At 32.4% G+C, this 71026-nt stretch overlaps 5 protein-coding genes and 1 long non-coding RNA gene across 6 annotated transcripts; 1 reads left to right on the plus strand and 5 right to left on the minus strand.

The window, feature by feature from the left end:
* The first annotated feature begins 15736 nt into the window (after positions 1-15736).
* On the plus strand, positions 15737-16415 carry LOC109815558 (uncharacterized). The gene is made up of 2 exons (XR_002241192.2): positions 15737-16008; positions 16113-16415. It is a non-coding gene; the product is annotated as an uncharacterized LOC109815558 (long non-coding RNA).
* Positions 16416-26716: 10301 nt separating this feature from the next.
* HPY2 (RING/U-box superfamily protein) lies at positions 26717-33167 on the minus strand. The gene is made up of 7 exons (XM_020380322.3): positions 32987-33167; positions 32840-32911; positions 32655-32765; positions 32194-32304; positions 30769-30908; positions 27144-27229; positions 26717-27061 (listed from the first exon to the last, which is right to left on the minus strand). The coding sequence occupies exons 1-7, from the start codon at positions 33074-33076 to the stop codon at positions 26934-26936; spliced, it is 738 nt and encodes a 245-aa protein (XP_020235911.1). The 5' UTR covers positions 33077-33167; the 3' UTR covers positions 26717-26933.
* Positions 33168-42126: 8959 nt separating this feature from the next.
* LOC109815564 (Tetratricopeptide repeat (TPR)-like superfamily protein) lies at positions 42127-45107 on the minus strand. Its single transcript, XM_020380314.3, has one exon. It carries the CDS (start codon positions 44258-44260, stop codon positions 42833-42835), a length of 1428 nt encoding a protein of 475 aa, XP_020235903.1. The 5' UTR covers positions 44261-45107; the 3' UTR covers positions 42127-42832.
* A 132-nt stretch (positions 45108-45239) lies between these two features.
* On the minus strand, positions 45240-48062 carry PRA1.H (prenylated RAB acceptor 1.H). Its single transcript, XM_020380323.3, has 4 exons — positions 47440-48062; positions 46555-46691; positions 45605-45676; positions 45240-45523 (listed from the first exon to the last, which is right to left on the minus strand). The coding sequence occupies exons 1-4, from the start codon at positions 47823-47825 to the stop codon at positions 45453-45455; spliced, it is 666 nt and encodes a 221-aa protein (XP_020235912.1). The 5' UTR covers positions 47826-48062; the 3' UTR covers positions 45240-45452.
* A 978-nt stretch (positions 48063-49040) lies between these two features.
* On the minus strand, positions 49041-51845 carry LOC109815565 (transcriptional regulator ATRX-like protein). The gene is made up of 3 exons (XM_020380315.3): positions 51528-51845; positions 49538-51142; positions 49041-49416 (listed from the first exon to the last, which is right to left on the minus strand). Exons 1-3 carry the CDS (start codon positions 51579-51581, stop codon positions 49351-49353), a joined length of 1725 nt encoding a protein of 574 aa, XP_020235904.1. The 5' UTR covers positions 51582-51845; the 3' UTR covers positions 49041-49350.
* A 3053-nt stretch (positions 51846-54898) lies between these two features.
* Positions 54899-60652, minus strand: LOC109815566 (Yippee family putative zinc-binding protein). Its single transcript, XM_020380317.3, has 5 exons — positions 60389-60652; positions 58817-58860; positions 55589-55697; positions 55338-55393; positions 54899-55225 (listed from the first exon to the last, which is right to left on the minus strand). The coding sequence occupies exons 1-5, from the start codon at positions 60482-60484 to the stop codon at positions 55141-55143; spliced, it is 390 nt and encodes a 129-aa protein (XP_020235906.1). The 5' UTR covers positions 60485-60652; the 3' UTR covers positions 54899-55140.
* Positions 60653-71026: the final 10374 nt, after the last annotated feature.

Raw genomic sequence — 71026 nt, forward strand, 5'->3', positions numbered from 1 at the left:
ATACTCAACTGCTGAATGTTAAGAGGCAGGGCCTGGAGAGGCAATACTCAACTGCTGAATGTTAAGAGGCAGGGCCTGGAGAGGCAATACTCAACTGCCGAATGTTAAGAGGCAGGGCCTGGAGAGGCGGTACTCAACTACCAAGGTTGTCAGAAACGCCGAGGTATGCATCAACCTGGAGAGGCTACTCAACAATTTTCCACCAGAAGACATTACAAGTCAGAAGGTTGGCACATTACCCGGACAATTGGGTCAACTCCTTTACTTGTCAATCGGTACACCAAAAGGCCGTTTGACTAAGTAAAGGGGGGGCAGCTGTAGACCCCTAAAATTGTCCGGGTCGGAAATAAAGCTTGAAGACTCTCGAAGACTGAAGGAAGATCAGCCAGAAGGACTCCTGGAAGGCCCTAGGAGGGTTCTCTGTAGGTCTAGAGGTCTTAGAATAGCTTAAAATAAGGAAGTGGAGGGAATGAAGCCCAATACGGCCGTACTGAACTTAATACGGCCGTATTGAAGCTTCAATACGGCCGCAATGAACTCAATACGGCCGTATTGAAGTTTCTGAAACTTCAATACGGCCGTACTGAAATCAATACGGCCGTATTGAAGCTTCAATACAGCCGCAGTGAACTCAATACGGCCGTATTGAAATTTCTGAATTTCAATACGGCCGTATTGAACTCAATACGGCCGTATTGAAGTTCAAAAATTTCAATACGGCCGTATTGATTCCATAGCCCGTATTGCGCCTGTTCCCTATAAATATGACGTCAATTGGACGTCATAGGGGACTTTTCCACATAGTTTTAACCCTCTCCTTGAGTATTCTGGGGTTTTTGAGCAGTGTTCTGCCCTAGAAATCACTCGGAGAGTTGATCCGACGAAGTTCTTGAGCCCCGAGCCATTTTGCTTGAGGATCGAACCTAGTCGAAGGGAAATCCTCCGGATTTCCATAGTTAAAATTTTATAGGAGGGAGCGAGCGGGCTTGTAGAGCGAGGGAACGCCAAAAAGCTTCCCAGTTTTACTCGAAATATATAAAAGCACGCTTCAAAGGTTTCTTCTTAAATCCTTCCTTTTACTGCTTTCTGTGTGCATATTAAAAATTGTCATCATGTAGATATCTAAAGTATAATCGCTTATAATAAATAGGGGTAATTTAGTAATTTTATATTGTTATTTTAGAAATAATCTGTCATAGGGAACCCGAAAGGGGCGCTATGGGGTGCTAACACCTTCCTCACGCGTAACCGACTCCCTTACCCGACTCTGGTTGTAATGGCCGAAGTCGATTTTTGAATCGATTGCCTTATCCCTTTTTCCAATGTTTTGAGTAAAACATTGGTGGCGACTCCAAAGAACCCTCCTTTTACGAAAACCGCTAATCCATGGAGGGTCCCGCTTGGGATTAACATGGATTGGTGAGCCTTTTAATAAAATTGCTCGTTTGACGAGGTCTCAGTTTGAGAATAAGTCATTCTAGCAATCCACATTTTTAAACAAGTAAACGAGTCCAACCATCCTTCGCGAATGCCGAAAGCCCGTTTCGGGCCGGTGGCGACAATACAAAGTCAATAAATAAAAAATTTTAAGATAAAAAAATGACTCAAACTTGTAAAAGGGATCACCACCCTAAATAAGAAAAAGGAAGTCATATGATATGATACTATTGTAGATGTGGGCATGAAAGACTCAATTACATTAAATAAATTTGAGCTAATGAATATTGATTAAAATGTTATTATGGACATAGATATGAGAGGTTGAACTACGTTAAGTAAAATTGTGTTTTTTTATTTATTTATTTTATGATATTTTTAAGTTCTCTCGTTGTTGTGCGTAAGGAAAATAATTTTTTTTATTATGAACAATGATATCAAAGTCAATAATTTGACTAAATGACTAGCTTAGATAAGTATTGACAATGAAAGTGTTGTGTACCATAAGTTATCATACATGTGTCTCTACATCGATAAAATTGTTAACTTTGGATCTAAGTCTTCATAGTTTAATTTTTGGTTATTATTTAAAAGGTCTTTTACCAATAGACTTTGTTTGTATTCATAACCCATGTTTATCCTTTTTTTTTTCTAAATAAAGGATCATGGTTTAACCCATTCTTGTAGTAGAAGTTGATTTATGAGTATATCTAGTGGTGATCCATAAAGCATAGTTATGCTCTAAATACTTGCATCGTTGCTCCATCGCAATTGATCCAAGTATGAGATTCCTTGTGTTGAAAGTCTTCTTAAAGGTGTAGATGTTAAATGGTGTGTTTCATTAATGTGAGTTAACGTATGTGTAATTATTTATAACTTATTTCCAGAGATAGTTAAGCTTTAAGGGTCACCTTTTTCTTTTTTTGAAAGGACTTTAACATAGTGTCTAGTTGGAGGGGAATTCAACTAAACAAAATTTCTAACTTTTCCCCTCGCCTCTCTCCCTCGGTCCCCCCTTCCTCCTTTCCATTAAAATTCTCCCCCTTCCCTTTCCTCCTTCGAATACTTGTGGAATGAAGACAAGAAATATTTTAAAGCAAAAATATGATTAAAGATAATTGTGACGAACATCCATGATAACAAGAAAATGGAATTTGAAAATTTTAAATAAGGAAGGAATTGTTGGGATAGTAATTCAAAATTTCAATTTCAAATCTCTGAAAATATTGTTTAGATATGAAAGATATCATCCCTTTATTAGGATGTTGTCTAAAATTTAAATATTAATTTATTTTAATGATTTGTTTTCTCGCTTATGATTAATATACAAGGTCATTAATTAGAGATTTTTGAGATGACAAGAATTACCTAAGTTTGTAGAGGAGGTCATCACCCTGAATGAAAGGGGGTGTCATATGATAAAATATTATTGTAGATGTAAACATAAGAGACTTAATCATGTTAAATAAATGTGAAATAATAAATATTCACTGGGATGCTGTTGTAGACATAAATATGAGATATAAATAATGTTTAAATAAATTTATGTAATTTTTTTCTTTTTTATAATATTGTTGTGGATTTTCTCATAGTTGTGCATAAAAAATAAATAAAAACTTTTTTTTTATTCCTATGACTTATAAACAAACACCATGAGTATAATATAATAAAGATTACATACTTATTGTTCTTACCTGAGATCGGTGGGTGAGACGATCTCTGGATAAGATCGGTGAGCCTCCTCTACTCGGTACGTTTGCTGCTCCGAGATGGGGTTGGTACCTGCAAAAGAGACTCTAATGCTTAAGTTAGTCTTTGTGGGTGTATGGGTTTCATATATATAGTGTACGTACCTTGATATAATTAGGGTTTTTCCCTTGTTGATAATTGAGTTGGTTAGGATATGATAATATCTCCTTCTTATCAGCTTATCTTATTTGTTGGAGAGATGGGCCGACCTTCCGAGTTAGTGTGGTCCGAGCCCATCGTCGCCAGGGTGGGCCCTAGTGTCGATGTGGGCAGTACACTAGTCCCCGAAGCTCCGAATGCTTTTAGCCGAGGAGTTAGTGCCGATGTCATGTGAAAGGTTGTGGCTTTTTCATTTTGATCTCTTGGGTTGAGTGCCGCGTGTCGTCGAAACGTCGCCTCGTTTCATGAACGAAGGCGGCTTGTCATAAAGAATGACGGCTTGTAATGATGGGGCGTGCCCTATCATTATGAGCCCTATTTAATGCCTTTACCTCCGTGTCGTTTTTTACTTTAAACCTTTGTTTCCCTCCTTATTTCCCCACAACTTCTTCTTTGTCTTCTTTGTTGCCTTTGTCTCTCTCGTGCTTGCGTTCTCTATTTTCCCCATTGTTCCCTGTGGTAACGGTGGTCACTTCGCTCGTCGTTGACGTTCGCGAGTTTTGGTCCTAGGAGTATCAGGTACTTGTTTTCATTCTCCCTTCTTCCCATTTCTCCTTTTCGTGTTTCTTTTGTAAAAATTGTCGGCGAGGGGCAGCAAGGTCATGTTCCCCCTACACCTTCCAAGGGCAAGGCTAAGGCCCGTTTGAAGGCGGCGGTGGCCGGGGAAATGGTCGCTGTTGATGAGAAAAAAAAAGGGGTGGGAACAATCCCAAAGATTCTCACCCACCATTTCCGTCCCGGGGTACGAGTGGGTTAGGGGGGATGTTAGGGAGTTCGAGAGTCGATTTAGGGCGTTTCTGGATGTTAATGCTATGTGGAAAACGTTGAAGATTTGTAGGTCGAACATTTCTAAGCTCATCCAGGTTGAGCCTTGTCAGCCCGGTGAGTGTGTTTATATGGCGGGTACCCCGAGTATCCCATTTTTTTTATATATGTATGAGTATTTTTTTAGGGATCTCGGTGTTTGCTTGCCATTCACTGAGTTTAAGTGTGCCTTCCTTAGGTTCGTCAATGTGGCCCCCTGCCAGTTGCACCCCAATAGTTGGGGTTTCTTAAGGGCGTTTCAAGTTTTGTGCTCAGCCTTGGGAATGGGTGTGTCTTTGCCTTTTTTTGCATTTCTATCAACTTAAGTTAGGCGAGCCTCCCCTAGGTTGGGTGTCTCTTAGTGGGAGTAAGGCTGGGGGTTGTTCCAACTTTACTCCCAATCATATAAAAATTTCAAGAAAGAATTTTTCCGGATCCGACCTGTGGTTGCCGACCCAAGGGACGAAGTAGTTTTCCATAGTGAGGGGGAGTCGAGGTTTCCTTTCTTTTGGCAGCGAAGCCCAGTCAAGTTTAATGGGTCGAGCTGTCTTCAATTGTCGGATTTTGACAAGGACGACATCGCCAATTTGGTCGAGCTTCCACGCCCATTGGATAGCAAACTCATCCTGTCCCTTGCCAATTTGACGAATAAGGAGAGGGGTTTGGAGAGTGAGTATTTCATTGTTTTCCCTTTCAATTTTCGGTGTTCTTGCGATGTTCTGATGTGCTATGTTGTTTTGTGTTTGCAGGTCTGATGGGGAAAAGCAAATGGCATGAGCTTAAAGCCAGATTTAATACCGAGGAGCTCGATGTGCCCAAGCCCGGCGAGGAGGAGGTTGCTCCCCTGGAGACTCGTTGTAAAAGGAAGAGGGCCTAGAAAGAGGTCAGCGAAGCGTCGGGCACCCCTATTCTTGAGGAGGTGACATCCAAGGTCGCCGATGCCGCCACTATAGATTTGACCGAGAGTCCTCAGGCTGAGACGTTGCCAAGGGAGCCTATGGTGGAGGCTACCCCGGAAAGACAGGTTTTTATTTTGTTTTTCTTTAGTATTTCCCCCTTTGATTTTGTGTGTCATCCTTATATTTGTAACTTACGAAAACGTTTTAAGTTTTGTCACTTCTTTGCAGGTGACTCGGGTGTTGACCTCGACTGAAGCTCATGTGGAAGGCCCAAGTTTGGAGGTGCCGACCTCGGCTCCGCCTACCTCAACTTCCACTCCTCCTGGTCCCTCCAACGCTCCGAGGTCGCGGTGCATAGTTCAATGCTTTGACGTGACTCGTCCCCTGGCGAGGTTGGACCAAGTTAGTACGATGCTTAACGTGGTTTCCTTGTGGAATCCAAACTTGACCACCGGGAGTTTCTACAGTGAGGATCCTGCCTTTGTGGCCGATAAGGCCATGATAGAGAAAGTGGGTCCGGTCGGGGGGTTGGACTCGGCTGAGGTATTCATGCAGAGGTCCATTACAATAGTGGATCACTGGAAGCGTCGGTGGGAGAGGCATCAGGCCGAGTTGGAGAGGGCGCAGAAGGGTGTCGGCGAGCTTGAATCTTTGAAGAGGTATTTTTCAAGGATTCAAAAGTCCTTGGAGGTTGTTGTGGCGGCCAACGAGGCATACCCTGCCAAGGTTGGCGAGTTGATGAAGGTTGCCCAGTTTGTTAAGGGCATGGCGGAGGCTGCTCGGGGCCGGGCTCTATCTTTGGAGGAGGAAAACCTGGCCTTGAAGGCTGAGTTGGGGGAGGCTGCCGAGAAGGGTCTATGTGACAAGGTGCTTCTTATTGGCCAGGAGGAGGAGATTGGCTCCTTGAAGATGGATATCGATGTGTTGATCTCCTCTAAGAAGGATTTAGAAGCAAAGCTCCTCGAGACCGAGCGTGCCGTTGTGGTTGAGCACCAACAAGGTTTTGCCAAGGCAGTTCGTCAAGCTAGGATGCTCGCGGCGGGGTGGACCTTTTTGCTATGCACATAGAGAAGGATGTGCGGGATGGGGAGCTGGTGAATGAGGATGACCTGTCCGAGAGCACGAGCGAGAACACTGCCTCTTAGGCTTTTACTTTTCCTTCTACTATCGGGCTATGGTGGAGCAACAAGTGGACTATCGGGCCCTACAAGTGGTATCAGAGCCGATAGTCTGATCAGGTAACCGGCTCGACGAGTATGATGACTGGTAGGTGGATCCAAGTTTGGGATCCCTTGTGTTGAAAGTCTTCCTGATATTGTGGTGTTCAGGCGGCGTGTCCCATAGAGTTAACGGCGGTACAAGATGGTGACGGATTATCGCTTGAGGGGAGGAGGTCACGAGACATGTGGTCCTTGGTCTGAGGGGAGGCTTGTTGGGATTCATCCCAAGTCCCACATATGTAAAATGAAGGAACATTGGCTAGTTTATAAGGGTGTCCACCATTCCATATAGTATGAGGCCTTTTAGGTGATGTCCAAAAGCAAATCCGTGAGGATTTGGGCCTAAAGCGGATAATATTTCACCAATATAGAGACATGTGTATGTGTGGTAACCCCTAGGTGCTCAACAATCACGATGAGTTGGTGGACCAAATCGGAATCCACCATCACGACCCGGTTTCGGCCCCCAACACTTCTAGCACTGCTCAATTAGAGGCTAAAAAGACACTTTTTTTTTGTTAAATATAAAGAATAGAAAAAATAAAAATGGACTAATTCTAAAGAGAAAAAAAAATCATACCTTTTGAGTCAAAATATACTTTCAAAACTTAAAAAAAATTATAATATCAATAAATATTTTATATTTAAAAATAACACGCACATATATAAGATAATAGTTTATGTTAATTTTAAATTAAAAATGGAATAAGTAAAAATTAGTAACTAATCTTTCAAATTATCTAAAAGCATGTAATAATGACCATTATCAGTATCAATTTTTTGATCATCATATCATATATACCTGATTGCTTTAGTTTAGGAATATATTTGCACCACATATACGCATTTTTGAATGATATCTTTAGCAATAATATTTTATGTTTCATTAAATTTTATTTTCTCTAAAAACGTTTCTTTTAATAAAATATATTTTTTTGAGTTTGTTTTAAACTTATTTTTTTTAAATAAGCAGTTTTTTACTTTTTTTTTAATAAACAAACTCAAAACAAAAATATTTTATTAAAAGGTCACTAAAAAGGCGCCTCGTGAGGTCATCACGGTTTTGTCCAGTTTGACACTCGTGGAGACGTCATTGTTTTTATTTATAAACTATCTTTAACATCAATTCTTAATATGGAACTTTTAGGCACCGGAACACATAATAATGTTAAATTTTTAAAATTTTACTTAAAAACATATTATATACTTCTAGAATTTTTTTCCTATAATTTGTAATTTATATTTTTAAGATATCATGTAAAGTTAAAATTACTCCCTATAATTATATATGCAAAATGTTGTTCGTAGTTAGAATATTTTGAATATCAAATTGGGATCATGATTTTTTTATATATATTTTTAACCCTAACATGTTGGCCTATTTAAATAATATAAATAATTTTTTTATTAGAATAATTTTAATTCTATTATCATGTATTAAAATTATATATATATATATATATATATATATATATATATATATATATATATATATATATATATATATATGAGGAGAGATTAGTTTATTTCAAGAGTAAGTTTACTTCATTCAATAACTCATGTTTTACATCAAATTACAATTATCCAACTATTAAATTTAAATTTCTTAATGTATAAATCAAGTCTGCAATTTAAAAAAAAAAATTAAAATTATTTGATACTTTATTTCTTTAATTCAAATTGATAGATAATCATAAAATCATTTTATATGTTGATTTGAATTAATGAAACAAAGTATTAAATAATTTTAAAATTTTTCAAAAATTTACAAACTTGATATATATATTAAGAACTTTAAATTCAAACAATACCGATATAATTTCTACTAAGTATTACACCACTCAATAACTTTATATTAAATGTAAATTTTATAAATCCAACTATTAGATTGAAAGTTCTTACTCTTAAATCATATATATATATATATATATATATATATATATATATTTATATTAATCTAAGATGATTTGATACTTCATTCTTATAAAATAAAATTGATGTAATATAAACATTTCAAAATATAATAAAATATGAATACTTTGATTACCTTCAAGTTGTTGTTCAATTTTAACAAAATTTGATATAAACATATAAAGTGATATGAACTTTCAATCAAGCGGTTGAATTTACAAAATTCATATTTAATATAAAGTTATTGAACGGTGTAATACATAGTAAAAGTTATACCGGTATTGTTTGAACCCTCCTTTCTCTCTTAAAACTTTGAAGTTTGAAGATCAAACGTAGTACCAATTGATTTAATGGATATTGATTGTGAGACCCGAAACCCTTTTCCCCTTGTTTCTTTTTTTCCTCTTCACTCTCATTTCTTCCTGAAGCTTCTTCATTGTTGTTTTCTTTTTCAAGGTTACAGTGGTGGAGTTTAGGCTGTGAAGAAAGATTTTCTTCCTCCATTCTTTTCTTCTTCTCCATTCTCTTCTTCTCCGTTCTTCTCTTCTTCTGCCTCGTGGAGCTTGGGATTGAGGTAAGGGAAGCTAGAAAGTTTAAGATTTTGATTTGCATGTTAGGTTGTTTGAATGAATTGAGACTTGATTATGAAATTTGTAAATGGGGGGATGAATTCGAAGTGAATTGCATGTTGAACATTGGGGTTCTGGTTTCTTGATGGAAGGTTGAACATTGATGATTTTCTTTGAATTTGGCTGCATGCATGTTGAATTTCTTGTATTTCTTGGGTTGTGTGAAAAAATTGGGTAGAGATTTTAAGTGTAGATCATGTTTAGAGGGAAGATTAGTGAAGAGAAGGAGAGGATTGAAGGTGAAATCCATGGAATTACAAAAAATTCTGAGACCTACAACCATGACCGTGGTTCGTGGCCATGACCGTGGTTCGTGGCCATGGCCGTGGAGTTAAAATTTTAGTGGCTAAGTCTTGCAGCCATGGTCGTGGTTCGTGGCCATGGCCGTGATTTGTGGCCATGGTCGTGGTTTATGACCATGGCCGTGGAGTAAAAATTGTAGTGGTTGAGTCTTGCAGCCATGGTCGTGGTTCGTGGCCATGGCCATGGAGTAAAAGTTGTAGTGGCAGAGACTTGCAGCCATGGTCGTGGTTCATGGCCATGGCCGTGGAGGAAAAATGTGTAGTGGTAGAGACCTACAACCATGGTCGTGGTTCATGGCCATAGCCATGGGAAGGAAACTGAGCTGGCAGAAATCCAACGCTAAAGTGTTGGTTTGAGCGCTGCAGAGGTGAGAGTAGATGACCGAATTTGGTCTTGAGTTATTTATAAAAGTTGTATCCTTGGATGTTAGCTTTTCGATGGCACTGGAATCACCCAAAAAGGAGGTCTAGAGCTCCAGTTATGACCTTTTTAGTGAGCAAAGGTCAAGTTGTCAACATTTAGGAAAACGGTTGCGATTTTTACAATTTTTAACGTGATAGATGAGGGAATTAGAAACTGATTTCTTCATGAAACTTGTATAAAATGTTCTTGTCTTTCATATGAGATAAGGATGAGAGTTATTGGAGTAGTAGAACTCCCTATGGGTTGTTTTATGTGAAGGTTGTCAATGTAGAAATATGTGATTTTGATAAATTACATGTGATACATGTTGTATGATGGGTGAAATTGGTGAACATGAATAGAATGATTGTTTCTATTGCATGTTGTGTGTTACAGGATGATGATAATAAGCATTGGAATGCTATCCTTGTGTACTTGAAATGGTGAGAGCATTGGTATGCTTTATATGTTTGATATGTTATGTTGAATTAATTGTGAAGCATTGATATGCTATTATTGTATGAATTGTTAAGCATTGATATGTGATTCTTGATTGAGATGTTAAGCGTTGGTATGCTATACATGATTAATGTTATTGATCTCTATATGCATTGACTAGATGTGATGTATATAGTAGATGTATGGTAAGGTGTGGGTGTTGAAAATGCGGTGTGGCATTATAGCATGATGGCTAACTTAGGATTTGAGGAGAGAAAATTATTTTGAAAACTGAAAATCCCACATAGGATATCTTGGAGTGGTGCTCAGGTAGGCCACTATTTGGAAAACCCTCCTTGAGTAGGTGTGTCTCTTGGAGCAAGTTTTGAGGTGTGTTGAGTCTCCTCCAAATCCTTAGTTAGTGGTTGAGTAAGGTAGGAGGTCGAGGGCTACAACCCTTAACCAAGTACCTGGAAAGGTTACGTGGTTCCTTGAGGATAATCAGTGGGCGAATTTCATATGTGACTTGGTAATGCATACCAAGGTCGAGGTAAACCTATATCCAGCTGTACTACTCCTAACGATGGAACGAGACTCTTCTAGTGTAGGTGATGAGACTTGAGAAACCAAAGGAGGGATTATATAGTATCCCATTTTGTTGTGATCGAGTCGATGCTTCGGGCGTCAAAAGCATTGGATTGGTTCGGTAGGGTGGAAATCGCTTAGATTGTTCATGTTGTTAGGAGATTTTCATAGGTGAATGCGTGACGACACATTGGTCAATGTGTTTGCATATAATGTCTGTTGAGATGTGTTCATGTGCATTTGATGTCTTTTGGGACATGATTGGGTGAGGTACATGCTTGGTTGAGATGTGATTAGTTTTCATACATGATACGTGTTTATATATATATATATATATATATATATATATATATATATATATATATATATATATATTATATATACATAATTCTAGCTTACCCTTTCTATTTCCATGGTGGTTTGGACTGCGATGATCATACGTTGTATGGGAGCAGATCAAAACTAAGCTTTAGGAGCTGATGCAGGCAGGTGTTGTGACTTTTTGATGGCGGTACTACTAATGTACCTTGTATAGGTGTGCTTGATCAGCATTAGGATGTAGGATTATTTTGGGATGACTATATATATATATATCATATTTATATTTGTTTGGTTTCTTTTTATATACTCATGATAACTTATATGTATGGTATATTTCTCTTATTAATCCTGTATATTTTAGTAACTTAACTTTAGTTGCTAGTGTTAGTGATTCTACAAAGTGTATTGACTATGATGGGTCATTATATTGATAATTTTTAAATATATTTATTAAATATATAGATATAAAGTACCTTGACTCCACTAGTTAATTATTAATTACAATCAAAATACAAAATTTAAATATAATTAATGAAAAACTATTAAATCATAAAATTACAAAGTTTTTTTTAATGTCTTATATGGTCTTTCTATATAATAGGAGTATGTATTTATTATAATTTACATTTCAAATTTTAAATAATTTATATTAATATATTATTTAATTTTTTATCTTTTGTATTATTGATAAAAAAAAATAACATTAATATTTGAGCAAAAATTAATTTAAAAATAAATTAATTAAGTGTAAAAATTAATTTTTAATATTTTTAATAAAAGATATATAATTAACCTCCATATATTAAACATGAACATCTATCTTACATGAGAGTGATTTTAAGAAATTTTCTTTGATGAGAGAGATTTTAGAAATTTTTTAACTTTTTTTATCTAATTCAATTTTTATTTATTATAATTATTTAAAATTAAATTTTAATATTTTTAAAAAATATCAATAAATAAAATAACTTTATACTACAAGATAAATTATTTATCATAACTAATTATTTAATTATAACTATAATTTAAACTAACTTTTTATTTTTATCTTTACATGTTGTTTTGTAAGGATTGAATAGTTGAAATTATTATATATTATTTTTATCATCATGAGCTGCAATTTTGTTTTAGAGGTATACGATATATTATCATCTTTTAATAATTTATATATAAATAAACTGAGCTAAATTATACTTTTACTTATTTATCTTATTTTTTATATTTATTTGGATCTTTTATTTTATAAATTGTTTATTTTAATATTTTATCTTTTATATTCGGATCTATTATCCTTTTATAACAAAATGATTATTTTTAATTTTGTGACACAATTTTCAGTTAATTTTGACTAATTTAATATGTGAAACTTATAACATTGTATTCACCTAAATAAAAACTATAAAATTCAATTGACGAATCTAAAAGAGCTACAATCATAGCAAAAATCACATGAAAAATATATCGAGTCTACAAACAACTAAAAAATAATATGAAAATAGATTTTTTCAATTATTCTTTGGAATTATGTTTATGCAATTTTTACCATGTTTATGAGACTTTTTGTTTGAATTTTAGTTGTGCTTAATAATTTTCATATAAATAAATTCAATGAAACAAATTTTATTTTTGAATTAATAAAAAAATTCAAAATTATGTCTCAAAATTAAAAATAGTTATGATTTTATAACGTCAAATTGATTTAAATTTAAGAAATAAAGAACTAAAATAAATATTTAAAAGATAAAAGAGTAAAATGAATCTTAAAAAATAAGTTAATGACTAAAAGTATAATTTAAGGCAATAAATTATAATGCAATCTTATTTAATTTTTTAAAAAAAATTACTATTTTTCACACACATTTTTTTGTATAACTCAAAATTTGATCAAATCTAATTTTTTAATTAATATAATAATTAATATTAAATAAATGTAATTTCAACTTATCAGTGACTGTATCTTACAATTAATATTAATATTGATGGTGACAAATTATTTTAGTCTATATAAACAAATACTTTTAATGTTTTCACTAACATATAGTGTACAAAGAGACATCAAGAATAAAGCTGAATATTGTTATTGATATCACAATTGTTAGATATGACTAAGCTTTCTTCCATCGAAATAATTTTCACCCTGCTTGTCGTTGTTGCATTAGGTTTGCTAATCTCGAAGTTTATAATTTCTTCACATCCATCAGTTTATGCTTAAAATCTTTTCATTGTTCAATAATTTGTTCTAACTTTGATTTTGTATTTTCAGTTTTTTCAGGGGCAAGCGAAACAAATCAAGTGAAAAGATGTGAAAAGGTGATACAACCAGGAAGCTGCAATCTCAGTCAATGTCAACAGACTTGCTACAACATGTATAAAAATTATGAAGGCTTGGGAAAGTGTATTGGCAATAATAAAGGAACTTTTGAATGTGTTTGCATCTATGATTGCTTTGAGAAGGAGTTTGGACTAAAGGTTTGATGTAATATTGGATATGTAATTTTGTTTTAGAGGGTAGAGAAGGAAGTCTATCAGAAGTTATTAATAAATTTATGCTTGAATTGACCAGTCTCATTCAGAGATAACCTTAATGAAATATCTATAAAAAGTCAATAAATACATTAATACAATAAAAATATTCATTCAATAAATACATTCATATATATAATCAATAAACTCTTCATTAAATAATATTAAAAGGATATAATTCAGTTGATCAAACAAGGTGCGTGAGTATTATACACTCACTTGATACTTTTTCTAAATTTCCATTGATATAAAAAAAATTACAATGAATAAATCAAAACTATCAAATAAAAGATCAAACAACTCGTGTTCTACCCGATAACCCATACTTAAGACACACATTTAAATCTATTTTCTCTATTACAAAATAACTTCGGTTTTAACATTTGAAAAATGTCTTTAAATGAATGAGGATTTTTAGTTTTCAATGTAATCTTAATTTTATTTTTCTTGATTTTTCCGTTATAAAATTTTCGACCACTACAATTAAAAATAATTTTTTTATTAACCGAGTGGGACTATCTTAATAAAATTACATAAAAAATGATAATTTATTATTATTTTTTAATTTGTGTTATCTTTTATAGTCTAAATCGGCAAAAGATATACATTCTTATGCATTAAAATGGCCTTAGGATTAGAGATAAAAAAATGTTGGGGAAGACTTGATCTAATATCTATCGTAAGAATTTTAATAGGTATGGCTTGACTTTTTTAAAAATCTAAGTTGATTTATTAGCTTATTTTACATTAGTAATATTAAATAAATTAATAATATTAATTTTAAATAAGTTAATAATGTTAGATCCTTAATCCAACGTTGATCTTATATGTGAATAATTATATATTAAAGACACATAAGATTATGTTAAATTAAAGTGATCTAATGATGTATAAATTATTTTAGCAGTTATGTATCAGAAAGGTTATGAGACCTTTAATGTGTGGTAACTAAAAGATAATTCTATTTTGTGATGGGTAAATATATAAATATCAAAAGACCTTATGATTGTCTATAAATAGGTTAGGTCCCTAGATGACACTTCGTTCTTTTCTTTTCTAACATCCCATTATCAGAGAGAAACAAAGAGATAATTAAAGGGTTCTCTCAAAAGAATACGTGTTGATCTAAAAGGTCAAACCGCACAACTCTCTTATCATCATGAGTTCAGGTACGTATATAGATGATAGTTTTCATCAAAGACTTGAATTTGGTTTTAACAATTAGTATTAAAGCCATTTATCATGTTTGATCATTAGGAATATTTTAGACATGTTTCTTGATTATAATATTATATAAATTTACCATGCATTTATAGCTGAAAGAAAATCTAATATATGTATCTTCTGAATATTATAATAAGGAGAAAAGGATTTTAATTATTGGATGACTTTTTTTTTGAAATTGAGAAATGGATTTTCGCATGCGGTGTAACATGAAATGTGGGTTGTTTGTTTGATTTTAATGAAGTTTGCTTCCTGTAAAGTTTATTTCTATAATTTGTATTCATTAGTATGGTTGAATGCAATTGATTGGATTGGTTTCAATTTCAATTAAAATTTTAATTAATTTTAAGGTGATATATTGCTTATTATGTCAGACGCATATTATATTTAATTAGTCTGGACTTTCGATTTGTGTTTGATACATTGTATTTGTCTGGTATATGATATATTGAACATTTGCAAGCATGTATTGAATTTAGTAAATTATATTGTAGTAAATTATATTGTATGAAAGGTATGATTTTGATATCAATTTTGGTATATACGACTAATGGGTTATGAAGAATCGAATAATAGTCTTTTATATTTTGACAAATTTTTCGATGATTCTCACATATTATGTATTAAATTGATATATTGTTATCTCTCTTTATGCTAATTGATTTCGATTTCAATTACGAATTTAATTCATTTTTAAATTGATATGTTACATATTGTAATTGATTTCAATTTCAGTGACACCCTCTACTCTAACATACATATACAATAATTATGAAAATATATTCTTGGAGTAAATAGATCTTTTGAATTAAAACCATGGTTCCACTAACATAAGAGTAGAGAATTCACATTCGTAAACATAAATCATGGTCAAATGCAGAATTTACGAGAAAATGGAACATGAGTTTTTCTAAAACAAAATGACAATAATAAAATATTAAACTAAGTCTAACTATGCCCGATATCACATATCCTATCAGAGCACGCACAATTGAAGCCTAAGCCTCATCACCAACATCCTCATGCTGATGATCACCTACAACACAATTTAAATGAATTATAATACAATCTTATTTAATTTTTAAAAAAAATTACTATTTTTCACACATATTTTTTGTAACTCAAAATTTAATCAAACTTAATTTCTTAATTAATATAATAATTAATATTAAATGAATGTAATTTCAACTTATCAGTTACTGTATCTTACAATTAATATTAATATTGATGATGACAAATTATTTTAGTCTATATAAACAAATACTTTTAATGTTTTCACTAACATATAGTATACAAAGAGACATCAAGAATAGAGCTGAATATTGTTATTGATATTACAATTGTTAGAGATGACTAAGCTTCCTTTCATCGAAATAATTTTCACCCTTGTCGTTGTTGTATTAGGTTTGCTAATCTCAAAGTTTATAATTTCTTCACATCCATCAATTTATGCTTAAAATCTTTTCATTGTTCAATAATTTGTTCTAACTTTGATTTTGTATTTTCAGTTTTTTCAGGGGCAAGCGAAACAAATGAAGTGAAAAAATGTGAAAAGGTGATACAACCAGGAAGCTGCAATCTCAGTCAATGTCAACAGACTTGCTACAACATGTATAAAAATTATGAAGGCTTGGGAAATTGTATCGGCAATAAAGGAACTTTTGAATGTGTTTGCATCTATGATTGCTTTGAGAAGGAGTTTGGAGCTAAAGGTTTGATGTAATATTGGATATGTAATTTTGTTTTAGAGGGTAGAGAAGGAAGTCTATCAGAAGTTATTAATAAATTTATGCTTGAATTGACCAGTCTCATTCAGAGATAACTTTAATGAAATATCTATAAAAACGCATGATAAATTCAATCAATAAATCAAAACCATCATTAAATACATTCATACAATGAACATATTCATTCAATAAATACAATCAATAAATACATTCATTTAATCAATAAATTCTTTATTAAAAGGATATAATTCAGTTGATCAAACAAGGTGCGTGAGTATTATACACTCACTTGATACTTGTTCTAAATTTCCATTGGTATAAAAAATTTACAATGAATAAATCAAAACTATCAAATAAAAAGATCAAACAACTCGTGTTCTACCTCGATAACCCATTCTTAAGACACATTTAAAATCTATTTTCTCTATTACAAAATAACTTCGGTGTTAACATTTGGAAAAAGTCTTTAAATGAATGATGATGTTTAAGGGGTGTATTGGTTTAAGATTTTATAAGATTTTAAAAGACTTTTTTTTTTGTATAAAAGTCTGTCGTTGGTATTCAATCAGGATTTATGTCACTTAAAAACAATTCAGTGATATTCAATCTGGATTTTCAAGATTTTTTAAAGAGTCCATTAAAATCTATTAGTATTCATTTGAGACTTTTTACAACATAAAAACAATCCATTGGTATTAAAAAATATAGAGATTTTAAAATATTATTGTTTTAGAGGGATTTTGAGGACTTTTTAATAATATCTATAAATACTAAATTCATAAAACAATCACATCCAAACCTATCAGATTTTAGAGGATTGTTTGAAGTGACTTGTCAAGTGTTTCAAGAATTTTCAAGTGAGTTTTGCATCTATTTTTTTTTTATGCTCATGTCTTTTCCATTTTTTTCTCTTGCTAATAATATTGCACCACTGCTCATATATAATATTGTATTACTATTCCTATTATATTTTCCTATTTGGTAAAACTTCTATACGTAAAGGATAGTATTATTGACTTACTGTATTTTTCTTGTCGTTCTCTTTAATTGACTTGTTCTATTTATTTGAGATTGTTTCTCAATTATATAACACAGAAAACGCTTGAAATTTTCAACGGTAGTAATTTTTTTTATAACACGCGTCAAGAAAAGGAAAATGTGAAAGCTAAAATTGATATCATAATCTCTATAATCAACCGTAGATCTTCAAGACCTTGTAATCAATTTAGGTTTATTAGAATATATATATATATATATATATATATATATATATATATATATATATATATAAGATGAATTTGAGTTAGGATTTCTGTGATTAGAATGAGATAAGAATGGATCTTAGTTGGGGGAAGAACCCACTCAGCACAAAAACTGCGATCTCTTTCTCTTGAATTTGTTACTGTTATTCTTCCCCTTTTATGACTCAACAATTATTATTTTTTTACTATGAATTTTATTTTTTAAATTTTTATATTGTGAAATTATGATTTTTTATATTTAAAAAAAATTAACATAAGACATTGCAGTATCTTAGAATTCAATACTAAAAATATTTCTTCACGAGTGAATAATTGAAAGCAATTAAAATATTTTAAAAATTATTTTGTACGTGTAACAAATTTCATATATATTTTTTTCTCCTAATCGATGTTTGTAAATTTTTACTTCAGTACCAATATAAAACGAAGGGACGTATTTAGTTATAAGAGAGTAGGGCAGTTGTCCCACTATTTTTTTTAATCATTTATAAATAAAATATTTTAAATCACAAATTATAAAAAAAATTGAAATGATGTTTAGAATAATTTTTAGCATGTGTAGCATTACATAACTTTCTTCGTAAAGAATGTCATTCTGATGAATTTTCAATTGGAGTGGTGGACGAACCTTCATCTTCAACATTACCGATTAATGAAAATTATAATTTTGAGCCTATTATTAAAACCCAAAGGTAAGAGCGAAAAGATGTTAATGCTTGGAGGACTAGTATAACTATGGATATGCGGGTGAATGTTATTTAGAAAGACATGATATTACGAAGAATTATTATTATTATTTATCTAGTTGTTGTTTTTTTTTTTTTTTTTATCTTTGACTCTTTAAATTTGAATGTATGAAAAAAAATCTTAAAACCTTATTGTATGTCAAAAATCTATGAAATTCTGCAAAGTTCACAAAGTCTTGTAGAATTCATTAAAATCCTAACTTAAAAGTCTTGCAGAATCCATTAAAATATTGATTGAAAGTGTTGCAAAATCTTACAAAATCTTAAAAGTCATGAAAATCTTACAAAGTCTTTTAAAATTCAGAGGACTTTGTTTGTGACACCCTTACTACCCCAACACATATATTGTAATAATGTAAATAAATTAAGGAAATAAATTTTTCAACATTGGTAAAATGGTTCACATAAAAACCTTCATAAATGTTCTTCAATATCCAAATGATTGAAAATAAAAAGGCTAAAAACCTATTTTGGTCCCTTATAATAATTGTTTGTTTCAATTTAGTCTCACTTTTATTTTTTGTTTCAATTTGGTCCCAAACTAATTAATTGGTTTCAATTTGGTCCATAATAAATTAATTGGTTTCAATGTGGGACTTCCGTCCAAATTATTTAAACGGAGTTAACTATTCGCCACGTGGATGCCACGTAGATGCATAGGTGGATGCCAATTTTTTTTGAAAACAACTGGAACCAGAACGGCCCGTTTTGAAACCAGAACGGGCCGTTCTGGTTGAACTTTTGATGTGTTAATTTTGCATCCGGAACGACCCGTTCCAGTTGCAAAATTAACACACTAAAAGAGCAACCAAAACGGCCCGTTCTAGTTTCAGAACGGGCCGTTCTGGTTCCAGGTATTTTCAAAAAAATTGGCATTCACGTGTCATCTACGTGACATCCACGTGGCCAACAGATAACACCGTTAAAAAAATTTGGACGGAAGTCCCACATTGAAACCAATTAATTTATTAGGGACCTAATTGAAACCAGTAAAGGATGAAATGACATGGTATTTTTCCTTGAAGTCATTAACGATGTACCCCAACAACAACCTGTTCTTGAAGAGGTAGAACCTGAAGTAAAGGAAGAGAATACACAGGACTAACATTTCACCACACAACCATATGCGGGGACAGATCTAAGTTAATTATAGTGAGGGCACTTACCCCCACTAAAATTTTTTTCATTCTTTTTTTTATATATAAAATATTAATAATTTTATAAAATATATATTATTAATTATATTTTAATTATGTTGTTATATCTAATATAATAAATATATTAATATATTTTTATATTTTATTTTATTTTTTAATTATTTTTTATTTTGTGGTAAAATTATCTTCATTTTTAATGAAGAAAAAATTTACTTACTTCAAGAATAAGTCTTGATAGATTTATTCTATTTAATAATTAATGTTCTATATCAAATTTTTAAGCATTTAATTGTTAAATTAAAAAGTTTTTCATGTATAGATCAAATTTATAAAAAATTTTAAAAAATTAAAAATCATATGATACTTCGTTAAATTAATTCAAATTAACATACAAAATATTTTTGTTTTAAATGAATATAAAAATTTAAAGAACACTAAAAGAAAATAAATTAATAATTTTATTATGTTTATCTTATTAATTTTTATCATTTTATTCCTCTAATTTTAAATAAGTTACAAAAAATTATAAAGTGACACTTAAATATTTATTCAGATAGAAAGAGAAAAGGAAAAAGTTATTACTCTATTTATAAGATAATTATATTTTATAAAAATAAGTAATTTTAAAATTTTTACCATAAAAAAATATTTTTCAAAATTATTATATTTTTAATAAAATTAATAAATAATATTCTATTCTCAGTTTTGGAACGGGCCGTTCTGAATCCAGAACGGGCCGTTCTGGTTTCAGAACGGCCCATTCTGATATACTCTTGGTGTGTTAATTTTGCATCTGGAACGGCCCATATCAGATGCAAAATTAACACACCAAGAGTGCATCCAGAACGGCCCGTCCTGGTTCTAGGTATTTTCAAAAAAATTGGCATCCACATGTCATCCACGTGGCATCCACCTATGCATCTACGTGGCATCCACGTGGCCAACAGTTATCACCTTTAAAGAAATTTGGACGGAAGTCCCACATTGAAACCAATTAATTTATTAGGGACTTAATTGAAACCAATTAATTAATTTGAGACCAAATTGAAACCGAAAATAAAAGTGGGACTAAATTGAAACAAACAATTATTATAAGGGACCAAAATAGGTTTTTAGCCAAATAAAAATTAGAAAATAAAACATAAGAGTTTACAAATTGTTTTTAAAATAATAAGTACAACTCTAACTACATATAAAAATTCATGTCCTAGAAATCCTCTGCCCCGATGTCACAATATCATAGCACGCCCACAATTCAACTGTTTGCATTCTAGATGCCACTCAAAGCCGGATCTTCCTCACCTAAAACATCCACAAGTTATACGATGAGAAAAGAAAATATATATATATGTAAAGTACACAAGGAAAATCCACAACATAACCTCATCATAACTCATTACTTAATGAAATATTTACAAGCATTTCTATATATTCTAATTCTATCAATCATGCATCATCTTCACATCACAATTCACAATCACACCAATCCATCACAAATCTTGCAATTAACACTATGCCAAGGTCACACCACCTCTGTAGTATCTCTTGCCCAAGGTCATGCCACCCCTGACATAAGTGCGAGGAATCACACATCCCACATTATGTCAAGGTCACGCCACCCCTGTAGCATCTCTTGCCCAAGGTCATGTGTTGAGATTTCCGTTGACATTAGTTTCTGTCTTTGTTATAAATCATTTTTATTCTATCAAAGGACTCAAACACAACAAATATACCGATCGTTCAAGTAGTAAATTTAAATCGTATTCATAGGGACTAGTAGGTAAAATAAGCATTTAATGATTATTTGTGACTAAAGAATAATTCCAATTTTTCATAGGTTGTCATGCAATTCAAATAAAGGTTATGACTATTGGAATGTTAAAACCTATAAAACTATTTGTGTGTGTGTGTGGAAGGGATAGAAATGGTATTGTGATTTTGTAAGATTGTGGGGTCAGATATCACCAAACTTCACACTAATGAATCTTTGTTCTCTTGCTACATTCATTGTCAATCAACCCATAAGTTTACTTAAACCTAATCCCTTAGAGCAAGAGCCTAGGTGCAAGTAATAAATATTAATTCCTTAAGTATCCAATACATATACCTGCATTATGGGTTAGGGTTTAAGACTACTAATGGGCCAAGCTCCATTCCTAGATACATTTCTCACTGGGTATTTTGTTTTAGAGCTAGTTTCAAAGGTTATTTTCCAATACCCAATGGACTCTATATCAAGCAAAGGAAAATCAATCCAAAGCAAGCATTAAGAATAGAAACATAACACAACAATGAATGAAACAACATATATATCATTAATAAAGTGAAGATTACAAGAGAGTTTTGTTGGTTACATCTAACCCCACAAAATAATGGGTAAAACCGCTCAAAACAATGAAGGTGAAACAAAAATAGAGATGGAAGAATCGAAGGAAAGACCCACACACGAACGGTCCCAAGCACCGGGAATCCCTTCCACAGCTCCTAGAAGTCGCCCAATGTGTGAATGAGGGAAAAATCCTCGAAGACTTGATCAAATACGAGCTGGGTGAGTCAGGTTAAGGTTACCACGCCCGGCGCGTTATGCTTTGCGCCCGGCACAGGGCCTTCCAGAGAGTTTAGATGCTCTCTGTCTCAAGACACGCCCAGCGCAATTACTCTCAAGCCCGACACGATTTCTTCCAAAGAGTTTAAGTTGCTCTCTGTCTCGGGGCACGCCCGGTGCATCTACTCTTGTGCCCGGCGCAGTTCTGAGTTGTAGAGAGTGTGGCTCTCTGTCTTGTTCAAGCCAAGTACGGGTAGTCTTGCGCCCGGCGTAGGTACTCTTATCCTACTCCTTAGCTCCTTAAATTTCCAATCCTATGGGTCTTCAACCTCACTCCTAAACCTAATACCTGCATAAAAAATGAGGTGTATCAAGATATTGTCAGATGATCTTTGGGTTAGGTATATCTACACAAATTTAAACAAAAAGAGAACAATTATATTATAAGAATGCATGGAGTGAGTGAAATTGTTCAATAATTACTATCTTAAAAGAAGTGTAATTGAGACTTAACATCGTGCCACCCCCGACATAAGTGTGAGAAACCACAATCACATCACATTCGTAATCATCACAAATCTTGAAATTAACACTATGTCAAGGTCACGCCACCCCTATAGCATCTCTTGTCTAAGGTTGTGCCACCCCTAACATAAGTGTTAATTACCTCACACATCCCACACTATGCCAAGGTCACGCCACTCATGTAGCATCTCTTGCCCAAATTCTTGCCACCCCTGACATAAGTGTGAGGAATCACACATCCCACACTATGCCAAGGTCACACCACCCCTGTAACATCTCTTGCCCAAGGTCGTGTCACCCCCGACATAAGTGTGAGAAACCACAATCACATCACATTCACATTCCACACAACATCTCATTTCATGTCAACATACTCACATCATAATTAATTGAACAATTAAGTCATAACATACCATTCGTCACATCATGTTGTCAATTCAATACTAAAATGGTAGATATAATGTATACATTTGTGCCAAGACATCACTCCATATTCCATAACTTAATTTCACATCACATACACAAAATAGATAAGTCCACACAAAATAGTGGTTCACATACCCCTCAAGCAATTCACCATAAATCCACATCTAGATCATCAATACCAAATATATAACAATAACATTTATAAATTAATATAAAACCCGATTGAATCACTAATTTAATAGAAACTTAAATCAAATATTAAAACCCCCAATTTTTCAAAAACCTAGCTCACAGACACTTTTCTACGATTTTGTTCTCTCTCTCATATCATCATTTTTACAAATTATTTGCATATATTCATAATCCTAATACAGAATCTCATAATACTAATAATTCTCCAAACAGAAATAATTATAAAATTATTAAAAATTCCACAGGAACTCCTCTCCACCCATTCCCTCATGTAACTCTACACATAAATCACTCTTTTTCTCCCGTACCTCGATAAGCAGTACCTGAAACTAAAGTAGGATCTGGTTGGTCTCTTCCTCTGGGTTCCCCTTGGTCTTTAGAGAGTGTAGAAGAAAAGAAGTCAAAAGTGAAAAATATGTTTTTGGGAGTGCCAGAGCGTGTTACTTATAAACATCAAGAATGGCTGGAACGACCCGTTTCAGATCTGGAACGACCCGTACTGGACTCATTCATCATGTGTAAAATTCACATCCAAAACGACCTGTTCTTAAACCAGAACGGCCTGTTCTGGGGTTGCATTTTAACCCATAACGGCCATGTTTGGAACGGCCCGTTTTTAAACCAGAACGATCCGTTCCTAATTAGGGTTACAAGCTTTTTGGTGATTTGGAACACCTCGTTCTAGTTGAGAACAACTCGTTCCCAACTAGGGTTTATAAGCTTTTTTAGTAGTTTGGAATGGTCCGTTCCAGTTTGGGAACGACCTGTTCTAAGCTACTAAATTATCCTTATTGGACTTTGGGCCTTCATATAATCTGTGAATATCGGAGTGTTACATTGTTCAATTAAAAAAGTCATTTAAAATCATAATTCAATACACTTTAGTTTTTAATGTAATGTTAATTTTAGTTTTCTTGATTTTTCCTTCATAAAATTTTCAAACACTACAATTAAAAATATCTTTTATTAAATGAGTGGGACTATCTTAATAAAATTACATAAAAAATGATATATTTATTATTATTTTAAATTTGTGTGCAAAAACTTAATATGTAAATATTTTATAATGGAGAGAGTAATAACATGTTTGTGTTATCCTTTATAGTCTAAATTGACAAAAAATATACATTCTTATGCATTAAAATGACCTAAGGATTAGAGATGGAAATATGTTAGGGAAGACAAAAATTTTAATATATCGATTAATACTATTTTATAAAATTAAAACTTAAACTTGATCTAATATCTATTGTAAGAATTTTAATAAGTTTGACTTGATTTCTTTAAAAATTTAAACTAATCTATTAGTCTATTTTACATTAATAACATTAAATAAACTAATAATATTAATTTTAAATAAGTTAATAAGTCTATTTTAAATACATATGTGAATAATTTTTTTTATTTTTATGATAAAAAAATATTTTATTCTATTATTATTAAAATTAAGATTTTAAAAAAATTAAAAAATTAACATAAGAAAAATAACTTAGACATAAAACATATTCATATACACCAACATAATGTACATTCACGAAGTTGTGATGAAAGAAAGTGACTTTATTAAAAAAAAAAATATTTTTAAATATTTTCTATATCTTATTTAGAATATTCTAAACAACCAATCATAAAGATGAAGAAAGAGTAGCCAAAATTTGACTACTAGAATTTTTATTTTTAATTTATTAATTTTGTAAAACCAGAGAATCTAAAAGTTTAAGTATAATGAAAATGTTAAAAATATGCATAGTTTGAATTTTTAATTACAAATTCATTTATTTAATTATATTGTTAATAATATGATATGCATATTAACTTTTTATTATATTATATATGTAAATAGGTTAATTTATTAAGTTTAACAAACTTTTTTATAAGCTTAAATCTAATATTTTAAAAAAATTTAAACTTAACTTTTATATTAAATAGTTTAAGCTAGATTTTAAATATGAATCTTGTTAGAGTTGTCTGAATGTCCAAAAATTTTAACTACATTGATTTCAATTCTCTGTTTTCGATAATATGATATTAATATAAAATATCTACAACTAAAAAAAGCTCCGAGTAATCTCAAATTTGCTTTGTTTTATATCTATTGAAATTTAAAATTAAATATAAGCTAATTAAAGTGTATTTAATACATGTGAAAATTATTTTTTTAGACATACTATATATAAAGGGAATAAGTTATGTAGTAATTGCTTTGCTCTAATAAAAGGGAATAACTTTTTCTCTCTAAAAATTGAACAACTTTTTTCCTTAAATTTTTTCCTCAAAAATTGTCTTTAAAATTTTACGTCAATTAAATCATATCCCTCCAAAGTATTTATATTTTTATATATCTATTTTAAAAATATAAAAGATTTAAAAAATGTAAATAAAAAAATTATATACAAATTATTATGGATTTATATTGCAAAATACTATATTTACTATTTTTAACATGTAAATTATTGTAGATTTATACAATAAATTTATATACTTACTATATTCGATATCCTTTTTAAAATATGTAAACCAAACAACTTTTGTCACTTTTTTTTTTCATTCCATAACCTCCTGTTAAAACATAAAAATAAACATTTTATTCTAAAAAGTAAATAACTAAAGAATTAAATAAAAATATGTATTTAATATTTTTAATGTAATTAAATATTAATGAATGTTATATTAATGTTTTATTACTAATTACTAATTATACAAATTTATTAATTATTGATACTATTTGATTTAAAATTCAAATAAAAAATTAAATTTAAAAGTTTGGAAATATAAGAAAACTTAATTCAAAATTAACAATAAAACATGATATAATATTAATAATAAAAATTTGGACAGAAAATACTTAAATATTTTTTTAATGTAACTCATTACTAATGACTTCTCCATTCAAAAATTCAAATAATTCAAATAACAATATGATATGAGTAAATATATAAAGGTGACAACTTTTTGAAACTATTTCGCCCTAAAAATTTATATCATAAAATATATATTTATATTAATCTATAAAAAAAATAACCCTTTTAATAATCACATTGGTCAATCTCAACATATGGTAGACTACTCTTTTATTATAAAAAAAAAAAAATTAATATTTTAATCAAATCCAAAGTTTGAATTCAAGATCTTGAGGTTAAAGGATCAATTGCAATATTAGTTGAACCAACATATTTTGATTACAAATATAAATTAAAAAAAATTAATAAGTAAAAAAAAGCTTTAAAGGGAGAAAAAAAAAATACGGAAAGAAAAAAGTCAAAACATCAACAGATATACAGTTATTTTGTAACAATGGTAAGTTTGCATTCTTATAGGACACAAGTTCAATTACTAAACCCACTGTAAAACATCAAAGCCTTATGCACTGAGTCACCCCTTTTTAATTTTTATTTTGGAACACTTATATTGATAAAGTATCGGATAAGCATAATAGGAAGTAGGAACACAATAATATGCAAAAGATAACAGGCAAAGCACGGAGCATCAGGCTGCAAGTATGAGCTTTGAGAAATTATGGAAAATGCAGCCATCATAGAAACTAAACTGATATATGCAAACATCGCAAACTTGCCCCTTGAAACTACAATTAACCAGTCTAGTATATCTACTAGGATTTCATAATTATCCAAAAATCAAACATACACAGCCAAAAATATTGACACAAGTAATGGACCAGGAGTATGTGGATGTCCAAAACTACTTGAATTTACAGCCAAAATCCTATCAGCAGTTAGTTTGATAAATAACTAGTCTTCATCAAGCATGGTATAATCTTCTACATCAGTTTCTTTATTCATTTTGCGCATTTCATCAATCTCAACCAGTAACAACGGATCTTGCACCAGCTTATCTGCCTGCAATATCTTTGGGCAACCTGACACAAAAAAATTGGTTAAAGAGAAACACAACGGTGGCATAGGATTAATGTTAAAGGTTCTTAGACAACAATGGTCTACCTGATATTGGGCATTGACCACGTTGTTGCTTTGATCTCAAATATTGCATTATTACTTTCTTTTCATAAATGTGCCTACATTCCATGCTGCATCAATAAAGAGAAACATGAATTACATAATACTATGTTGATACTTGAATGCATTCACAAGATCTTCCAAAGAACATGCATTTTAGTGGAAATACATAAACTAGCGGTGATCTTTTATTACATTCTGCAAAAACATGCTAAACACTGTTAATACTAAAATACTAATGAATACTCTCCAGAAGCAGTTCACATGGTGATACAACTCTATCCCTCCTTGTGAAGGTTCCATCTCCAAGCAATGCCTCTAAAGTAAACACATCAAAAAGCCAAAACTTATATTTAACTTCGTGTGCATAATGATTAATGGCTTGATCTTTGCAAACCACTCATACAATAGTTGTGATTGTGAATATGAATCTTCACAGACTCCACAAATATTTAGTCCATGGTTTATATGATAGACATCCAATCATATGTAGGCTGTGGATAGTGGATACTAGGAGTAATGGATAGGGTAGCAGAGAATCAATCTCTTATATAGATGTAGACAAAAGGTGCAAAATGAATCTATTCTGTAATTACCTAGTACCTTCAAACGTGGCTCATGGCAAGGAAAGCTAAGACGTAGGTGGCATGCAGAAGAAAGGGGGGGCGGAGGAGCATGAATTGAGAGGAAAAGGACATGGGTTTGGGCTAGATGCTCTACCCATCTGCACAACTCAAGATTTGTCTTTTATTTTTCTACATTTTCTATTCAAAGAGATTACTCTTACCGTAAGGCACTAGTTCTGTTTCGGTAGAAGAGGATGGAAAAACAGGAAGAGAAAAATAGAAAATTTAGAATAGGTAGTTTTGAGCGGGGTAGGTGTGAGCATCCAATAGAAAGGTATGCAACTTGAGTTCCACAATTTGGAAGTATAGAATTCAGTGTGGGGTTTATTAGGTCTTAGCCTCTCCAAATACAACAGATAGATTTTTTGGTGTGGTTCTCCCAAGGCTCTTATCAATTGATATCATTGCTTTTCACCATGTTTGTCAACTAGAAACAAGTGATGCAGGTAGTGATGATAGAACACCAATCGATATATTGGAGAAAAGTAAAATTAAACCACACAAAATACAGCAGAATTTGCTGTCCCACCATGTTTGTCAACTGCAAACGAGTGACGCAGGTGGTGATGATAGAACATCGATTGATATATTGAAGAAAAGTAATATTAAATTACACAAAATACAGCAGAATTTTCTGTCTCACAGTCATAGACAAGTCCTACAGAGATGAGAAATCTGTCCAAATTACTAGAAACCAATACACATGCATTTCCCCCTATTCACCTATTACACACATAACAACATGCAAATGCTCCTAGTTTCTGCCAATAACTGTTACAACTGCCTCTAACTCATTTTCTGTCAGGTGATGCCAACATTGCAATATTTGCTTGGGACTGGTCAAAAAGCTAGCACACAAACAACCTAGGTGCTAAGGCTGCAAAGCGTGGTGGCATGTTAGGACCCAATAGCAAGTTATGGGACTTGAGTCCCACATCGGAAGTATGAGATTCTAATGTGAGGTTTACAAGGCCTTACAAAAGGCTAGCTTTTGCGGTATGGTTCTCCCAAGGTTTCTATTAGTATCTTGCTCATAAGGCATAGTGCTTAATCTCTGGTTGAATCATTTTGTTTTTCTTGTAATTTTCATTTCTATTCCTGTATGACAAGACATTCCAGAATTTAGTTCTGGACTTCTGGTGTAGCTACTCTCAAACTTTTCTTATCAGTAAAATCAGTTCCTCGATCTATACATCATCTTTATAGGCATCATAACATTTGTTCTTTTAATCAGTTGTAGAATTGAGAGCAAAATAAGCCATCTTCAGAGTCAATTTTTAATAATCTGTTGTAGTATTGATAACCATCTTATTTCCCATGGCTTACCTTGGTGCAAACGTAAAGGGCATCTAACATGTAGCTGGTCAGCCATATCATGAAGCATTATTTATCACCACCAAATTCACTTTCATACACAAATACAATGAGAAAATTCCTGCCTCCTAAATTTTGAATTTTTGTTTCCAAGTTTAAGATTCCAAGAATTTTAATGAACTTCCTACATCAAGAGATATGACATCTGCCTTTATGAATAAGTGAAGCTAAAGATTAAATAACTAGGACCTGTGGGGACTTGGGAGTATATCCGGGAGAATGGAAGAGCATTTATCAACTCAGGATGCATAAACAAGTCAAGTCAAGCCAACCAAAGCCAAGCACTAGAATCTCAATCATGATTTGTGATAAAATTGCTACTTAAACTCTGATAATTTATTACAAGCAGCCAAATTTAAAGCTTGATTGGTTTCTTTTCCTACATCAGTTTTTCCTAGAAGTATTTTTTTTTTGTTTATTAATTTAGTTGAATACATATCTTTATGCTAGAAGATGCAGAGAGTAAAGAAACTCTTTGAAAAGTAGTTAGGTAAATAGTGGATAGTAATAAATCAATAAGATCGCAATCTACTAAGCCATAGCAATAAACAAATAATTATTACACATACACTTCTAAATTTAATTACAATTTTTTTGTCATAGAATATACACAATACACAAGCTGTAAGTGAGCTTTTAGAAAACCTGTAAAGCCTGAGCTTATCTCATTTGTATAATTGGGTCTAGATTTAAGCTCAAACTTGTTTGTTTAGCCAATCAAACAAATTTGGTTGAGCATTTAGCAAGTCAAGGTCAGAATATTTACAAGTAGCTCTACTCATTTAGACCCCCTATGGTCACCTGTTTATTGACCAAAGTTCAGAGCAGGTATCAGTGAAAGAAGTTGAACATAACCCATTGATGCAGGTTATTCACGCATGGGTATGGCTGTATGTATTTCTTCCATTTAAAGGGTACACTGACAAATATAAAAAATAACAATGATAAATTATTGTTTTTCTTTTTATAGTATATAAATAAGATATTTGGATTCAAGCCATAGGATGAGAAAAAACACAGCCAAATGAATAATGAGACAAATACAGACGTCTTATTGATTTGCATGTGAATTCTTCAGCCTTTTCAACCTGAAGCCAACCTATTTAAATCCCTACTATCAGAGAAGAAAGGTGAAGAACCTTAAAACATATAGACAATCTGTATCTTATCTCTTGGGTAAATCAGCGGCAGAGACTCTAATAACACCCATAGTCCACCAGAAAGTTGGCTTAACATGCTTAATATTACCCTTCTGACAAGAATTTTCTGAAAAATTGATGTTAAAAAAGTATAGATTAAATCTAGAATTACCAAACATACAACTCGTCATTTTGCAATCATTTTTTTCACCCCAGACCGACAATTGTTTTTCCATTTTCCTATGCTGCCTAGCAAGTTAATGAATGACCATTGACTACAAATGCTAACATGCATACATAGAAAATTTACATGTATGTCAAGAAATATAGTTGTGAAGGAAAAATAATTCAGTCAAACATTATGTAAATTCTAATTGAAAAAATAAAACAAAAAAGGTGTAACTCAAACTACTAATATAGAAAGAAAACATTATTAACAGAAACAGGAACATTTTGAATGGTTCATGCTACCTGCGAACTGGTTCCGCAAGCTCGGTGACAGGTTTTCCAGTCAATGGACAGGCAATATTTAAAATATTAGACTGGGTACTGGTCATTACAATATCCTCCTGTTCTTCACCTGGCATTGGCTGTCCCGCATGATGAACATTCTAAGGACCCAAATAAACAGCAAGAACATTAGATTGGTCTCAGGAATCCAGTTAACAACACTATTGTAGAAGTAACTTAGAAAAGTATCAGTTTGCAGTAGTATGATATTATTATGGAAGCTACATAAACAACTGTTCTTTTAAACAGGATCATGGAAGCATAATATTACAAAGTATATTAAAATGTGCAAGGCGAAAACCAGTGTTTACTTCATCCCTTTCCCTTGTCTCTCATTACATAAATACCCATGCATGAAGAATGTGACCATATAATCATGCAGTGGCAGACCATCTTAGGAGTTAATGGAGCCATGTCTCTTCCCAAAAATATTATATTTGATATTGTTAGTCATTCAGATTTGAATAACTTGTCAACCATATCTGAATTGTGTGAAGATTTAGAAAAAATAGGAAAGGCAAATACATATAACTTGATTGAACCAGTAATTTGTCTCATCTTAACTCTTCCAATTTCTACATCCATCACAGAAAGATAATTTTCAGCAATGAAGATAATCAAAATAAGATAGCATAGCAGTAGCATGATGAAGGATGAATTTCTAGTAGACAATTTGGTGATTTATGTTGAAAAAGAAATTGCTGAAATTTTTAGTTCTGAATCACTCATTGATGACTTGACTCTTTAAAGGAACGAAGAGTAGCATCTTAATGCAAGTACATTTTTTCTTTTACATATTTTGTTGTTACTTTACATTAATATATTATTCTAAAACTTTGATATATTATTTGAAACTTTGATAAAATTATACATGATTAATGTACATTTTAACTAGTATCTAGATTCTTCCCTAAAAATTGTAGTGAAGATCCACCACTGTATTCATGATAAAGTTGACACACAATATTTATTGCAAATAAAGAATTCTGCAAATACCATTAATGACTATACAAATGTGATACGATGTATCCAATGGACAATGGTGGGAAGGTATCCTTCTATTGACTATTGACATAGAACCCAGCCTTCTAGGACAACGATGAGAAATCATGTGAGTGCAAGAACATATTTTTATCAGAGACAGCAGTTACACCTCTAACATGCCAGAATTTAAAATAATTGCCAGCAATAAAGAAAACACTCTAGATGAGTGGCAAATTTCCCAATCTTTAAAGTCAAATTATCATTACCCGTTGCATGAACAAAGACATTTAAAAAGAAATGACAGTACACTAAAAAAAAGAGGAAAGTCCACTGATTCCTGACCAAAATAACGAAATAAACACGATAGATAATTTCATCTACAGAATAGAACCAGCAACATACCCAAACAGCTTCCTTAAATTGGCGTACTAAAGGATTTCTAGAAAGATCTGAAGATCGGTTGGCCTTGAACTTGGAAAGCTCATCCTCAAACAACTTGTTAAAATTAGTGAACTGCAATTGGAACATGAACAAGATAGTTAGTTGTAACTCTTTAGATAAACTTCTTCCGAAACATTTATAGGAGAAAAAAGTAGGGGAGAAAATTGAAACTAGTTTTTCCATAAGTTAAAACTAACTTATTCATAAACTACAAACAAAATTGTGGAAAAACTAATAGAAGAGAACTTCTACAAATTAGTTTATGTATAAGCTAATTTTAGCTTTTAGATTAAAGAAAAACTTATTTCATTTTTCCTTCTTAATTTTCTTTGCTAGGAGTGTTTCCAGACAAGTTTATCCACACACAAAGATAAGCAATAACAAAAGAGCAACAAAACAAAAAGGTGTTAGCATTCCAAAACCTGTTCTCCAGGCTGGTATCTGTTAGCAAAAGCTTGAACTGATGACGCAAATTGCACACTGAGTTCAGATAGTCCTACTAACTCAATAACCGCGTCTTCCATCTCCTTCACCTGAAACGCTTTTCACATTTCACTATATAATCTAATCAAACACAAAGAAATTAAATGATTGAGAAAACGAAAACCTTGTCGGAGAGGTTGTCTTTCTCCAATTGAACTGCGATTTCCTTCATCATGAGCACGGTTTTTCGAATATCCTAAAAGGAACCTAGAAAATGAGTAATAGGCAATGAGAAGCAGTGAGGAAAAGGAGAAGGGTGGAAATTAGTTACGGCAATGATAGGCTGAGAGTCGGAGGAGAAGGTGGTAGCAGCGTTCTGCAATCGTGCGGCGGCGCCTCCGCCGCGTGACGTTGACGCCATTCTCCGACGGAACGGAGGGAATTTTGGAGGGAGAAACCAACACAACAGATACCAATAAATTCAAGTTCGCTAAATCAAGGGCCTATACACTTTTTTCTCCTACCACTCTTACAATTTCTTTTTACCTTCTCTTTTTCTAGTCCATATTTTTTAGGAGTATTTTTAAGAAAAAAAATTAAAATTAGAATTAAAGTTAACTCATACATAAATTAAATATAAGTTTTTTAAACAATTAATATAAAATTATTTTACAAATTTATTTATACAAAAATTAATTTTACCTTATAAAAATATTTCAATATTTTTATTTTTAATTTTAAAATATTTTTAGAAAAAATTATATAAATTCAAATATTATATTAATGATGTGAATATATTTTATATTAATATATAATAACATATTGACAATGTGGTAGCTTTATTTATTTTTATAATAATTATTATAAATTATTTTTGAAATAATTTTTAATTAAATAATAATATAAAAATATGATTTAAATATATTTTTAATTTACGTAAAATGTATGAGTTTTGATTTTGGTTTTTGTAATTTTTTTTTCATCCTTTTAAAACTTGTAAATATTGATTTCAGTCATTGTAAAATATTTTTTTATTCTCATAAAATGATTAAATTTTGATTTTGGTCTCTATAAAGTATTTTATTTTAATTTTCATCCCTCTAAAATATAAAATAATTATTTTTGGCCCCTAATAATATTTTAAGTAAATAAATAACATCTATTTTAAAGACTTTTAAAAAAATTTAATGTTATCATACACTACATGATGGAATAACACTAAGGCCGAGAAGACCAAGAGGTGATATATTAAAGGAGGCAAGAGGAATGGGTTAGTGAGGCCACTTTTGGACCTTAGCTCCTAAGTTCTTTTTAATCATAGAATTTATTTTACTTGTATTTCCAATTTTACCCTTGTATTTTTGGGTGTTTAGGACTTAGAATTTATTTTCCCTTGTATTTCCCTTTTTACCCTTGTATTATGGGGTGCTCTAGATGATTAGGGTTTTTAATTTTGGGCTAGGGTGTTAACTAGAAGGGTGACACATTTTTTTGGTGTTCATTGGATCTATTTTTGGTGTTAGAAAGGCTTAGGCCCAAGTGAAGGGCAAAGGTTGCATGGTCTTATCATGCACCTAGATATAGCCAATCTAAACCCAAAGATTTCATCCTTGGCCACCAAGTTGCATCTAGGGTTCATTTGCATTTCATTTGGAATGCATTTGCCTACTCCAAATGCAACCCTAGATGCCCCCCCCTCCTATAAATACCCAACACCCCACACCTTGTAAATACTTTGGATATTGAATATAAAGAGAGCCTTTTGTGCCTTTATATCCTTCCTTAGTCACCCTTGGCTAATTCGGCCACCTCCCTCCCATCTCCACCTTGAGAGAAACAACCCTAGAAGTGGCCTTCATCATCATGAAGTGAGCCAACCCTAGAGTACCCTTCTCAAGCATTTCCTCAAACACCTTCTACCCAACCTCCATGTTTGTTCATTCCATCATCATCCACCCTAAAACCTTGTGCCACCTTTGAAGAACTTGATCCTTGGAGAAGGCGTCCTATTCTTTGTTGATCATCTCAAGTTCGTGCAAGTTAGGATGCCATCATGTGGTATCTAGAGCCTATGTTCTTCAAGGGTAACTTCTTATTTTCCTTTTGTATTTCCGGTCATGTTCATGTGTCTTCTTTCTTGTCTCTAAAGTTGTGCTAAAGTGGGTCATCATCTTTCTATACTTTCATGATCCATATTTCTTCTTTGATGTGTTGATTCATGCCATACTCATTCTTGTGAATCATCTTGGTGTTATAGCCTTCTTTGCTTAAGTTCTAACCATTTTTCTTTTAAGTTTGAGTTGCTGGAAATTTTGGGCTGCATGATAAATATTAATGAAATGATGAATTTTATTTTGTAATCCATCCAGTTTTGTCATAAACTTGTCTCTTTTGAACCCACCTTGAAAAAAATTCCAAGTATTCATGCTCAAACCTTGAAAAGATCAAAAAAAATGACATGCATGCCACTTGTTTGATGTAATGGCCGTGAGTCTATAGTGTGCTTTAGAGAGTCAATCATGCATGCTAATTAGTTCTAGCATGTTCTAGATTACTTAAAATATCATGTGTGATTAATTCCTTTACACATACTTTCTTCAAATTTGCGGCCAATTTTTTGTGTATTCCTTGGAGAACTTGTATGCCTACATGATGTTTGATAATTTGAGTGTGAAATTGATTTCAATATTCCTATCTTTGCTGCTGGACGTGGGCTATTAAAAACTTAAGAAAAACACTCAAATTTTGTCTCATTGAGCTAGTGTAAGTTGCTAAAAGAATACTCCAAAAAATTGCTAACAAAACTACCAAAAACAAGTGTAAAACCCAAGCAAAGGAATAGTATAAAATTTAAAAAAAAAAAGAGAAAAGTGGATGGACTTTGAACAAAAAAAAAACAAGACTTGGACAAGCCCAAAAAGAACAAAGAAACCAAAAACAAGAAAAAGTGAACCTTTGCTAGACTTGTGGAGTTTTGGACCAACTTTCATACTATAGCACTTGGAGTTAATTCTTGGACCATTGGACAATACTTAATGGCCGAATGAGACAATAAATCAAACATGTTAAGTGCATAATTTTTCTTTTAAGCCTACTTGCTAAATTCTATTCTAGTGTCATTCTAGGAATTACTCTTTTGTGTGCTTTCCTTTTATTAATGTGCCTTAATTTCAGTTTTTGAATCTTTCTTCTACTCTTAAGTTTGTCTCATAAATTCCATTTGAGTTTAGCCTTTTCTTAATTGTGCCTTTTTAGTTTTTCTTTCTTGGCCTCTTGTACTCTTGGGTTGTGTTTTCTTCTTGATCTAGGTGGGGAAAACTTCTAAAACACTACACACTTTCTTGGTGGATTGAGTGGAGGGGTTGTCCGATTGGAGTTCAAGGAACTTTGGAGGATCACATCAATTCAAAGAGTGCAAACACCATTTCAAGACTAACATTGGGTGTTCATTGTGAAGGGGTGGAGAATTGAAGACTTGGAGACTTCCTTTTTTTTTTTTCTACTTATTTCTTTCTTGTTAAATTTCGGCCTCTTGTGTTTTTGGCCTTGGTTTCATTCATTTTTGGTTTGTAATTGGCCATTTTTAAACCTTTTCAATTTGGTGGTAGTTTCGTGTAGTTTTAAGGTGATTTGAAAACCTTCACCTAGGAAATCGACTAGCATATGCTTTAAGTGCTTTCATTTGCATGCTTTAAAGCTTTGGTAGTATATTTGCCTAGGACTTTACATTGTTTATTTGTTTCGTTTAGAAGGCTTCATTTGCCTACTAGGGGGGCGTGCACATCACACACCTTAGTATTGTGAAAATTGTTTTTGTGAGAAAAGTGTGAAAAAGCTTAGTGATTTTTACTTGAAAAGGCTTGGTTTTTAAGTGATTCTTAGTAGTCCACCTCCCTTGATAGTTCACTTTGTACACTTAGGCATTTTCATACCTATCTTGCACCTTGAAAATCCTTTTTTGTGAAAACCCTTTTATCACTCACTCTTTGTGAAAACTTTTTCAAACCTTTTTGAAAACACTTTGTGAAAACCTTTTTGGATCAAAGATGAGTGATCATTCTAGTGTCCATGGTCATAACTCTTGTAGTACTAGGTCTAGTGTTAGGGAAGAAATTAGGCAACTCAAAGAGTACCTAAGAAAAAAAGAAGCAGAAAATATAAAAAGAGAGGAAGAATTGAGAAGAAAAGAAAAAGAGTTTGAAAAAAATAATGAGGAAATAAAACAACTACTTGCAAAATTAGTTGAGAGGAGAGAAACTAGTGGATCCCAACCTAGGATTGTTCCAACTAGATCTCAAAAAGGCAAAGAAGTTAGAGTTCCTAGGAGTATGCATGAGCAAGAAAATACAATAAGAGAGGAGGAACTTAGAAGGAAAGAAAAAGAAAAGAAAATAGAAAAGAAAGAAAAAATAAAGAAAAGTATAGAGAAGGTTAAAGAGTGGCTAGAAAATGAAAAACAACAACCAACACTCTTAGAGAAGAGTAAGGAGGATAATGTTTCTTCCAAAGGGCTTATGCTTGAAGAGAGTCACTTTCCCATTGAAAATGATTTTAAAAAGACTTTCTTCATTCATCAAGACCTTAACTCTTTCTCTCACGTTGCCACTAGTCATGAAGTGGAGATTCAAAAACAAATCCTTTTTAAAGAAAAAGAATCTCAACTTCAAGATTTAGTGAAGAAGAAGTGGACTTCACTTAGTCCCACTTCTTGTGCTACTTCCTTGGTGGTGCCCAAGGAAGATAAGCCTTCTTTCTTTAAGACTCTTTCTACTTTAGTTTTCTTCATAAAGCACCCAACTTTTGGTTTGTTGGATACATCTCATGGTGTTGTATCTTCTATTTTTGATCTTGAAGGAAGTTCAAACTTATTTGAACTTAACTTGAATACTTTCCTACAAGACAAACTTAGATTATATGAGTTTCCTAGACTCCTCTTAACACCTTTTTCTCATATGTATCTAACAAATTATGCAATACAAAGTTGTTTAGGTAATTTTTTAGTTAAGTTTTCTTTATTTTCCAATACATACCTAGGTCATTACATTGGGCACTTCCAACAAGATATTTTAGTTTTTAGGACTAATACATTAGTGTGCTATAGTTTTAGTCTTTTTACCTTTTTAGGTTTTAGTTATACACCTAGACTTCACCGTGGGGAGGATCCTATCCTTAACATTAGAAAGTCTAGTCCTTTTAATTTAGACAATCTTTTTAGCATTTTTAGTAGAACTCCTCTTAGGATACACTTTCCATTTCTATCATATACTATTACCTCTAATGCTTATTTTTATGTTTTTGTTGGTCATGATGCCCACCATGAGTAGAGCTGTCAAAACGGGCCAACCCGGCCCATGTGGGCCGGCCCACCTTGACCCACTTTAAAAACGAGCCAACCCAACCCGGCCCACTTGTAATTTTTTCAAAAAAAATTTGGCCCGGCCCGGCCCACCACGGGTTGGTGGGTTATACGGGCCAGCCCACCAGCCCACCAAAAATTAAAAAAAAATTATTAACAAAATTCAAAATTTTAAATTAATTATAAATTAACATAATAGTCATAAAATTAACATCATTAATAGTTATAAGTCATAATTCATCATACAAAATTAAATACAAATCATGATAAAAGTTTAAAATAAAAATTTTCAATATATCATCATACAAAATAAACTACAAATTATATTCAAATTTTTATTGAAAAAAAAATGGTGGGTTGGTGGGCCACCCGGCCCACCACGGGTTTAGCCCGGGTGGGCCGGGTCAAAGTGGGCCGGGTTGAAATATACCCACCTACTATAAAACTTCAATTTTTTTTGGCCCGGCCCGGCCCGTTTTCAAGGTGGGCCGGGTTGGCCCACGGGTCCCGGCCCACTTTGACAGCTCTAACCATGAGGAACCTCTTGATTTGAGGTCAAATCCTTTTCAAGAGGGAGGGAATGATGGAATAACACTAAGGCCGAGAAGACCAAGAGGTGATATATTAAAGGAGGCAAGAGGAATGGGTTAGTGAGGCCACTTTTGGACCTTAGCTCCTAAGTTCTTTTTAATCATAGAATTTATTTTACTTGTATTTCCAAATTTACCCTTGTATTTTGGGGTGTTTAGGACTTAGAATTTATTTTCCCTTGTATTTCCCTTTTTACCCTTGTATTATGGGGTGTTCTAGATGATTAGGGTTTTTAATTTTGGGCTAGGGTGTTAACTAGAAGGGTGACACATTTTTTTGGTGTTCATTGGATCTATTTTTGGTGTTAGAAAGGCTTAGGCCCAAGTGAAGGGCAAAGGTTGCATGGTCTTATCATGCACCTAGATATAGCCAATCTAAACCCAAAGATTCCATCCTTGGCCACCAAGTTGCATCTAGGGTTCATTTGCATTTCATTTGGAATGCATTTGCCTACTCCAAATGCAACCCTAGATGCCCCCCCTCCTATAAATACCCAACACCCCACACCTTGTAAATACTTTGGATATTGAATATAAAGAAAGCCTTTTGTGCCTTTATATCCTTCCTTAGTCACCCTTGGCTAATTCGGCCACCTCCCTCCCATCTCCACCTTGAGAGAAACAACCCTAGAAGTGGCCTTCATCATCATGAAGTGAGCCAACCCTAGAGTACCCTTCTCAAGCATTTCCTCAAACACCTTCTACCCAACCTCCATGTTTGTTCATTCCATCATCATCCACCCTAAAACTTTGTGCCACCTTTGAAGAACTTGATCCTTAGAGAAGGCGTCCTATTCTTTGTTGATCATCTCAAGTTCGTGCAAGTTAGGATGCCATCACTACATGATATCACTAACATTTATGTATTATACTTGAGATGGTCAAATAATATGTCAATAAATAAATAAATAGTTAAAATTATTATATAATAACATAATTAAAAACAACAGTTATAAATTTTATAGGAATGAAAAATAAAGAAAAAATATTAGAAAAATCAAAATTAAAACTTGTTTATTTTAGAGGGATTAAAAATATATTTAAATATAAAAATATTTATGTTAAGTGTATAAAAAATTAAACTCTATTGTTAATTATTTGTAATTTACTAATAATAATATGAAATATATATATATATATATATATATATATTTATGTTAGTATGCATTTTAATAGATAAATTATCATAAGTTATCCTTAAAAATATAAGCTTATTTAATTAGTACCTTAAAATTTTTCTTGACATTCACTTGGAAATTAAAAAACTATAATATTAAATAACTTTTTTTTCTTCAAAATAACATCTAAATAGTTATTTTATTGTATTATTAAAATTAAAATTAAGACTTTTTTATTTAACGACTCAAGAATTTAATATGACAAATATTTTTTTAAAAAAATTAACTAATACTAAAAAAATCTTTAAATGATTAAATTAATAATTTAATTTAATTTGTACATTTTAGTTTTGTATACTATATTTTTATATGATAATAATTATGTAATATATTATGTACAATTAAAGATGACAAAGGTAGGACATTGGTAGAGTACTATAGTTTTCGTTCTTATACCAAAAAGAAAAATGTTCTTACCTATTTGCAAAGTCTCACAAGCAACAACTTTAATATCCAACAACTTATAATCAACCAACATTAGTAGGGTGGGAAGTAGGTTAGCTAGGTCAATGTTTTATGGGTCTAAAACTGATCTGCAACATATTTACTAAATCTATATTTGTCTTGTTTATATGTTATTGGCTCTTTTTTTTTTAAGGTTTTACTTATCAAAAAGTATAGTCTAATTTAGGGCATCTCCAATGGAAGCAACTCATGCACTGGAAAATGAAAAAAGTGGTCTCTAGTGTGTCATGTCAGCATTAAGCAACTCAAACAAAAATTTACTCCAATTGTAAGAAACTTTAAGAAATTCAACTTTTAGAATTTTTTTTCAAATCATTTATGAACCAAATTAAAATTTTTTATTAAAAAGGACAATTACACTACAATAAAAGAAAATAAATTATGAGAAAAAATATACAATAAGTAGATATTAAAAATAAAATAAAGCAATAGTAAATACATAAACATTATACGAAATTAATTTTCATCATTATTATTTCTGAAACGTTCCCAAATATATTCAATAAGATCTGCTTGAAGTTGGAGGTGTATTCGTTTGTCTTGAACGTCTGCTCTCCTTTGAAGGTATGCTGTTCTAAAATTGGGATGAGCACCTATAGATATTTCAGATCTTGACATGTCATCATCTACACCATCATAATCAATATAATTTTGATAGGTGTTTCGTTCGTCCTCGACAATCATGTTATGCAATATGATACATGCATAAATTATATTTTTCATTATTGTGGCATCCCAAAAACGTGTCGGACCTCGTATGATTGCGAATCGAGATTGAAGCACTCCAAATGCACGTTCTACATCCTTTCTCGTTGATTCTTGTCGTTGGAAACATATAATATTGTGGTGCTGACTAATAAGGTGGTGGATTTTGAGAATTTTCACTAAAATAAGATGGTAGATACATAACATATTGCGGAGGAATTTGAGAATTTACACTCGTCGATGGTGGTTGGTTTTGAAAAGAATTTAAATTTTTTTGATGATTGTATTGGTTAGGATCCATTTTTGAGAGCAAAACAAACAAGATAAAAGAAGTAGAAGAGAGTTAAAGAGGTCCAAATTTTTGAATTGAGTTGAGGCATATTTATAATGATTTTTTTTAAATGCCAACAGCTACTTCCACGAAACTTTTAAGTTATTTTTTATTTATTTTTAATTTTTAAATTTTTAAATTTTTAAATTTTAATTTTTATTTCTTATTTCTTTAAAACGTCTCTTTTTCTTCTTTCTGAGAGATTTTTTTCATTTTTCTTCACCCTTCCTTTTCTTCCAACTTCGTCTACCGCCGCCGCGCGCGCAGGTCCAGGCAAAACGTCCACTCGCGCAAAGCTCAGGAACGTCCACCCGCAGTGGCGGAACTTAGATTAAAATTTTGGAGGTGCCAAATTAAATTTTTTATATATAAATTAAAATTTTTATTATTAAAAAAATATTCCTCATTTTTTTTACTCAAATTAAATATACATGATAATAAAATCTCAAAAATTTATTATTATTCACTAATTATTTTATAAAATAATTATACAAATATAATATTAAATATATATAATTTTTTTTTTTTAGAAAAATTTGGGGGAGCCGTGGCTCCCCCCAATCCCCAAGAAGATCCGCCATGTCCACCCGCACGCCTTCGCCATCCACTTACGCGCCTCTGCTGTCCAACCGCGTGCCTCCGCTGTCCAATCGCGTGCCTCTGCTGTCCAACCGCGCGCCTTCGCCGTCTACCTGCGCGCCTCCGTTGTCCAACCGCGCGCCTCCGTTGTCCAACTGCGCGCCTCACCACCGCACCTTCAGTTCACAAAAATAAGCAATCGTTGCTTCACTAAGCAACCCTCTCTCCTCTGCAAGAAACTCTTGCTGCCACGTCACACCTCTCCAATAGTAAGAAACTAATGTTGGAGTTGCTCTTAAAAATTTATTTTGTATATAAGTCCATCTATAAGATCAAGTAAGTCAAAAAGCCTTATTCTTCACCTAAATTATTCACATTTATATTTTGTATAGATGTTGTATCAACATAACCTCATTTACTAGACATTACTTTTGTTATGTAAGACTTCCCACATACATTACACGGACAAAGTCAATAATAAACAATTCTTCCTCTGCAAGTAGCTGGTGAAGAAGAAATGGATCGACAACAATGTCAAAATTCTTGGACATAAAAAGGCAGAAAGCGGTCAATTAGTAAAATCTGTGGCAGTTGCAGCACCGTGCTGGCCTTGGCGCAGGGTCGAGGACACTTCAAGCTCCGTGTATGAACATGGCAAATTCGGTTGTAGTGAAAGCAGTTGGAGAATTGGCACACCTCTCCACTCAAATCTGAAATCTCTGCAGAACTGGTACTGGCTAATGCTAATTTGACATTAGTTACACACTACTGCCATTGGCCATTCCACAAGCGATTTATGACCTGCCCCTCATCATTCTAAAAACTTCATTGCAATGATTTAAGGCTTTACAGCCAAGGTGCTCCTTCACATTCTCCTAATTGATCACATGTAGTTCCAACAACACAACTCTGAAGCTGCGAAGCTCAAATGAAACAATGTCCAAGCATTCCAATTGAACCAAATCCCAAGACTTCAAACACTAGCAATCCCCTCATCAATACCTTCCTGTTGTTCTGTCCTCCCCTTCACCCGAATCTTCAAGGAACTCACTAGCTTCTCCGTCCTTGGCTCTGGAACCATTCCCTTGGAAACCATCTCCTCAAAATAACGCACAGCATCCTTCACCCTGCCTCTCTCAAAGTGGCCATGAACCATGATGGTATACGATCGCCTATCCGGCCCCCATCCATTCCTCTCCATCTCTTCCCAAGTTCTCCTCACTCCATCCCCATCATCCCATTTCACATACAACCTCAACAACAAGTTATAAACATCATCATTCATGCCACACCCATTTCTCTCCATCCTCTCCAAAACCCCGCGAACTTCCCCGGGATCCTTCAAGCTCCTCAGCAAGTAACAATAAGTAACAGCATTGGGCAAGCACCCACCTTTCCTCCTCTCCATCTCATCCACCAGCTCATACACCTTCTCCATCCTCCGAATCTTGCACATGCACTTAACAAGCGAATTGTAAGTAGCCACATCGGGTTCACAACCCCCCTCACTCTTCATCTCCCTGAAAATCTCCAACGCCTCAGGAACCCTCTTCTTGAAACAAAGAGCGTCAATGAGGCAATTACATATCACAACATCAGGTTTGCAACCACCCTTCTCCCTCATTCCACGGAACAACCTCAGCGCGGTTCCGAGTTTCCCTTTCTTGGTCAACGCATTGACGAAGGTTCCATACGAGAACACATCAGGGTTGCATGAAGAAGCCACTATGTCTCTCCACACCCTCTTGGCCTCGTGCACGTTCCCCAGCACGCACCAACCGTTGAGAATGAGGTTCCATGTCTTAATGTCGTGACGAAGCGCTGGATCGCTGTGAAACAAGGCTTCGGCGTCTTCGACGTGCTTGTACCTGCACAGCCACATCAAGAGGGTTTGGAAAGGCTCCGAACCTGGGTCCAAGCCGAAGTCGCTCCTCCTGTGGAATAACTGAACTGCTTCGTGGACTCTGTGGGCAGCGATAAACCTGCGAAGCAGGGTGGAGAATGTGGCTTCGTTGATGAGTCCGTGTGTCTTGGACATTTGGTCGAGCACTTGGTGGAGTTCGTGAAAGCGCTTTGTTTTGCCGAGGATGTCGAGGATTTGGTTGCAGACGTCGGAGTTGGGCCTGTAGGTGGGGGCTTTGGAGGCCCAGTTGAAGAAGACGTGGGCCGGTCGCCAATCGGAGCGGTGGCGGCGGAGGGCGTCGAGGACGAGGTCGTGGGTGAGGTGGAGGTCGCATTGATCGAGGGCTTGCTCCAGTTGTTGGGTGGGCTTGTCTCTTCGGAACTTGAGGAGGTTTTGGATCAGCTCGGGTGGAGACGAGTGCACGAACCGTTGGAAAGGGCTTTGGATCATTCCTTCGTACACTCTTCTTCTCGCTCTCATGTTGCATGCCATTGCCATGCTTCAATGCAGAATAGAATACTGACTTGTTCTTACTTCACCAAATTAATAATATTGTGTCTAATTCAAGCAGTGCATGAGTAAATTTTTTATGTTTCTCATTCCATCAATTTGAAATATTCGGATTAGGCCCTACCTTCGAATAAGGTTGTTTCTGTGAAGGAAGAGCAGGTAAAAAATGCTACTCATTTAGGTAAAAATAAGTAAATGATTTTTTTTTCTTCATTCACTTAAATGGGTGAAAGAGCGGGTAAAAATATTACAAAATAAATAATCAAAATACACAACAATTATATAACTAAAGTTTATAATAAATAAATAATCTTAAATATATAAATTATATTATAATTAAATTCTTTTAAAAAATATTATAATTAAAACTTATGATATACAAATATTCTTGACATATAAATTGTATTTTAAATTATAGTAAATAATTTATGTTGTGGTACCAAATTGATTTAGTTATTGATGTTATTTTGAACATTAAAATTCAACTTAAAAATAAAAATAAAAAGATAGGTTAATAGAGAAAAATAAGGAACATATCTTATTATCATTCAAAAAGAAATCATTAAAATATTTATTAAATAATAATTTTTAAATGTTTTATTTAAGATAATTATTATTTTTGGTTGACAAGATTAAAAGTAAGATAATTTTTGGTTGACATTAAATGTGTATTCTTTTTTGTTTTTAAACTAATATTTTAAGACTTCCTCTTAGACTAATCTGATTTAAACAGAAGATGAGTAAAATCTGACCAAAGATTGCACTAAATCCGTATTTGATCCAATGGTCTATAAGCATGTTGCAATAAATTTTCTTGCCAAATCTCAAATTTACGTAGAAGCTGCAAGGAGGTCCTTCCACTTAACGTGAATAACCGCAGCACAAAATTCAAACCAAACTTACCCAAAATGAGTGGCGCCAACTAATCAAGTTTTATGATTAAATTAATAAATAATCATCTTCATAATTTATATATTTAATTCAAAGATTTTATTCTAAATAATTAATTTTAATCAACAAATACAAAATCCAACCTTTTTACATTGCCCAATCTTCTGTAACAAACTTGTCCTTTAAAATTTACAGTGTAAGCCCAACAAAATTCTATACCAAAGGCCCTTGAATCACTGGAGACGTGCTGGATAACTGCAAGTGCACCAGAGTTTGTTTGATTAACCAACTACCTACCTCTTCCCACTGAAGGCTGCTTTACAGGGGTCAACTTGCGAAAAGCAGCATGAAGTATCACACCTACACAGATTTTTTTTTTAACTTAAGAATCTGTTGCGTAAGGGAACAAGGTAATAAGAGTGCATATGCAGGAAGACTTACCTGCATAGCTGACGCATATGGCACAAAAGAGAGCCATTTGAACATTGGAAAAGATTAGAATAACTGCAGTCGCTGCAAAAGATGAGATTGAGAAAAAAAAAAAGCTCCAATTAGCCTCATGAACAACAAATTAGGAGATATTTTTCCAGCATCCATATTCCATAACCACTGTGCTATAAAAGAACAAGACATCCCTGCCACATGAGCTTTGTAGAATACATTTCTCTGTTAAATTAAGTGGCCAAATACATAACAGATTCAAAAACTTCCATTCATGTATAGGAAAACGAAGAGTGAATTTCTTGTTCTTTATTGGTGGGAAAGAAAGATTATGCATTCGGTAAATCCACAGCCTAAGCAAAGTCCAGGCAATAAATGCATGTTGGATGTTATGAATACCCAAGTAACCCAAGAAAACTATAGCAAATCATAAGAAAAATCACAAATTTGTTTTTTGAGTAAATCCAATAAAGAAGATAAAACTTAGTAGTTTTTCAAGTATTTTTGGTGTTGTTTTACAATTAAAATTGCAGTCTCACCTCAATAACCTGTATTAGTCTTTCATGCAAATCCTTATTACTTGATATATCTAGGTGAAACTTCTATTCTAATTGAAAAATAACACCAAAAAGCATTTAAAGAAATGCATCTGTCCCAATAAAAAAAAACCAGTTGATACTCTTAGTACTAAAAACAAAGGGCCTTTTGATTCCCTTCTCCCTTCTCACTCAAGAAACTACATACAAGTTTTGTCTCAATAAAAACCTTTTATTGCACAAATTGCCTAGGTAAAACTTCAAAACTAATAAAAAAAAAATACAGCACCAAAAATATTTTAAGTAACTGCATCTAGGTTCACTCCCAATAAAAAAACCAGTTAATAAATGATAATCAAATCACTATAACAGCAAGTTAAAACAAAATTCATCCAATAAGAAATGATTGCTGACCACATTGGGCGACGCGAACCAAGCACTGGCGGGTTAAGGGATACTGCTCCAATCCCCATCTATGGCTACAAAACTTGAAGAAATCCCACAATGCCAGACACAATATCAACCCAACAAGAGCAACCGGCATCTTGTACCTGCAACCACAACAACCAAAACACACAGATCCATCACACCAAAGAGCGGGGCACGTCAATAACCACATCCATTCCTTATAAATATGCAAGGCAAAATTTCTTCATAAGCACTTAAGAAGAACTACATCAAGGCTCTCTTTGGATAAATTTATTCATAAAGCACTTGAGAAGAAAAATAAAAAAGAAAAATGAATTAAGCTTCTCTCGGTTAAAATCAAGGATAAATCACCTATCCAATCCCTAAAAATGTTGGATGCTATCACCTTAGTTTCTGAAAATAAGAAAAACAAAAATGAAAACTCTTGAATTGCAATCTGTCAATAACGTGCGACTCATTTTTGACACGAAGTAGTTCAGATTTCAGAGAAAAGTTCTAAAAATTAGCTTATGCACAAGTTAAGACAATACAAATGTCAGTTTCAGAGATTTAATTGGAATTTTCTTAGCTAAGAAACCCATAAACCTATCTGACAGTGCTTAACACTTTGAAGAACCAACGAGATGATTTATCCTAAAGTCAACTTATGTCTTATGCACCTCACCTATTACAAAAGTTTGATGAAAGATTTTGCACAAAAGCTAAGCGTCTAACATACGAAGAATTCAATTCATCTTCCCTTCTTATTTTCTTCTCTAATGGTATAAATATTTATAGAAAAGGTCATCGAAACATGCTCTAGGATTTCAGAGACAGAAGAGCCATAATTCAGAAACAAACACATAAAAAATAAAAAAAATAAAAACGTACAGAGTGCATGCGAAGAAAAGGATGAAGAGATAGGCGTAGTTGCGGGCGTAGCGCTTGACGTTTTCTTGGAGTCGGAGGCGAGCTTGGGAGGGAGAGGAAGGGAAGGAGTAGGAGTGGGAGAAGGCGAAGAAGGAGCGGGACCAGGAGGGAGTGTCGCCGGCGAAGTCATCGGCGGTGAGCTTGGCGAAGGGGTTGAGAGTGAAGAGGGAGAGGAAGGTGAGGAGGCGGGACAAGAGCCCGGAGCCGGAGGACGAGGGGGCGGGGGAGACGGCGGCGGCCGAGGAGGTGCGGTGGTCGAGGACTTCCAGGTAGCCGGTGTCGCGGAGCCACGACTCGAAGGCGGGTTCCGGGACGCTGAGGGATAAGGGGTTGGAAGAGAACACCATTGCTCTTCCCTAACGCCACACTCGCCTTTTCTTTCACAAATTATCCAACTAAATACCATCAGGAAAAACAACACAAATAGCATTAATCAACCTTCTGCAAATAATGCTAAATTTTATTCTACTTATTTCTTTTCATATCATGCCATTTCATATTATTTATTTATTGTTACCAAATAAATTGCTGTCAAAAAAATATATATTACCCAAAAAACTTTTCTATATGTTTTTTTTCTTCTTTTTAAATTCAAACTTTTGTTGCAAATTCCTTAATCAATCTAATTTTTTTTATTATTTTAGGATTTAAGGGTAATGTACTATTTAATCACGATTTATATAAATGATAAATTTATTGATTTTATAATTATTACCTTAAAAAGTCATATAAATTTATTTTTTTATTGATTGGGTAAATTTTTTTACAGATATCATCAATCATCATTAACTTTTTTTATCTCTAAAAAGGATTATAAAGATGACAATTAAGGTTGAATGTAATTTCTCATACATTTATCCTAATCAAGTAAACACAATAAGTTTTTAAGCTTATTCCTCATAATTAAAAAAAAATCTTTATTTTTATCTCTCAAAAAGTTGACAATTGTTTTTTTTTTTTTTGTCCTTATTATAATTATGTCAACGTGACACTTGTTAATTGATTGTGTTTGATCATCCCAAATGACATTCGATGATGTCCATGATATACTGTTAGAATGTGATACTACTAAAAGAATGACATTTCATTATTTTGTGTTTTGTCCGATGCCTTCGGTTAACTCTCAACACTGACTAATATTTAGCATTTTCATTTGTGACATGCTGCCAGGTGAGAAATTCTTTATTGATGAAAATAGTCTATGCAATTTTGTTAGTGCAAACATACTTTTTAAATTCATCTATCCATTCTCTCACACACATACCGAAAGTAATAATTTAAATTTCAGTATAATAAATTTTTAATATACCTCAGATCTTTTCATATTAAATCACCCCTATTCATACTTTTTTATTTTTTATTTTCTCACTCTCCAATAAAAGTTTAAAGATATAAAAATAATAATACTTCATTAATATTATAAAATAACAATCAAAATAGAATATATTTTTTTGCTAAAATGTCAAATAAATATTTTTTAAAAGTTCTAAAAAATAAGGGAGTATTTCCTTCAAATAAACTGATTAAACACATTATATCATCTGAGAGAACTTGTGAGCAGATGACAGCAGACTTTGGTAAGGTCTTTCATTTTCCACCAAAAAGAAATACTAAAGGTCTTCTTTATGTTGCAATGGTTGCATTGCATTAATATTATTGTGACAGATCACATTCAGATAACCTACCAACACAAATGTTACCAAAAATATAACTAAAAAGAGAAATTGATGGTTCTTATAGTTCATATACGGATGAGTCCATAGCAAATCTCTTCATTTCTATACTTTCTTGCATATGTCTCTACCCTTTTCACGTGTCAAACAAGATGAACACAACAAAAGCCCTGTCTTCACCAGAAAAGCAGACAGAAGATCATCGCTTAAGTTGCCTTCTAGCCAAAGCAGGGACTTTCTTAGGGATATAGACCTTGTAGCTAACCTGCACATTCACAAATTAATAGTAATAAAAAAGGAAAAGTAAAGGAAAGGATTACATACCATATTTTAGGGCCAACATTAGTCAGTAACATTCAGAATATTGGAAAGATTAACACACGCACCTGTACCATTTCACCACCCCGCATCACAGTCATTGTTTTCTGCTCAAACTGGGAACCCTGGTTGGATTCATCTTGCAATTTACCTGATGTATTCTCTACTGATGAAACATTACCATCTCTACCATTGTCATTAATACTCTGGATTGCAGCTTCAGTAGTCATAGCTGCATTCCTTTCTACATCACCCTCTGTCACCGGGAACTTTGAATTGGTGGATTCATGTGAAGCAGATGTTATAAGTGAATCATGGCAAGATCTTTGTGTTTGTTTGATCAATTCTAAATTGGCTGTGTTGAAAATAGTGGATTCAGTAACTGTTCCACTAGGGTTGTCTCGTGCACATGCCAAATGAGGCTTAGAGGAACCAGATATTTCCTTATCCATATTTAAAATATTTTCGTTGTTTCTTGGACAGGCAATTAAACTTCTCCCAACAGGCAAATTAGTTTCTTCTCCAGTGGTCCGCTTATCAAATTTTGTTCCTACAACTGCATCATTGACAACAGACTTACCTTGAACCAATTCATGTGTATCAGTAATTGGATGCTCCACCTGGCTAACAATTTTATTTTTCTGATCGGGAGCATTTGCACTAGACTGAATCTCACCTCGAAACTTTCTAAGGTTTTCCAATGCTCTTTGCCTTAGAATTAACTCCAAGTCAATATCACTCACATTAGCGCCAAATGTCTCGCTTGTTTCCCTCGTAGATTCACTTGTCCCAGCATTATAAGCTTTAAGGTTGTTGCTGTCATTGTAGCTCGTATCTCTAAGTTTGGGCTCTGGGAAGTTGAGATCAGTGTTCATATCTACTACCTCATCCTCAACTCTCAATTTCTCTTCTGATGTAAGTGTATGATGATCCAACTCTCTCTTCATGCCCCCATCATTACTGTCATTACTTCTACAAGGGTAATCGTGATCATCAACAATCTCCTCCTTGGTTTCATTTGTACAAAATTCCCCATATTCTTCTGCCTCTTTTGTAACGGTAATAACAGATCGGAGCCACCTGGAATTTTTCTCGCCTAGATATTTCTCCTCAGTCACTTCATAACTATTTTCACTATAGGGACTGCAGGAAGAACAACTTCTGGCCCTGTATCTACTACTCTTTTTACTTCCACTTCTTCTTGATCTTCTTGTGTCTTTCTCTTTTCTTTCCGATCTTCCCCTGCGGCTCTTATATTGACTGTCATCTCTGCTAGCACTCTCATCCTGACATGTAGAGCAGCTCCGTGATCTGCTGCTAAATGAATCAACACTTGCTTCTCTCCTAATCTTTTTCTTCTTAAGGGGTTTCTTCCTCACCACATCATGCTCATTCTTCATCTTTGCCTTTTTTCTCTTCCTAGCATGATGAGAGTCCTCACTGCTGTCTCGGCTATAAGATCGTCCCCGACCCTTCCTCTTACGAGTTTTCCCATCTTTTCTCGTGCGAGACCTATCCCTTCTTCTTCTGTAACTATCTCCAGAACTTGTGGAAGCCGATGTGTCCAAACTTTTAGAATCATCATAGTCAGAACTAGAAAGAGAGACCTCACGGCGTCGAACTTTCTTAGATTTATGCTTCCTACTCTTCTTAATTTTACTGCTTGCCTTGGACTAAACCATCGAAATAAGCATAAAATCAAAACAAGTTTACATTTTTGTGATGACAAAAACAGGAAAATCAAAACTCAGTTAAACCGATCAACCCAAAAACTATACACACGGGTTAGAAAGCTCAACAACCAAACTATACGTAAATAATCGACATATTCACGATGAACAAAAAAAAACCTAGAACCCCATTAAAAAAAAATCCTAATCAGTTTTGGTACATGATTCACACACAGAATGACAAAATTTCAGTTCACAAGACACAAGCAATAACAGAAACAAAACATTCGTTTCTTTTCCCTAAAATCAGATAAATGAGATCGCAATAAATCTGAAACTTAAAATTATACCCTAAAATGCAAATAATAACAATAAAAAAGTAGAATACCTTGGAGGATTTCTTAGAACGTTTCTTCTTGAGTGAAAGTGATGATTTGTCCATTGGAGCGACCTGCAAAACAAAACCTGGAAAAAGAATGAGGAAGAAGAAAGTGTGGGGAGAAAAGAAAAGGTGTGAATAGTGGAGGAGGAATTGTAGAAAAAGGCAAAGGGTGTAAGAAATGTGGATGCTTTTTTCTTAACGAACAAACCCAATTGGCCAATCTCTCTTTTTTTTCAATCGCAACCCTTTCAGAATTCAGAACCAACTCTTCCGCCAAATGGGTTTTCTCTCGCTTTATGTGGGAAGATTCATCTTCATCATTATCAATCCGCTTTAATTTTAAACATTTATTTTTAAAGTAACATTTTAATTAGGAATATCAAACGGTCTAATTTAACCTAATACGCTGAAAATTGAGTTGCGCTATGTTATGTTGAACCCATTTTTTTACTAGGTTTAAAATTTCAATTAAATCCAATGATACATGGGATTGAGTTGATCCGTCATATTATTAAAAAATAAATTATTTTTATTTTGTTTATCTTAAATATTTTAAATTTTATGATTAAATATATTTAAAAATGTTATAAAACTCATAATAAATCAAGTGATTCAGTTATTCAATGGTACATTTACTTAATAAATTTAACAACAATAATAAAATAAATTGATCAATTAACATTATTGTTTCAATTTGAAAAATGTACTAAGCATAGTTTTAAAAATCGGACCGGTCATCAAACCGGTTAAGGTACTGGGTCAGTGGGTCAAAGGTTGAACCGGTGGGTCACTAGTTGAACTGCATGACTCAATTTTTATTTATTTTTATTAAAAAGTATTCATATTAAATATATTTTATACTTATAAATTTTAATAAATTCATATCTTATTTTAAATTTTAATTTTTCTATCTTATTTAAAATTATTTTTATTTTTATTTTGTAAAAAAATACATAAAAAAAATTACATGTTAAACGGTATATTAATAAAAATTAAAAATATAAATAATATGTACATATATAATATACTTGCAATTAATATCAGAAAATAATATATGTAATATTTACATAGATATTGCATTATTAAATATATAATTTAAAATTAATAATATACTATAAAAGTTATTTAAGTTGTATATATTGCAAACAAATATATTAGAAAAAGTAGTCATTGTTATATTTAATAAGACTCCTTGCTTTTTCATTAAGAGATTCAATTTTCATTATTATTTTTGTGATTTATGGTCCCTTAAAAAAATTATAAAAAAAAAAAGTGGTTGAACCGGTTTGACCCACCGGTTCACCGGTTGAACCGGAAAATTGACCGGTTCAATCCGGTTTGAAACGGGTCGACTGCATAACCGGTCCAACTTCAGATTCGGACCGGCTAGACCACCGGTTCCCGGTCCAACCGGTCCGACCGGCCGGGTCGGTCCGGGTTTTAAAACACTGGTACTAAGGATAATCTAGTCATTCAACTAAAATTACAACATTCAAAAGTATATTTTATCCTCTTGTAAACTAAGATTGGGATTTTTATACTTGATTATTATGGATTTATGAGTTTCAAGAATTTTAATTTCATAAGACCATTATTCACTAATGCGTAATCTTGGTTGTTATTAATATAGGATTTTGTCATTAGATTCAAATATCAGGTCAATTCCAATAATCTTTAAGCATATTTGATCGACTATATATTATATATAAAGGATCATATTAACCTCGGCTACCTCCATCCTTAGTCTAATTAGTGACTTATAGGTAAAGAGGTTAGACTGGTTTCAACCTCCTCTTGGTTTGACCTAATGAAAATACATACGAAAGATAGCACCATGTCAAAAAAAATTTGGGAGGATACACTTACTCACCAATCCCAAGCCTAAAGGGCATAGGGGTTAGGTCAAGACATTCTCCATGTAATGACCCTGTCCTTGAGGGCGTAGGGATTATGTCGAGACACTCTCCATGTAGACCATGTTAGAATGATCCTATTGAAATATATCCGGAAAGATACACTTATCTATTAGTTTCAAGCCTGAAAGGTGTAGATATATTTAGGAGGGTACAAAAATATATCCCTTATTTTATAAAACATTAAGATAAGTTATAATACAATTTTATAGGTTAAATTATACTTTTAGTTATTTATCTTAATTTTTATATTCATTTGATATTTTATCTTCTAATTTTATATCAATTTGGGCGTTTCAAAATAATGATGATTTTTATTTTTTTCATAATATTGAATAATTTTTTGACTGATGCAATACATTAAATTTGTCTCATTAAATTCACATGCATAAAAAGATTTTAACATAATAGATGTTGGAACTAAAAAAATTTATAAATATAGTAAAAATCGTGTAAAAAATACAAGTGTCAACAATTAAATGAAACTTGATCTCTTACTCACTATTAACTCACAAATTATATCATAAATAATGTGTACATTGTGATTTTAAAAATACAAGAAATAATTTTAAATACTGAATTAAGAAATTATTATTTTCAAAATTGTAGAACAATGAAGCTTTCATAAAAAAATAATAAAAAATAAAAAATAAAAAAAAAGATGTAACCTTTATACATAATTTAAAAACAAATAATAGACATGCATATGATTGACAAAAATATGACCTAACTTTTATTTTTATTCCTTTTCTCACTTTAATTAATAATTTTATTCAAGAAGATGAGTGATTTTTAAAAACCAGAGGTGAGGTGATGTATATATCATTTAAATACAGTGTAGGAGGGTTGAGTGCAATTTTCCAATTTTTTATTGTCCAAACAATCAAAAAGAATCCTCCATTTATTTTCTTCTTATTTTTATCTATTCAAACATATCTCTTTACTTCTATCTTTCCTCAATTTCACTTCTAATCCAAGCACAACATAAGCTGTTCTAAACGTTTAAACTAAATGTGGATGACACTTAGCTTGCTCATGATGCTATGGGCGGGAGAGGTGTTGTTCGTGGGGCTAGGGGAGAATGGATCTTTAAGTTCTCTCAATTCTATATGGCCTAGGAAATTCTTTTTCAGCAGAACTCCTAGCTATTAGAGATGGTTTATCTCATGCCTGGGAGTTGGATTATGGGAAGGTTGTTTGTGAATCAGATTGCTTGGAGGTAATTGATGTGGTACGCAACCTCAATGACAAACTCCTCTCTCTACATACCATGAAGGATTGTTTGTGAGAAATAAAAAGTCTCCTAGCCTTGTCTTGTCTCTTTTAAACATATCCAACATGAAGTGAATAAATATGTTGACTGTTTGGCAGGTTCGGACAGTCATAAGCTAATCAACAAAAAAGGTTCAAACTGCCTCCACCTTTGAAGAGGTTCTATACAGACACCAAGTAAAGAGCCAAATATTTTGCAGAAAATCTGAAATTACCATTTCATCTCTTTCTTTTCCAATGTTTTACTTTTACACACCATTGACATTTGACAACTCTCATTTTCAATTTTCATGTACTACTAAAAATAAAGTAAAATAAAAACTAAAACCAAAATAATCTATATTAATTTTGAACACTTTCTCAGGTCACCATTATTATTGTCCATACACACAAGTAGTACATTCTTTCTCCTTATCCAACAAGGCTAGCATGTTTTAAGCATCTTCAGTATCACTCATGCAGGCACGACTATCGATATAGAATTCAGCTGAGAAATCAACTTCATCAACAATCCTTCCTCTGTTGCATTGACACAGAGGATATGCATACTTAGTATAAACACTATAACGGAAAAAGAGCAACAAAATTGCCTTAACCAATAAATTATAGCCAATAGGAAAACAAATAATACCTTTCAAGAACAAACTTCCCTTCTTTATACTTTTGACTCTTCTCGTGTGCAGATTCCTGAGAGAGATAGTAAAATTTAAAAAATTATGTGGCAAGCTAACAACTAACTTGAACTAAAGAATGAAGGTTGACACAGAATGAAGAATTTAAATTACTCTGGACACCTAATCCAGCATAAAATCTAAGAAATTTCATCTGTAACATTGATTCCAGATTACACGAAATCCAGAGAGGCTAAGAGAGGAGGATTACATATTTCCAACCAATTATTTGACCACAGCAACAGCAAAAAATATCTGCCACAGTATGTAATCCTGAAAGCATCATCCTTTCTTCTGATGCTCCAATTGTGAAGTTCACACTGAATCACAGATACAGTATAGAATATTCAGGCCTAGTGATATTTTCAACAAATAATGACATTCAAAATAATTCTCTAACTTTTATTTACTTAATGGGCAAACAAGTAGTTTTATAAATGTGACCTCAAACCAAAGAGGCTTATATACCAAGGTGCAATACATTGATTATTAGTTTCTTTGCATTTTCAGATGCCAAAGACATTGGTGCATGGATATCATGTTAGAAGTTTTATTACACAAAATGCAGTCATCTTAAAACAGCTTTAGTTTCTGTTTAGGCATGTTCCTTGTACTGACGTTTGAGCAAATGCATCGGGGTTCCAGTTCCAATAGCATAAATTAGTTGACTTAGAAGCAAAAATGAAGGAACAAATATTAACCAAAAGGTCCAAAACCAAATGTAAACGCAATTCGTCTTACTTACTTTGTTTCTTAACTCAATATGCTAAAAGGCTCAAATTAACAAGGGGACCAAGAAATCAAATGGGAATAAAACAATTAACAATTTTAAAACAAAGAAAGGCACATGTTAGCAGACACAATGTAAAAACATACCTGTTTTGAACAGCTGACACATAAAAGTTACTGGCTTCCCTTCACAGGATTATTTACTAAAGACAAAAAACCTACGAATTAAACAATTTTGGAATAAATTTATATAGATTTATTATGTCAGCCCATGATTAGATGCAGCACGGTATAACACTGCACCATATCTGCTATACTCTTTTGAACATCATCAAGTTCTAACCAGCTCATAAGAAACTTGTGCCAATAATATATAAAGATTAGGCTATTTCTGGATCATTGTAAACTCATGAATCCAATTCCTTAGGCAGTCATTGTAATTAGTAAATAAATCTAAAATCGAGTCTGCAAAAAAAAAAGGATGTTGAATAAAAGAGCAGTGCTGTCAGAAAGAAAAATGAGGAGATTTATTAGGGCCTAAGTTGAAGGCTGGAATTTCTGAATTATCATTCATTGTGCTTAAATAAGCTGTATGTCTATTGACATGAAGGAAGACGAAACAACTACTAAAGCATGAAAAATTGCAATAGGATTAAATAATATCTTCAACAAATATTTTAGATAAAGATTTACTGGGAAAAAACTCAGAAATATAAATGCATGGTAATGCATTATTACTAGCAAATATTTATGCAGATAGGATTAAATAATATCTTTGAAAAATAAATGCACGGTAATGCATTGGCTGTCCAGCTTCTTAAAACTCACAAATATTTATGTATTATTACTAGCAATCAAAACTTCGATCAGTAGATGCCAGTCACATGGATTTTTAAACGTTCAATGCATTCAAGCATGTACATACTTTTCCAATCAAATCACAAAAGGAGAATTCAAGCCAAGAAAATTACTCCAACGGATCAATTTTCCCAAGCAACTGTACTATACAGTTTTTGAACTCACGTGAAAAGAATTGGAAGGCTATCAATGCCTTAAAGCATTTTTTGCTATTAACTTGTTTGTATGTTGCTAATAATTTTTCCCTGTAGGAATTCTTTCAAAACATAAATTTAACATTTAATCCATAATACTAGATTATATGCAAAAAATAAAATCAAAAAATATTCAAAAAGTAACATCCATTCTAATCTGTATGTGTTGGCATATTTAAAATTATAACTAATGCACAGTGCAATCAGTTGAAATGTGTTGGCCGTGAACCCACATACATAGGAGAGGAAAGAAAAACTGTATTTATGCTGGACACACCTCCCAGTCACCGGATACCGGTTGTCCAAGTATACCAGACATGCCTCCTAGTCACCAAATACCAGTTGTCCAAGAAACCAATGCATACTCAGGCCCCGAAAGGCCAAAGACTCCCTTAACGATTCAGTCCCTCGGATAATCAAATATCTCAACAACCCCATTTGGCCTCTGAGAAGGCCGAGCACTCTCCAACCCACTTGGCCTACCAGAAGGCCAAACACCCTATAGCACTACTTTGGCCTTTGAAAAGACCGAGGTAATAACACGTTTGGTCACCATATGAGATTACTTAAGGCAAGTAAATCTTAATCCACATTAACACCATATTCCCTAATCGGTAATCATGTGCAACACCCAATAAAGTTAGTGTAAATAGGGGACAGATCAGGTAGTAATACTGTTCGTTATTGCAGTGTTCACTTATTAAATATGCATTTATTACTCTGATCCGAGCTCTTACATAAGCTATGGAGTCCCTTTGCAGGTACTCCCACCCTCCAGAGACTTCAGATTACTTGCTACATGCAGAAGACGACACAAGAGAAGTTACTAAGTGTATCCCAAGCAGGTATAGTAGTAAAGGCCTGTCAGTGAGTGAGAGAAGGAGAAGCCTTAAATGGGACAAGAACCAAAAAAATGATGAAGGAAGGAAATCTAGGTGTGGAGAAATTTGTTGGAAGAGATAAATGCCTATCAGAGGGACAGTTGACAAATGGAGATAGGGGGAACAGAATTGGAGAATCATAAGTGTAATGACGGGGGAAATCATAGAAGGGAGGACCTTGGCCAGAAGGACTGAAGGAGGAATATGCATTAGTCCTTGATGTGTATTCTTTTCTTACTCTTTTTTACATTTTGTCAGTTTTCTACATTCCTCTGTGACTCGTTTCAGGCTTTCAGCAGTGTGGGGTTGTCTACTGCTTCTACTGTTGATTTCAGACAAATTTTCTCTTCTGCAAGTATCTGAGCTCCATTCCTCTTAGTTGAATATTATCCTGATTTATAGTTTCTATCAACATGCCTCATCTTAAATTGGTATGCAAATATGTGACTGCATTCGGCTTATATTCAGTTAATAACTTAATATTGTGAAAAGATGGTGAAGGATTTCTTTTCAAAGATAATAAAAAAAAAATAGTGCTCTTTGTGTATTACAGAATGCAATTTTCATATACGTTTGACTTTTGCATAACATGACCATCATATCTTCTGGATTGTTGGGAGTACAAAAAATATGTTAGATGCATTTTCATTTAGTAAAATGAATATATTAAAAACCTGAGCCTCAGGCATGTTATCTTGTCATACATGCTACAAAGCTAATGAATTTTAATTTCTTAATCACTAATGGATTATCCAATAAAAACTGAAATGTACTCACGCATTATTGAATAGGTATGCTTTTCCCCTGCGGCAATGAAACGCCTGAAAGAAGGTTAATAGAAGATTAATATGAGAAGTGTTTTCACAACCCAACAAAGCAATTAGAGACTCGGAGCATTGTATTGGCAAAAACCAAGCAAAATCAATAGTACAGACATTACGCTTGCCTTTAGGAGTAATACATTTAACTTTTTATCTTCTCCCACCTCACTATATGTCAGCTATATAATTACTTTATTGAAATATGAAGTTATGAATATCATGGAAAGATACTACCACAGAATAATATGGATAAAAGATATTTAAAGCAATCATGCAAGAAAGCAATCAAGAGGCAAAAGGACATATTGTATGTTCATACTGAAAATTCTTACATAGTGTATGTTCCTCCGGTTATAGTTTGATTCAACATACCAGCTGAATGATAATTAATTTCTAACCCATATTGATGATGGATTAGGCCCCTATACAAGGTATAATACAGCAATAATGGAAGAACTACAATGAATCAATCATCAAAGTCCAAGTATTTTTCCACTAAGAATAGATAAGTGACTAGGCTATCCCCACTCAATTCTTTGCTGTTTATAAGCCTTTCTTGTTTACCAGATAGCCAGTATTACAAGTTTGACATTCTTTTCTAATTCTTTAGTGGATGTAGGGGGTGAAAATGGGAATGCTTACAAGGGAAAGAGAATAGCAAAATTATCATAAAGGGTAACTAAAGATATGGTGGAGCTGCTAGAAATTGTGAAAGAGTACATATTTTCCAGGCAGGCAGAGTAAGAGACACAATTATATACAGGACAGAAAAAATCCAATAACAATCCAACAACTCAAAATACATTGTTGACATTGATTAATTTAGAAAGTAGGTTTAGAGCCTAAGTCAATCAATGGTGAGTGGCCCGTTTTAGGAAATCTAAGATAATTCCGATGACATCTTAGAAAGTGAGTTTGAAGTCTAAGTCAATCAATAGTGGTGGCCCATTTTAGAGAATCCAGATAACTATGATGAGATCTTAGAAAGTGGATTTAAAGTCTAACACAACCTTACAAAACTGAATCTGACTTATAAGATAAAGATTGTCTCTTACTAATATATTTTATTAGTCTTATTTCTATTCGACGTAGAAATAATGTTGAAAGCAAATGTGGGAGTACATGATTGTGAAGGTTCAACCTGTAGAACTTACAAGATTACTGTTCAATGTGGCATCAGTATCTAACACTAAAGGCTTAACCCCCCAAGCCCATCCAGGCACAACACTCTAGAAAATACATACTTATAAACATGAAAACATCAAAGCTTAATTTTGTAACCAATCAAGGCACACTAGACCATGTTACAAATACCAGCACATAGTTCTTAAATCTCACCCACCTTATACTATCTCAGAACAAATGTTCATTTTTCACCTACTAAAAATGTCTATAAAACAAAAACCAATGTCCTGAAGGTATGCTTCATTCAAGGATGCATCACAGACAGTTACTCCAACAACAATTTACAGAAAACAAGAAAAGTTGACAGAATATAAAAGCAAGCATAAGGTAAGCAATTAACTACCCTGGAGATGAGATCATCTGCAAGGGCCAAGTGAGTTCTGCAGAACTTGCATCTATAAGACCTGCCCTCGAGCTCCACCGTGAAGATTCTTCCCATCTTCTTTCTATTGGCTTCGAATTTTGACGTCACCACCGTCACTATGTTGAATTGCTCAGAAGGGTAGATGGAAAGAGAAGGAACAATATTAGCATAGCAGTGGAACTGTCAATGGAACACTCCTGTTGAAAGAGACACGTGTTGCTGTTCCTGCTCGCCAAAATTCTTACTGAAATAACTTATTATTTTTTATATATAAAAAAAAAATATTCAGCGTACTAAATTAAATAATATTATGGTGATTAGTCACGATAAACTTTGTGAGAACATTACGTGTATTAGCTTGATTTGCAGTGATTTACTAAGGGTTGATGATAATTATAAAAAAAAAAATTGGAATTAGCCCATGATTGGAAAATTCTTTGAACTGAAGCAAAGGGATAAAAGGATAAGATTTAACGAGCGTCGAGGTAGGTGGATCTTGTTGCATCCATGGCTCTGGATTTCTCTCATTATGGATCAATAGATAATGTTTAAAAATTGAAACTTAGCCTTTCTAATAATATTAAAATATAAAATTATTGAAATTTGATATATTGGTATTTTAATATGTAATTATTACAAAATTCAAAGGCGGAAAAGAACTAGAAAAAAAAATCGTTATATTGCAAAAAAATACAAAATAATAAGCTTAAAAAAGGTGGCATGTCAGGTCAGATTAAACACCTGTTAATGCGGTGTCAAATTCGACAGATGTCAATTATCTTCTTCTCCTGATTGAGTATTGCTAGGAAAAAGAATTAAATATATCAAAAATTTTAAATACCGACGATAAAAATATATGAAAGTTTAAATTAAAAATTACTAATATAGTAATATAGTGTTTTTTTTGTTATAAATAGTTTTAATAATATTTATAATTATTCAATTACATTTAATATTAATTGAAATAATTGTAAAAAAATTATTTGGAAAAATAATTATAAATATGATTTAATATAAAAAGTTATATTAAAATGTATTATAAGATTAAAAAAGCACTTAAAGATTGTTTAGACAAACAATTTAATTAAGATATTTTCAATAATTTTTAATATATAAGAACTTATATTATAAATATTTAAAATTTAATCAGTTATTTGTATTAAAATTTACATGTTAATAAGTGTTTATACAACTTTAAAGAATTTAAATACATTATTTCATAAGTACTTACAAAATGTTGTTTCATTTTTTAAAAAATCAAACTATTGCTAAAAATAAATTAAAATTAAAAATTAACTAAATCATTAATATACTTATATTATATATATATATATCATAAAAATATTAAAAATAGACATCATTATATGTTGTTAAATGTCGTAATTGTTTTAATTATATGTTGATTGTTATGTTGAGGTGTTGTTTTGTGTTGAGAAACTATAAAATCTGAGAATTTCTTATCAGTTTAAGTAGTGTTGAAGATTTCTCTAAACAGAAGTTTAATTTGAGCTTGAAAGGAGAAGTATATAAAATTTTTGTTTTGAATCAAGTTTCATAAGTTTGAATATCTTCAAAAACTTAAAGGAATTCTAGAGAGAAGGACTCTGGTTTATGAGCTTCCTTTCCCTCTAAATCCTCTCCAATTCTTCCTTTAAGTTCACATGTGTTGTATTGTTGTTGATTCAAGTTATAGAACCTAAGGTCAAGTTAGTGTGTCTGTGGTGCTTCTTGGAGTCGTGTGGGATCTTCTTCTTCTCTTTCTCATTTTTTTGATTAATCTTGATGTAAGGAAAATTAAAATGTGTTCTTATCTAATGTTTTGAGTTTCAAATAGTGATTCTTCCTTTAAATTGTGGTTGTGGTGCTTGGGATGAAAGGATTAGGGTTGGGGTTTGAGTTTTGAAGCATGTTGAAAACGAAAATGGTGATTTGATGTTTAGTTGTTGCATGATGATTTTGAGTACAATTATGTGTTGATTGTGATGAATATAATTGATTGGTTTTAAGTTGCTAAATGTTGATTATGATATATATATATATATATATATATATATATATATATATATATATATATATATATATATATATATATATGTGTGTGTGTGTGTGTGTGTGTGTGTGTGTGCGCGCGCGCGCACGTGCACGTGTGTTTTAATATAAAATGGTAATTAGAGATGATAGATGATTGAGAGTTAAAAGTGAGTTAAGGTGTATGTTGCGTGTTGTATGTTGTGTGTTGGTGATGTAGTTATGTTGAATATGCTTTAAGCATGATGCTGCTATGTTGTTGAGATGATGAATGTTGAGGATGCTTTAAGCATTTAGGCTTGGTGTTATTGAGTTGTGATGACCAATTTAGGATTAGAGGAAAATTTGTTTTTAAAGTTGCATAACTCATTGTGTAGATATTATGTTGTGGTGCTCTAAGAGCCTAATTTGTTGAAAAAATCTTCTTAGAAAGTTGACCTTTAAAGAGGATAGTTGAGTCTCCTCTATGGCCTTAATTGATATCGTGTGTGGACAAAGTCGAAGCACACATGTATAAAGAGACCATAGTATAGGGGCAAGGTCGAGTTATATTGATTATAAGTGACCAATTAAGTAAAGTATGAGGTCAGAAACTTAGTTTCTAATCGAGTATTGGAATGGCATAGTATTTGGAGGGTAGTTGATGGGTTAATCTCGTAGGAAGCTTAGTTAAGCTAGCTAATGTTGTGGCAGGTCTATACCCGATTGTTTTATCCTAATAGTAGTATTAGATTTCCTTATTTAAGTGGTGACATTTGAGAAACCAAATTGTTGTGTTGTGGATTGATAACCAATTTGTTGTTGATCTAACAAGCCAAAAAGATCACCTTGTGTTGTTGGTCTGACAAGATCAAACTACTTAAATTGCTCACCATGTATTATAGGAGATCTCCTAGTTGAAATGTGTGACAATGCATATAGTTGTTGTGTTGTATATATTATGTTGTTGTGATGAAAAAATTGAGTTGTTGATGTAGTGATGTTCAAGTTGATATTGTGTTGTAGTAGACTAAGTTGTTCATGTTGATATACGTTAGTTGTGTAGTAATTCTATATGTTGATAGTGTTGAAGGTGCAATGAAGATGTGTTGATATATTAATGTTGTTGACGTTTGTGTTGTATATATATGTTATCTTTTTAAACTCTAACTTACCATTGTGTGTTTTCATGTAGATGGACTACAATGATTATACTTAGTATGAGAGTAGAGTAGATATAAGTTTTTGTAGGAGTTATTTTGGAGGCCACATTGAGATTAGCAATGTTGATATTTTAAGCTACTTTGGAATAGCTAGTTGATAGTAGGAGTTGTTTAACCAACAACTTATGTTGTATAGTTTACTTTTATTGGATCATTGTATCTATATCATTTATGTTTGTATAGTTGTTTAACTTTCATATGTAAGGTATACAGTACATTACCAGATATCAATAAACTTATAATTTTAAGTTATTAGTTGTTATCCACTACTAGTAGATTTGTTGAGCCTAAGGATGATGCTAATGCAATTGGGTCAAAATCCAAGTACAAAACTATATGGTCAAAATCTAAGTACAAAATTATACGCGTTAGGTCACATTTCTATGTCTTTTTTGGCCCAATCAGAAAAGAAAGAGGCTCATGATATATACACCTCATTTTTTATATATAAGTACACTTTCTTTATTTTTTTTAAAAAGAAATTCCTAAAATATTCATAGTTTTTTTAATTTTTTAATTTTACACCTCTAATTTTTAATTTACTATTTTCTTCTTCTTTTTCACACACTTCTTTTATTCTCTATTTTAGTTTTCACGTGCACTTTCTTATTTTTCTCTAATTTCTCACCTATTTCAGTAGGTAGTTTTAATTCTCTCAATTTTTACATTAATCTCTTCTTCCCTCACCACTTTCACTTTTTTCACATGCACTCAGATTGTAAAAATGGTACACGACAGCATTGTAGATACATATGGCTTCCTCAACAATTTCTACTAAACTAGACACACATTTTTTTCTTCTAATACTTTCTATTCTTTTATCCCTCCAAAAACCTTAACATTAAGTTTAACATTATGAAAAAGACATTTTTACTATTCTGGAGTATTGTGCAAAATTGTATTTTTTACATACTTTCAGAAAGTACTTTCTAGAACAATAAATTTAATGTTCCAGAAAGTATTTTATCAAAATATGTAAAATAACACACTTTCTAAAAGTATTTTCCAGAATAATAGAATTAATGTTTCGAAAAGTACTTTTCGAAAGTATGTTATTTTTCATAATTCCATAAAGTACTTTCTGGAACATTAAATTTATTGTTTCGAAAAGTACTTTTCAAAAGTATATTAAAAACTCAATTTTGAGACATGCTTTCGATAACATTAATTTTACTATTCCAAAAAGTATTTTCTGAAACACTAAAATTATTTGATGTCGTATTTTTTATACGTGTAAGTTGGAGAAGTGCTCAAAGAAAAAATGCACATTTGACTTAATACTTTCGACACTATTAAGAAAGTCACACGCGAATATACTGTTTTCGAAAATTAGTTATATGTTCTGAGTGCGTGTGAAAACTAAAAGTGGGTAGGGAGAAGATAATAGTGAAAAAAATGAAAAAGAAAGGGAGAAGAGAGTAATGTAAAACTAAAAGAATTAAAACTATCTACTAAAATAGGTGGAGGTGGAGGAAATGTAAGGAAATACATGTGAAAGTTGAAAAAATGAAAGAATGTATGTGAAAAAAAAAGTATTAAATTAAATATTGAGAGTGAAAAATTAAAAAAATTATAAAAATTAAGAATATTTTAAAATTTTATTATTTTTTTGAAAAAAAAATTAGGTGTATTTATAAAAAAGAAAGTATGCATATCATGAGGCTAAGACATAGGAATACGTTGTTGCTAGTGTAGTGGTCCACTAGACCTGATTTCTGTTGGGCCCAAAAACTTGCAACTGTTGAACTATCTCAAATTTTCAGATTTGGCAGTTTATCTCGTTCTAATTTCGGATTAGTTTTTCTTTACAAAAATAAAAAAAGTATTAAACAAATACCTTTAAGATATTTATTAACAAAATCTAAAACAAATTATGGATTCAAAAAGAGTGAAGCGGTGAAGCCCCGCACATAGAAGCCGATTGTCATTTGAGAAATATTAACATTGAGGGCTCAAGATATCTAATAAGATATATTAAATATTGTAACAATCCGTCACAATTAATATTTGACAACTTAATTACTATTTACTAGTAGTGAAAAAGTTTAAATAATAACTTAAGATTATCATACATAAATTACTTATATATATATAAAGAATATAAAGAGATCTGTTTGTTTTATGAGTAAGTCTACTTATATTTATTTTATTCAATAATTTATGTTTTATTACAAATTTAAATGATCTAATTGTTGAATTTAAAATTTTTAATGCATAAATTAAGTCTGTAAATTTTTAAAAAAATTGAAAATCATTTGATAATTTGTTTCAAATTAACATATAAAATAATTTTTGATTATTTATCGATTTGAATTAATAAAACAAAGAATCAAAGGATTTTCATTTTTTTTAATTTGTAAATTTGATATATGCATCAAGAACTTTAAATTCAACAATTGGATCGTTGAAATTTAATGTAAAACATGAGTAATTGAATGGAGTAAATTTAGATTTATTCTTAGAATAAATAGATCTCTCTCTATATATATATATATATATAGTAATTTGATACTAAAGTATAAATAATTTTAGTTGTTGGTCAAACAACAATACTACTATCCAACTATGCTAGGATAACTCAAAAGAATGTCAGTACCATCACTCACATGGCCTCAAATCTCTACCTTCTCTTACCTATTTTTGTTATACTCTCATATCAAGTAGGATCGTCATAGTCCAATCATATAAAAAGCATATAAGGATAAACTAGAGTTCACAAAAAAATTCAACATAATCATCATAGAATTTCAAATTGTTATGTTAGCAACACAAGCAACTCATTTTACTTCAACATAATATTAGCATGCAACCTGTCAACGTGATACAACATAATACTCAACTTATTAATCAACTTGAACAATACTACAACATGACATATGCATCACACAACACAATAACTCATATGCATATGCACAACAAATCAAATATATGTATCCTCACAAAAATCTCATATAACACAAGTAAGTAGTTTAAGTGGTTTGATCCTACTAAATTAACAACTCAATCTTTTTAAATCAGTTAGATTAACAACCAATTTGGATAAAAATCCACAGCAACGTGATTTCTTAGATTTTACCACTTAAACTAGGAAGTCTAATATTTATGTCAGGATAAAACAACTTAGGTGTAAGCCTACCATGACATTAGTTTCATAATTAAGTCACCTATGAGATTAGCTTGTTGATTCCCTCCAAAAAATACGCCCTTTTAGCATTTAGTTAGGGATTTTAACCTCAACCTTGTACCTTACTCTAATTTAGTCGCTTTATACATGTATGTCTTGATCTTACCTACATACAAATCAACATTGGTAGCTTTATAATCAGTATAACTCGACCTAACTCCTATATTGTGGTCACTTATAGTCGGTATGCATTAACCTTGCTTCGTACTGCATCAACTAAGGTCCTAAAGGAGACTCAACTATTCACTTTAAGGGTCAACTTTTCAAAAAGGTTTTCAACAAACTATGCTCTCAGAGCACCACAACACAATATCCTCATAATGGGATTTGCAATTTTAAAAATAACCTCTCCTCTATGTCGTAACCTGAAAAATTTCGATCTTACAACTAATGGTTTAGACTTCCGATTGAAAATCTCATCAACTAAGGAATGCCCGGAAACCAGACTAATCCTTAATTAATGGTTTTAAAAAAAATGGTTCGTAGGAGTCACCACCAATGTTTTACTCAAAATATTGGAAAAAGAAAATGTTTTTGAAAATCCAATAATGGCCTTGATAACCAAAATTGGGTTCGAGGGTCGGTTACATGTAGGGAAGGTATTGAGCACCCCTACAACGCCTAAATCGGTACCCTATGATGAAGATAGCGTGACAAGAATTAAAAGTTTAAATATTTGATCTCCTTTATGAATGGTTATTTACATGCTTAAATTTAAATTACTCGATTTACCCTAAAATGTCTACATGGTTGCTTTTATTATAATAATATTTAAAAAATATTGTTAACTGAAATACCTCTTGTCTAAGCTTTATTAGATCCTCAAGTATGGAGACTTTTAGGTGCTTTTTGGCTACCTTTCACACTACAATGTTCCTCACAAAATCTTAAGAAATACAGGAGGAGAGATAAAGAGAAATTTCGAGTTGTAAGGAGTTCTAGAAGAATTTTTTTGACCCCCGGGGGCAGTGTCTGAGTCTACTATTTATAGACATCAGACATGGCCAGAACGGCTCGTTCCAGATCCGGAATGGCTCATTCTGGTCCAATCCGTTAAGAGTAAAATTTGAATCCAGAATGACCCGTTCCAGAAGCAGAACGACTCGTTCCAGGTTTGAATTTTACTCATAATAACCTATGTTGGAACGACCTATTCCAAACTAGGGTTTTTAGGCCTTTTTAGTAATTTGGAATTGTTTGTTCCGGTTTGAGAACGTTCCGTCCCAGGCTACTAAATCACCCTTATTGGGCTTTGGGCCTTTTGATGTCATATCATGTTGTTTCCATGCTTTGGGAGCCCCTTTTCTTGATAATAAAAATTCATTTCCTTGTTTGTATGCCCTAGATGAAATTAGGTGTCTACACTTTAGTCTTAGGTTAATTAACACAGTACAACTCCATGCTTTAAACATTATCAACACAACTACTCAATATTTAACCATACAACTCAACTCAACTATCAATCATTAAATCATCTATATACATTATCTTAAATCAAAATGTAAAGATTCAACATTATACATCAACATACAACGTATAGAACAACTTAATCATCATACATGTAATAGATTCAACTAACCTATTCAGGTTCACCACTTAATCATTCAAACAAGTTTTCATAAGTAACTCCACGCTTGACACCATACACCTTATGTCTGGCTCCATTTAGACAAGGAGCTCTTTGTCTCGTCTACACCCAATATCATCCAGCCCATGCCCGACATAGATGAGGTGGGAACCCCTGGACTCTCACGCCTAGCGTGGCAAAGTCCACACTCGACCCTCTTTTAGGCAAAAGAATCTCTACGTGACTCGTTCGACATCACTCCATTAGCACCTTACGTCAATCCAAGTAGAAAAGATTCGTTCTCCTCACACTTAGTGTCATTCAGCTTAACGTTCAACATGGCCAAGTTATAAGCAATTCTCTCTCCTCATGTCCAATGCCACCAATCTTATGCCCAATATGAGCAAGATAGAGAGTCTCTAATTCAAGCCACATCTAACAACATGAAGGCATATTCATCGTGATTATGAATTCTACACTTGTAGATTCACGAAATCACTTAATTCACCCTAAACTCAAAAAATCTCCGACATGCAATGCCATATATCAATCATATACATCTTCAACAACTTAAATCAACTCAGAATATCAACATGCAATACATATTTGATCATCATTCGTTTAAAAACCACTCCCATGGGTTCAAAACTCTCGAAACTTAGCAACATGAGAAAATCCATCATTCAATCATAGATACAACCATGTTTTGAGTAGATCAAACAACATTCAATTCAGCAATTAAGTAAATAATCATTTATAACTTCCTTTACCTCTAATTTCAAGAGAAAGGAAAGAAAGAAGAACAGGAGTTACTCTAGAAACCTCTACCTAACACCTCAAAAATATGATTCAAAGCTTCCTCCAAGCTTGAATCTTAGCACTAAAGACTTCACTCCACTCTAGCGAAGGATCAGATATCAATTGTGGGATTAGAAGGAAGCAGCGCCACTTTTGGTTTCAAAGTTCATCTCTACACTATCCCTCAAAGTTTCTTTGAGAAATGAACTTATGAAGTTCAAGTCTTAAAAGAAATCCTATCACTACAAGAAATGTTACATGTAGTGTCATACAAAAAGTGTCATTATAGGTACAATATATGTATGTATATGTCTATTTGTCATATAGTTACACACAATTTTAGTGTTGATTTTGAATGAGATTTAACAACATATTTTATGTGTCACTATAGTTTATACCTATACTTTTTAATAATATATCAACATATATTATAGTTATTTTGTGGGTAAAAGTAATTTTTAGTGACATATATAGTGTCACTATAGGGTGTGTGTCACTATATGACAATTTTGTTGTAGTGTATATACCCTTCCCTACAGGTCAAACTTGACCTCTGCTCAAAGACACCCCTAAACAATTAAAAACTCATAGGGAATTCCATAATTTTGTCTAGAGTTTCTCAACAATTTAGCAACAAATCAACATAACACAAAAAATTTAATAAAAATAATAATAATTAAGAAAATGTGCAGTATTACAAATATTTATTTAGTTAAACATATAATTTAATCCGTGAATATGTTGTGAATTTTCAATTTGGTCTTTTTATAAAAACTTGCAATCAATTCTTATACTTGATAAATGTTACTTACTTTGTGTGACACGATTAATTTTATTATGCATTGTTATTTTAATTATTAGTTATTATGCATGTAACACTTATAATTTGGTTCCTACACACATGTAGTGCACAGTTAGTTTGGTCCCAACATAAAAAGGTCAAATTAAGAATGTATTAATCATTCAGAAACCAAATTAATAATACACCAAATTAAGAGTATGTAAAAGTGCTAACAATTTCATGGACTAAATAAGTAACATTTATGGGGATCAATTTCATAAATTTTACATACATAAACTAAATTAAGAATTTACACATTGGACTAAATTATACATTTAACCTGTTTTTTAATCAATATGTTCTTTATATTACAAATTTTATATGAAATAATTTCGTTTAAGTAGATTACATAAAGTTAACCTTTTTAATACATAATCAGACCTTTTAAAAAAAAACTTAATCATATTTTTGTTTTTTTATTATTATTATTATTATTTTGTTAATTCGGTTCTTCTGGTTTTCTTTCATGAATGATGAATGTGATCGATACTAAATGCGCAATTTTTAATTTTTTTTAACTTATTATTCCCCATTTAACATAAATGTTGGTATGGCAACATAATATAATATCATTTTTAATGTAAATGTGCTAAGTGCTATCGTGACAATGTTTTGAAGTGTCACACAAGTGTTTTCGTTAAATATGGGATGTCGTTAACAGAACGACTAAAATGAAACAATTAAAATAACATGAAGCAAAGCTTAAAATAAATCAATGGTTTGTCAACTTAATCGAAATGAAATGAATTGTTAACAAACACTTTATTGAATATGAATTATTGTGGAGAGTTTGTTCGCACGTGGCAGTCGGCGCCCACAACTACAAAACATTATATTATAATTTTTTTGTTCTTTTTGAAACCCTAGAAAATTGGTTTACAACAATACTACACAACACGTGAAAATGAAACATCAACGTTGCTTGTGTCTTCTTCTAATCACAATACTTATGACGTTAGTGCCCCGTGAGTTGTTATGAGTGGTGTGGTACACTTCA

Source organism: Cajanus cajan, chromosome 10 (genome assembly GCF_000230855.2).
Source record: "Cajanus cajan strain Asha chromosome 10, NIPB_CcT2T_4, whole genome shotgun sequence".
In the NCBI taxonomy this organism is placed as follows: domain Eukaryota; kingdom Viridiplantae; phylum Streptophyta; class Magnoliopsida; order Fabales; family Fabaceae; genus Cajanus; species Cajanus cajan.

Excerpts from the sequence above, each read along its gene's own strand:
- HPY2 (XM_020380322.3), bottom strand. The coding sequence starts at position 33,076 with ATGGCGTCAACGTCACGCGGCGGAGGCGCCGCCGCACGATTGCAGAAC. Across the intron at positions 32,305-32,654 it reads GATACCAGCCTGGAGAACAG|TTCACTAATTTTAACAAGTT; the intron begins GTTTTGGAATGC and ends TTCCAATTGCAG. Across the intron at positions 27,230-30,768 it reads CTTGCGGAACCAGTTCGCAG|CATGGAATGTAGGCACATTT; the intron begins GTAGCATGAACC and ends TTATTGATGCAG.
- LOC109815564 (XM_020380314.3), bottom strand. The coding sequence starts at position 44,260 with ATGGCAATGGCATGCAACATGAGAGCGAGAAGAAGAGTGTACGAAGGA.
- PRA1.H (XM_020380323.3), bottom strand. The coding sequence starts at position 47,825 with ATGGTGTTCTCTTCCAACCCCTTATCCCTCAGCGTCCCGGAACCCGCC. Across the intron at positions 45,677-46,554 it reads GGTTCGCGTCGCCCAATGTG|CGACTGCAGTTATTCTAATC; the intron begins GTCAGCAATCAT and ends CATCTTTTGCAG. Across the intron at positions 45,524-45,604 it reads CATATGCGTCAGCTATGCAG|GTGTGATACTTCATGCTGCT; the intron begins GTAAGTCTTCCT and ends AAATCTGTGTAG.
- LOC109815566 (XM_020380317.3), bottom strand. The coding sequence starts at position 60,484 with ATGGGAAGAATCTTCACGGTGGAGCTCGAGGGCAGGTCTTATAGATGC. Across the intron at positions 58,861-60,388 it reads CAGATGATCTCATCTCCAGG|GCGTTTCATTGCCGCAGGGG; the intron begins GTAGTTAATTGC and ends ACCTTCTTTCAG. Across the intron at positions 55,698-58,816 it reads GCATACCTATTCAATAATGC|TGTGAACTTCACAATTGGAG; the intron begins GTGAGTACATTT and ends TCTGTGATTCAG.
- LOC109815565 (XM_020380315.3), bottom strand. The coding sequence starts at position 51,581 with ATGGACAAATCATCACTTTCACTCAAGAAGAAACGTTCTAAGAAATCC. Across the intron at positions 51,143-51,527 it reads GTTCTAAGAAATCCTCCAAG|TCCAAGGCAAGCAGTAAAAT; the intron begins GTATTCTACTTT and ends TCGATGGTTTAG. Across the intron at positions 49,417-49,537 it reads GGGGTGGTGAAATGGTACAG|GTTAGCTACAAGGTCTATAT; the intron begins GTGCGTGTGTTA and ends GTGAATGTGCAG.